At 44.5% G+C, this 58,354-nt stretch overlaps 2 protein-coding genes and 1 non-coding gene across 4 annotated transcripts; all 3 read right to left on the bottom strand.

Annotated features, from left to right (window-relative positions):
• Positions 1 to 13,395: 13,395 nt before the first annotated feature.
• On the bottom strand, positions 13,396 to 14,342 carry LOC120646186. Of its 2 annotated transcripts, none has more exons than XM_039922876.1 (2): positions 13,793 to 14,342; positions 13,396 to 13,670 (listed from the first exon to the last, which is right to left on the bottom strand). In XM_039922876.1, exons 1-2 carry the CDS (start codon positions 14,302 to 14,304, stop codon positions 13,625 to 13,627), a joined length of 558 nt encoding a protein of 185 aa, XP_039778810.1. In that variant the 5' UTR covers positions 14,305 to 14,342; the 3' UTR covers positions 13,396 to 13,624. The 2 variants fall into 2 exon arrangements, with proteins under 2 accessions (XP_039778810.1, XP_039778811.1); XM_039922877.1 differs by having other exon boundaries at positions 13,799 to 14,342.
• A 2,147-nt stretch (positions 14,343 to 16,489) lies between these two features.
• Positions 16,490 to 17,429, bottom strand: LOC120646184 (protein DMP4-like). The gene has a single exon (XM_039922875.1). It carries the CDS (start codon positions 17,425 to 17,427, stop codon positions 16,774 to 16,776), a length of 654 nt encoding a protein of 217 aa, XP_039778809.1. The 5' UTR covers positions 17,428 to 17,429; the 3' UTR covers positions 16,490 to 16,773.
• A 9,682-nt stretch (positions 17,430 to 27,111) lies between these two features.
• LOC120646621 lies at positions 27,112 to 27,218 on the bottom strand. The gene has a single exon (XR_005664521.1). It is a non-coding gene; the product is annotated as a small nucleolar RNA R71 (small nucleolar RNA).
• Positions 27,219 to 58,354: the final 31,136 nt, after the last annotated feature.

Here is a 58,354-nt window from a genome sequence, read left to right as displayed (position 1 = left end):
TGGAAACACCAACCGGTACCAAAGAGGCTGCCACGCTGACGCAAGGTGGCAGCCCCTTTGGTACCGGTTGGTCTTTCCAACCGGTACCAATGATCTTTTCTCTTTTTTTCCCAAATCTAGTTTTGTTTGTTATATTTATTACTGTTTATTCTTTTATAATTGCTAAACGCCCTCAAGCTCTACAGTACTATACATTCATTGGTCGTTCGTGTTCGTTTTCAGAGAATATTTGAAACTAACTAAAAGTGAAATGCGAGCATATAATTAAGCTAATTAGATGAACTAATATATTTACAAATTTACAAACATCAAGACATAATGTTTAAAAATATTTGCAAATGTACAAGTCATGTTTGTAGTCCAACTACTGGTCCCCTCAGGAGGTCGATGGAAGTCCTCTATGGATGTGACCGTCATGGTATAACTCACCTCTAGGATCCAAGATCTCGTTCAAAATGAATCCGGTGAGCTGCTCGCACACGGCGTTGATCCGATTAGTAGAGTAACATTCATCCCCCATTTGAGACATCTATCATTTAGATAAAAGGATTAACATCATGTGCGTTAGTATAATTATGAAAATATACTAGTGAACAGTTTGGACGTACTCTCTTGTCTTCATCAGTAGCCTTCCCGCATAGAGTCATGATGTGCAAGTAGTCGCATACGTAGTACCCGCACCAATCAGTTCGTTGTTGTTGTCTCGCACACTTAAGGAGAAACAAATAAATTACACAATTTAGAATAATTTGGGATTATATACTTAACTAGACAAATTTTTATGAATCAACATACCGGATAATCCATGTTAACGTTCAGTTCGGGCCTCCATTGACCACGTCCTTTGATATTTTTCACAAATTTTTTCCAAACCCTGCGCTCAAAGTTAAGTTTGATATTCAGAAATTGTTATTAACAGAAAAAAGATTTGATTGTGCAAACTGAACTTACCTGTTCAAGGGGTCTATGATATGTTGGATTGCGGACTTTGGATTTCTCATTGAGTCAAAGACTATAAGATTGCCGATCTCTACGTAAAGTATGAGTAAAATCCAATGATAACTGCGGATATAGATAGGATATATACATACATGCATTAGACGACTTAGTATTTATTTAGTAATATAACAGAGGATTGAGTTGACCAAGACTTAGCTAAAGTTGTATGGTATGAATATATAGGATTTGTAATTTTGCCTAGTCAACGAATCGTACATATTTTGGCACGTCTCCTTGTAATTTTCGTTGAGCACTTTCTGGTTGACTAGCAAAGGAGACATGAAGCCGATCTGATGGTCATCCATGTTTTCGGCTTCTTTGCGTCTCCTGTCTAAACGATACAATAGAAATTTTATAATGCACACATATAATTATGTTCTTGTTAACAAAAAATATTCATGTAGAGTTAAGTGATACTTACAAAATCCAAATGGTGATTATAGAGGCGTCGAGGACTTGTCGATGGTAAATGTGATATAAATTTTCGAAGTACACCCAGAAGTCCTCCTCCCTGCGGAAGAAATCATGGTCACGATACTTGACTCCAAACATTTTCCCTTGGTCATTCCTCATTCGCAGGTACCATCTATGCAAATTGAACATCTGCGTGCCTAGACTTTTCTCCTCTTTCTCAGTGACAAAAGGTTTTCCATGCATTGCCTCCATCGGCGCCCGGCAACCCACCACCATCCGTGGCCACCTCACCCGCCCGCATCTTCAGCCGCGTGGCAGCCAGGGACCGCCGGCTGGGGATCCGACGGGGCACCTAGAGCCCCGCCGCCTTGGGGCTCTCCTCCGGCCTGTGAGGCACCGGCCATGGGCGGAGGCCGGTCCTTGACCGGCACACATAGGGGGCGCGACGCAGAGCAAGAAGAGGGGGACAGGAGGCTTCGCACGGTGCACACCGGCGGCGGCGGCACGCCCAGACTGGGACCGGCGGCGGCGCGCAAAGGCAAGGGGCGGCAGACATGCGGCAGTTCCGGGAGTGGGGTTTGGATCCCAACCCGAACCGCCCCCTCCTCTCTTTCAATCGGGCCGAGCCAGGCCGCAACAGGCCGGCCACAGCCAGAACGGGCCGGTCCGCTAGCAGGCCGAACCCTCTCTCTCATGCAAAATTGCAATAAGGCCCTCAAAACTTTCTCTATTTACGCTTTAGCATATTTCAGTTCTGTATATTTATATTTGAGGCCCTAGATTGTAGGGATGTAAATGGTACGGATATTTTCCGACCGTATTCGAATCTGAACTAATCTGAAAGGGTTTTTATTCGTCCGTATCCAATTCCGCGTATTCAATATCCGTAACCGATCCGTATCCGAATACTAAAAAGTTACATTTTTATGATGTCGATATCCATTACAATCTTATCCGGCAAAAACTAACACTATCCGTATCCGACTCCGCATCCGAATAAAAATATGAAAATAAATACGACATCACTAATATCCGTCCAACCGATCGGTTTACATCCCTACTAGATTGTTCTGTTTTGGTCCTTTGACTACTCTAAATTTGCATAATTGTTGGAATATCTATCTAGACCATGAGGTTCGGATTCTTAGCACCAATGTAATATAGTGTTACGATTACCGCAGTAACTATACATATGTGATCTGCAGATCTCACATTGGTTATGGAAATATTATTTGAACATTCTTTTTCATGTGCAATTTATTTTATTTGAATTACTATAATTATTATAGCACATAATTTACATTCTACATCATGTAGTAATATGCAAAATTTAAATTAAGGTATATAAATCTGAATTTTTTAAAAAAAATATAAGGTAATGGAGACCTAGGCATCGACTGCAATAAATTATTTATAAATTTATTTGCCCTATGACCATGCTTTTAGACAGCAAATTATTTGTCCATTACTAAAAGTCTACATCTTATGATGATTACCTATAATGTGTATATCCAAAATATTCAATATAATTTTATTTGTACATATTATGATTATCAAGTCATTTATTCCTGTAGGAATATTATAAAAATAGTTACACTATTCAAATCCATATACCTTAAAATTTTGATTCAAGAATCATCTTGATTTCATTATTTTGCATAAATTTATACACATATAAATTTTAATTTACCATAGTAAATTAATCATATACATGATTTCTCATGTATCAAAATGGCTCATCTAGTCAATAAGAATTTCACTAAAACTATAGCAGATAGTCACAACTATCTGACTGGGGCTATAGATGTCAAAATAATGCCACCTGCTCATGTTTCAGACACAACCAAATATACAATATCACACTTCTTGAGACACCATCTTCACTTAGATCTCAAGATATTGAAAAGGATCCGCGCAAACTTTGGGTTGCACTCAAAGAATACTATGATCAATATAGGGCAATCATTTTGCTAGAAACATGGCGTGAGTGGTCACCACTTCGCCTTATGAACTTCAAATCTATCACAGAATACAATTATGCAGTGCTCATGATTTGTTGCAAACTTCAGTTTTGTGATCAAATTATAGATGATGCAGAAATGATAAAAAAGACCTTATCTATATTTTCCTTTTTAAATAGGTTATTGCAACAGCAATACCATTAGCATAACAAAGGCAAAGGTATTCTTCAGAATAAATACTCAATATGACAATTATCAATTTTGTCAAAAGTGTGATTGTCACAATCACATCACTAAAAATGCATCACTGCCAGGTATTTGGTTGACTTATATTTGAAATCCGTTGGTACCAAGTTCAAGTGAACAAGTTAGAAGCACACTGGAACAATCGACCCACTAACATCAGTTGCTCCAAGCTGTTCCTACGGAACACAATATTGAGGAGATCCCACCACGTGGAATAACCTATTAAGCACTGAAGACATGGTTGTGGAATTCCAATCCAACGACATGTTTGGAGACACAAATTAATCTCCATAATTCCCAGCAACTTGATTACCTAGCCATAGATATATTGTGTTGTAAATATTTGTTGTCAAGGATTATCCCACAGAAATAATCCAAATGAAGAAGGAATCTATTTAGTGGACATGATACCACTAAACACTATACTTAGGGAAATTAAATACTTTCAAACTCTCACAAAGAGTAAAGAAAATTTCACACAAATCGCATGATGCAATATTGTGATCATTGGTTTTGGTCGAGGCACATTAATTCTCCCTATGGGTACCTAATTAGTAATTGAGGATATATTCCTATATCCCAATTCAACTTGTACCCTATTGAGTTATAAAATATCTGTCACAATGGTTACCATGTGGAAACACATAATGACAACAATAATGAATATCAATTCATCATAAAATTGATGGATATATCAAGCAAATGCTTGAGAGAATTCCTTCTGTATCAACGAGATTGTATTACATACATCAAACTCGTAGAAATGTTGCGTATAAGATAATTTTTAGAATCTTGATATCCTCAAGATATGGCATCATCACCTTAGTCATCCTAGGATTTGGATGACATAAAAATTATTGGCAATTCAATTGATCACCACATAAATAATTCAAAATTTTCCAAATCTTCAGATTTTGTGTAAAAATGAACCACATGTGCCATGGGAAAATTAATCTTAAGAACCTCTTATCTTAAGATCAGGGTTGAACCACTACAATTCCTTGAACGCATTCAAGGAAAAATTTGTGGTCCATTCATACATTAGCTGGACCATATTGGTATTTCATTGTACTTATTGATGCATCAGAAAGATGGTCCCATGTATGTTAATTATCCCTAGGAAATAATGCTTCTGCATGATTCAATGCTCTAATTATTAAATTAAGAGCACATTATCCGGAACACCCAATAACATCCATCAGGATGGACAATGCCGCTAAATTCTCCTCAAAAGCCTTCAATTACTATTGTACGGCTCTAGGCATTAATGTGGAACATTTTTATCTTATGTACATACACAAAATGGATTAGTCAAATCTCTTATCAAGAGAATAACTTAATTGATAGACCATCATCGAAGAATTGCAAATTACCAACATCAGGTTGGCATCATGCGGTCTTTCACACCGTAAACAAAATTCAAATTTATCTAACTACAATCATAATGGCACCCCCTGTTACAGTAAGTACGTGGAATCTTGGCCTCAGCCAAATATTTTTTATTTGTGTGTCAGTTATATATGTTTTGAACATACTGATATCACCACCGCAATATACATCCGTGGGCATTGAGGATCCATACAAAATATTTATCCATCATTCATAAAATATCTTGGATCACTCATAAGGGAAGCCCGTATGCTGACTACATTTTGAGGAAAAATCCAGGCATTAGGGGAAGATTTATACCACATATATGAATGCTGGAAATTATAAATTATAAAAGAGTATTATCACATTCGATCCTCATATCCACATATACACAAATAATATCTGAACCAATAGTTCAGAACATCTTTTATTTGCAACACATTGCAAATGGCCTGCCAAATGCATTTACTAATCAAAAGTGTCATCAAATAATATTCCTACAAGTAATGTGTCAGAAAGAGTTAAAAGTCACTCAACTCCCATATAAAAATAAGAGAGGGGGAAGTATGGCCACAAGCTAGGAATTCAGCTTATTACAAGCATCCGTGGAATAGGGGGAGACATCATCCAAGGCAGTAAATGCAAATTAACATCATAAATACACTTTTTGACTTTATTCAAATTCAAAGCCTACAAATGTTTAAGCATTCAAAAGCCCAGTATATGTGCACATAAATTAGGCACTAGGTCATGGAACACCCTAATTTCTCACAAGATATATATTGATTTTAATCAGTCAATCATATTAAGACTACAAATTTGTTGACAAATACTCCTATTTGAAAATTGCTATACACCTTTAAACTGGATCCAGACCAAAAAGTTCTAGGCAGAGTGTTAACAAATACTCAAATTGGGTCAAATGAAAAGGTAACAATTAAGGAGAAATGCTCTCATTTTCACATAAGTAAGTATTATCTACTTCTCATAATGCTTTTCTTCAAGAAAGCAAGGTGGTGAGATATCGAGAGATTGTAGCACATGGTTTCACACAGAGATCGTGTAATATACCATCAAGGTATGCGTGAGAATTACGTTCCCATATTCAATTATTAGCAGATCAATTAAATTTGATAAATTTGGATTTATATATATCCCTAGAAAATTTTGTATCCTAATCCAAAATGAATAAATCTCAACATATAATTATATACAAGTCACTCTATGACTTGAGATAGTCAGGTTGATTGTGGTACAACTGACTAGATGAGTATCTCCTATAAAAGGATTACTCTAATCACAATACATATGTGTTCATAAATAAATTTCAAAATGGAATTTTCATCATTTCAACACACAAACAACAAGCATTCATTTATGACAAAATTCGAGATGAAATTGGGTGAAACATAAGGATATTTTAGTTTTTAACTAAAGCACATATATGGGTTTGCCAATATTCAATTAATATTGGACAATTGTATCCATCAACCCTTGTGCTCATTCAATCCCTAAAAATGGATATCAATGCCCATTTAGACCCTGGGATAAGAAACTGAGTGCCAAAGCGCTTTTGTATCATACAAATTGCAATAGGCCTGATATTGCTTTTGTAGATACCTTGTTAGCTCAAAATAGCGCAACTCCAATAATGCCATATAGGTCGCAGTCAAATCAGATATCCACAGATATTTAAATGGCACAAAAGATCTTGATTTGTCATTATCAAATTAGAATACGACAAAAGTGGGATATCAATACTGGCTAACTAATTCCTATTTTGCCAGAATATAAACTGATACCAAAGTACTAAAGTTTCATATGAATCATCAAAATAGATTCTAATGAAAAACATTGGTCTATCATTCTGAAGCATCACATCTATATATGACTTCTCTGAATGATTAAATTATGATTCCATCGAATCATCAAACACTTGCTAAGACATATCACAGCTCCAACAAAAAGCCATTTTATGTGGATTAAAAATATCTTCAGATATTTCCAAGGCACAATTTGATCTTGGCTTTAGCCAAGACAAGACCATTGTTGGTTATACTGACACTGGCTACATTTCTGATCCGCACAGTGCTAGACCATAAACAGGTTTTGTAATTTTACATGGTGGAACAACTACATCTTGAAAGTCATCAAAGCTGACTCTTGTAGCTATATCCACAATCATTCTGACATAATTATATCATATGAAGCTTCACGTGAAATCATATGGCTTCACAAAATGATCAACCATATACAACAGTCATGTGGCATTGTTTCAATCATGAAACAACAATTATCTATGAAGATAATTATGCTTGGATTTGTTCAAAACAATGCAGGCTATATAAAGGGCAATATCATAAGATACATTGCTTCTAAACTATTTTATGGGGAAATAGAAACCTTGAAAACCAAATCATGAAATTTGCAAGGATCAGGGGGAGATTCTCCCTGAATTGTAACCAATAGAACTAACTATAATCATCAGATTATATAATAGAACTCTTTTCCTAAATGAGTTTTCAGTATCAAGGTTTTTCTCATAAATGGGTTTTCAATGAGGCAATATTTTATGTCATATCCCTAATTTTTCCCACTAGGGTTTTTAAAGGGATATTCAAGGCATATTACATATATCATATCTTCTGTTTTCTCATAGAGTTTTTAAGAAGATATTCAAGATATTATTTCTCCTTATATTTTTCTAATGGGTTTTGGGGGAGAATTATAGTTCAGAAATGGTTAGATCATAATATATTCGAACTTATTTATGAGTTTCCTTTCAATGTTTTTCTCATATAAGTTTGCAATTAATGATATTCCATATCATTTTCTTTTATATTTTCCCATTGAGTTTTAAAGGAGATTTGATGGAATACCAACACATATATGTCATATCAACATTTTCTCCTATTTTCCTATAAGGGGTTAAGGAGTTTTTCCCATGACATATACATACATCTCCTAATTTTTTCCAAAGGGTTTTCAAGGAATTATTCAAATGATTACAAGACCACAAGAAGAAGAAGAAATTAATAAAGGGGGTGGGGGGAGGGTGGTGTTACAAAGAAATTAGAGTTAGATGATGAAGCGTCCCCACATAAGTAGAGACGAAATGTGATACAAATATCAGTCCCAGGAGACTGATAACATATTTATTCAACAAATAGTTCAGTCACCGTACAACCTCCGTGGAGGCGGATACTCGATACAAATGATAACAAGCAGTAAAAAGGCTACGGTGATACACCAAAGCACGACCCATATGGGTTCCAGCTCGGGCTTAGAGTATCGCACCAGCAGAAGCATCTTGCAGAGGGCCAACACCATAGGCAAAGTTGGGTGCGGACGCAACCTCTACTCAACGTCTTCAGCAATCTCCGGATCTTCCTCTGAAGCAACAACATATATATCGGGGTGAGTACAAAAGTACTCAGCAAGTCCAACCCCATCCACAGGGGGGGATAATCACAGATATGCACAGGATAAATCAAGGATAAGGCTGAGGTTAATATGCAGAAAAGCTAGATTTTACACATGCAAGGGTTTGTTTTAAAAAAAGTTTTTCCAAAACATTTCTTTAGTAACAGAATAATAAGTGGGGTTGATCCTACACAAAGGATCCAAGTTTTAATGCTACTGGACTCCTCATCCGCCGTAGCTCACGGCACAACTGTCGGACACCTTCCAAAACAACTCACACCATACCCCATCCATCCACAAAATCTAGTCATGTGACCAAACCGTAACTCGCCGAGTACCGTGGGTACGGCTATTCAAATAGGTTTTAACTCTGCAGAGGTTGTACACTTTACCCACAAGTGGGGTACCACAGCACGATCACCTTGGTGTCGGTGCAGATCCCAATAAAGCCATTACTCACCTTAGCTAGACCTGACTAGCCACCACAGACTCCACCAAGGGGCCATTGACCTATCACTAAGGTTTAACCGGGGCATAAGTCATCAAGATCTTATCCCATCTCCTTGATCACCCGTTGCTCTCAGCTCTCCTGATGGCTATCAGACTAATTAGTGGGATTTATGCTAAGCCGTTACCACACACAACGGTCGAGTGGTTGCACGATAGTGAAGTTAGGCAAGATGACACATCAACTCGGTCCTTAATTGGTGACAAGATGGACATCTCCCAACCGTGCTCAACCACAGAGGTACGAGCCAACAACAGATGACAGTTCACACAGAAAAGCCATCCATCCATCTCATCAGATCATTTTTTTCTTTCATTTCTCAAATATCCCATTTTTTCCCTTTCTCAAAATACTCACGCATTTTCTTTTAACAAAACATGTTGTAATCATTTTTGGAGTGTAATAAGTAACATGGTCCTAAGCGTTGCTAGCAGCGATTAACGTCTAAACAGAATAGATCATGTTTAGAGATTAATCTAGGTCATCAAGGAATGTTCATAGCAATCAAGGGGTGGCTAACCAATTGGGTTTTAGCGATAAAACAATATGCAATTTTGTAAAACAGGCCGATAGGTTGTGTTTGAAAAACTGGGTTAAATATGCAATCAAAGGATGGAATTGGACTTGCCGTTCCCAAAGCCTTCCAGGAACTCCTGCTCGCGGTACGGGTCCTCGGGCTCCGGCTCGCGGTACTGGCCTTCGTGCTCCGACTCGCGGTACTGCTTGGCAAACTCCTCGACGGGCTCTCCCTCGTTCACACCGTCATCTATGGCGCACGCAAACAAGCACACAATAAAGAAAAAGAAATAAATGTTTTATCGTTGAGCTCAAATCAGGAGAAATTAAGATATGGAGATAGAAACAATATTTTTGGGTGATTTTCTAATGGCACGGCCGGAATTATATTAGAAATGGCGTGGTCGAATTTGGAGGTAATTGGAGTATTTTTTGCACATGAAATGATGAGTCGAAGAGAGGTTTAGGGGTTAAACGGGGTTAAGGGCCTATTTGCAAATACTTTTGAGATGGCGGGGGCTTGATTATGATTTCTGGAAATGTTAGGGTTACTCTAGAAATTAGGCAGGGATCTATCTCTAAATATGTTATATGGTGGAAGGGTGGATTTGGAATAATTAAAGATGCAGGAGGTTTATTTGTAAATATTCTCAGAAGTGAAAGGACTTGGTTGGAATTTCTAAAAATATTCGGGATATTCTGGAAAGGAGCAGTGACCTATTTGGAATTATGTTTATATAGGGGAGGGACTAATTCTTGAAAAGGGAAGAGGAGGGGGTCTCTTTTGGAAAAGGTCACAAAGGGAGCGGGGCTCCTTAAGGAATATAAAGAAGGGGAGGGGCCTTTGGGCAATTTTGCCCTCTTCTTCTTCCTTGAGATAGACCGAATAGAGGAGGGGCCCATGGGGCACCGGCGGCTATGGGCCAGCGGCCGGGGGTAGGGGTAAATCGGAGTGGAGATCAAGGAGGTATGATTCCCCTACTCACCAAGGGTGGAGGCGGCGTGAGGCGAGCTGCCCACGGCGGCGGGCGGCGGTGGGCAGGGGCAGCGGCACTGTGGGCAAGGGGAGGGGGCGAGCGATAGCGAGGGCGGTTGTGGTGGTGGTGGGCGACGTCGAGGGCCCTTTTATAGGCAGGGAGAGGTGCGGGGCAGGGGGGGCCGCGGTGGCCGGCGGCAGGCAAGCTTCTGCGCGACAGAAATGGCGGTGGGACTGGCGGTGGAGCTGAGGTGATGGCGCGCAGGCGGAGTGATGGCGCGGCAGAGGTGGGCGGTGGCGCGTAGCGGGGAGGGCGATGGCCGGGGGAGGCGCGGCGTGCAGGGGGCGGCGCAAGGTCGGGCTCAGCGTCGAGCTCGAGCTCGGCTCTGTTGCCGCGCGTGGAGCTCGTGGCAGCCAGGAGGAAGAAGGATTAAGGAAGAAAGGAGAAGGAAGGAAAAGAAAAATGAAACGGGGAAAAGGAAAAAAAAAAAGGAAAAGGAAAAGAGGAGAAAAAGAGAGTGGCGCCGGCGGGATTCGCGGCGGCGGTCGGTCGGGAGCGCGACGACGGTCGCGAGCGCGCGGCGGCTTTGGCGGGAAGCGATGCATGCGGAACGAGAAAAGAGAGACGGGACGGGGATTGGTACTAATGTTCGGACGGTGGATTGATTTCGGTGTCGGGCGGCGAAAATCGCCGGGAAGGATTTTTCGGAGAGTTGGGAGCTCGAACAGAAAGAGAATCTGAAATGATTTGAGCTCGGCGACGAAAAAAGTTTTGAAAATTATTTTAAACGAGTGATTTGTTTCGGTAATTTTTTTTCGGGGTGTTACAAACCTACCCCACTTAAAATTAATCTCATCCTCGAGATTCGACTGAGTTCTGAACAGATGGGGAAACTCTTTCTTTAGCGCATCTTCGCGTTCTCATGTAGCTTCTTCTACCCCATGTCTACTCCATTGAACTCTGCAAATCTGTACCTCGGAGTTCCTTGTCCTTTTGATAACGGTGTCCAGAATTTTAACTCGTACTTCTTGGTACCGAAGATCCTTTTACAGGTCAATCATTTCTACTGATACTACTTCCTCTTGAGGCACTCTTAAACATTTCCTTAATTGGGATATATGGAACACTTGGTGTATATCTGACATTTCCTCTGGTAGTTGAATACGGTATGCTACCGCTCCAACTTTTTTTTACCACTCGGTATGGTCCAATATACCGAGGAGCTAATTTTCCTTGAACTTGGAATCTTCGAGTCCCTTAAACCGGAGAGACCTTAAGATATACATAATCTCAAACTTCAAAGCACAATTCTCTTCTTCGTTTATCTGCATAGCTCTTTTGACGGGATTGAGCCGCTTTTAGCTTTTCTCTAATTTCAGCCACACGGTCTTCTGCCTCCTTTATGAGAACAGGTCCGGTAAGAGTACGCTCTCTTACTTCTGACCACATCAAAGGGGTTCTACACTTTCGTCCATAGAGAGCCTCAAAAGGTGACATGCCTAAGCTTACTTGATAACTATTGTTATATAAGAACTCTGCATAGGGTAAACTCTGTTCCCAATCCTTGCCATAGGTAAGGACACAAGCTCTTAACATATCCTCCACAATTTGATTTACTCTTTTTGTCTGACCATCGGTCTGAGGGTGATAAGCCGAACTAAAATCCAATTTTGTACCCATGGCTTTGTGCAGACTTCTCCAAAACTTAGAGGTAAATTAGATTCCTCTATCCGACACAATTTTACTAGGCACACCATGTAATTTCACTATGTGCTCTAAATAGAGTTGGGTTAATTTTACTAGGCACACCATGTAATTTCACTATGTGCTCTAAATAGAGTTGGGCTAATCTTTCTCCACCATAGGTGATCCATATGGGCAAGTAGTGAGCGACCATGGTCAGTCGATCCACTAGCTATCACCCATATAGAGTCATTTGCTTTTTGAGTTTTGGGCAGGCCAACTACAAAATCCATACCAATCGAGTGGTTAGAGAATAAACAAACTCACGAGGAGGCGTAGAAAACAAAACAGCGGAGTGCTCGATAATTCCAATAAAAACGTTTGGATTCATCGTTCAGTGATTGTGACTCCCACTGCCGTCCTTGTCAGCGCGGGGGTAAGGTACACAATCCCGTGAATTCAAGACATATTTTTCTTTTCCTACAAAAGGGACATTTTGTTTCGTTGGACATGGCCTCCTTAATCGCATATTATTTCATTTATATATCCGACCTATTATTTCATTTATATATATATGACCTTCGAGTTATTAACATCTGCGTACTTCGAGCAATGTTGATTGATTTAAAAAAAGGATTAAAGTTTGACCAGCTGAAGTCTAGTACATGAAATGGAAAAAGAACAAACGAGCAAGCACGTACGGTTGATATAGATCGTGGTGACCATATATAATCCTCTTTTGTCCCATATATAATTGATATCATGCGTGCAAGACGTTTTTTCTAACCATATGAAAGACGGTTGAGACCTAGGAAAATGTCAATGGCAAAGCTGAAAGCTCCACTTAGAGGAAAACTTCACCATAATTCCTATAACTACACCTACACTAGCCTATTTCTTTTCTACATAATCAGCCGTGTCAAAATCATTGGCATGGCACGACCCTCGCACTCGTACCGTGCTAGCTAGTATGAACCAGGTCTATCTACGTGCTTTGCATCTTTGCCAAAATAAAGGACAGTGTATTCTGACGGACCTGGAATTTCATGGCTGGCCAAGCCTCAGCTCTAAATTGGTGGAACAAGCCAGGATTTGGCACTTGGTGTTCTTGAGAGAAAAAGAGTGAATTATTTCAATCCAAAAAAATGAAGGTCCATAGTTTTCGAGATAAAAACAACTATTTTTCGTGGTTGGAGGAAATTTCGATTCTAGTATTACAAATGAGGGAGAGGGAGATCAGATTCCAACAAATAGTTGAGAGAGACGATAGCTGAGAAGGTAAATAATTTTTAAAAAAAAAAAATTGTAACTTGCCAGCATAGGCTGCTAGATCGCAATCGACCACCGATAAGGCCTTCTACTTTGATGGGGCAAATCTCCGATACCAATAGGGTTTCGTGAAGAATAAAATACACCGTTGGTCCATAAACTTGCAAGTGGCAAAATATCACATCAGCGGGTCACGGAACACATGATGAAGCCTCGTTGGATACCCCGGGCCGGTGGGCGCCTAGATGTGAGCTGGGTCAGCGTGCTCCTGGTCGCGATGTCGCCTCCGAAGCCGGAGGCGTCCTGTGCCATGCCCAGTTTCAAACCATTACAAATTAATTTGAAAGCACGAAATCGCATAACAGTATCACAACAAGTCCCCGATCAGATCAAGGCATTTCCTGTCTGTGTAATTTGCACAGTACCTGAACCTTCGGATGGCGAAGAGCTGCTGCTCGTAGCGCGTGTGCACGGCGAGGCAGTATCCCAAGAGCCCGGCCATGGCCATGCCGCCGACCCAGATGACGACCACCATGGCGGCCTCGCCGAACGAGACGAGGACGAATCCGTGGGCCCCGAGCCAGCAGAAGAAAGCAGGCATGGTGGCCGCGCCCGTGTCGCGGACAGGGCCTCCGGGCAGGCGGTGCAGCACCGCCGCCGCCGCGACCAGGACGACCGGCCCGGCGATGACCATGATCCGGCCCAGCGCGAGCGCCTCCGGCGAGACCTCCGTCGGCGCGGGGCCTCCGGCGTCGGCCACGTCACGAGCGACCAGCGACAGGAGCGCGGTGAGCGCGGTCGCGATGAAGACCCCCGCGAGCACGAGGCCCGCGCGCAGGGTGGACGCCGCGGACGGCGCGGCCCTGGCGCCAGCCAGACGGCGCTGGGCGAGGGCGCGCCCCGTCGCCGCCGCGGAGTAGGCCGCGGCGAGGAACATCGTCGCCGCGCCCGCGGCGGGGCCGGCGTGTCGGCGGCGGCGGCGGCGAGGAGCCGCAGGTACGAGGCGCGCACGAGCGAGTCCGCGAGCGCGGCCCTCGGCGCCGGCGAGAGCGCGACGGTCCAGGAGAAGAGGTACGCGCAGACGAGCGCCGCCAGCCTCCACACGACGACGGCGGAGAGGTACGCCGCCGGCTCCTCGTCGGCCGCGGCGCGCCGCCGCCGCAGCACCTGCAGCGCCAGCGCGCCCTGAACAGCAGCGACGAGACGCACACGGCGGCCACGGCGGCGTTGGGCAGCGCCGCAGACGGCGGATGCTTGCGCTCTCCGGGTCCGGGGGCTGGGCCGTTCTCGGCGACGCCGACGGCGGCGCCGGCTCCCATGCTCATCCTGTCCTCCGCACCAAGAAATTAAACGCTCGCACGTTTTTGTGCGAACTCCTAGCTAGCTATGAATCGATTGGCGATTCATCACACATTTCTTGGTTCAGAATGGACTCGTATCTTGAGGGGGAATAAAAAGAGAAAGAGAATGGATTCGGATCGACCCTTTCCAAACTCCATTTGCGCCGAGATCATGGGGGTTTGGAGATTTCCATTTTGACAGAGCTCCTTGCAACTAGCATGCTCATATATATTGGGCTAGTACATCCTCTGAGCTAATCCGGGTTTATTAAGAGATATTTAAATTTTTACCATCCTTACGAACAGCCACAGATTCAAATGCCAACTTTACGAATGCTGTAACATTTTTACACAATTTTATTTAATATTAGCAACATAATATTTATTGAGATGCACACAATGACAAATATCTATTCTACAAAACTGCAAAAAAAACATAAATAAAGAACAATAAAATATACTCAAGTACAAGACATACAAAGGCATTGGGCAGTGTTCATGATAATTGCAACATTCTGTGAGTAAATACATGCAAGTAATAATTGCAACAAAATAAAAGCGTAGGTTCATTGCAACAAAATAAAAGAGTAGGTTCATCTATGTCTGACACACAAATAGGTAACAAGAAGCGACAGTACCAGAAAATAAATAACATTTTGATCATGGATGTGGGGATCATGAAAACAAAACCAAAGTGAACAATGAACTTATATGCATACATATCACACACACGAATATGTAACACAAGAAATTATAAAAAAAATGAATAACATTTGGATCATGAATGGGATCAAGCAAAAGCAAAACCAAGTGAATCTTGAGAACAAAAATTTTCACTATCTCATGAGAAATAAACACTGAGAGCAGGGAATGAGCATATGTATTACTTTTAGTACAGGACATTTGACACCTCGCTATAGTTCCCCCTAGCATAGAACGCCTCATCAGGCACCTTGCATTTTTTATATATGTTTATAAATTAGGCAAAATGGCTCTCCCTACAGTTCATTTCTAGCTCCACCACGACTCGTCTCTGTAGTCAGCGACCAGGGAGTAGATCGCGGGAAGGATGGCGCAACATGAATTTGATGTACGCATAAAATTAATAATATTTTCTTGCATTCATGTATTGATTAAAAATATTGAATTGGTTAGAAATATTGATGTTTGCATGTGATAGACTTAGAAATGAAAGAGGAGCTTATCGAACCGGAAAAGAATCAAAGCAATTCAAGAAGCAATATGTGAATTACTGCTAGATGAAGTCATAAATCCTAAAGGAGAATTTTATGCAGATCATCGGATAAGCGTGGGCCAACATGATCTGGACAGGGACGATGATGAAGCCTAGTATTATAGTAGTAATTGTAATATCCCAAGTGCATTATTATTAGGAGTTATTGTAATATTTCAAGTGTGTATATATTAGAAGTTTGGTCGCACGTGTGTACTCTCGTGTTTTTCTCTTTTACTCTTGTGCCTTTTTGTAAGGAATAGAGAGTAATGGTGGCTAACGAAGGTGGAGAAAGACGTCTTTGCCCTTGTGGGGGAGGCGTCCACGCCGGCTCATGCGGCCGCCCCTCCCAGCCCCGGCACCGGCCTCGGGATGCATGTACGGCATCCTGTTCCCTCCTCGGCGCCTCTTTCCCCGCCAGCATCTGCCTTGGCCCGCGAGGCCGCCCCTCCCCACCGCAGTGCCCGCTGCTCGCCGCGGCTTGAGCATTTTACGAGTAGCTGCAGCTTTTGGATAAATATGAGACGTGCATCCTTTTGGATTAAATCTTGAGAAATTGTCAAGACAATGTTGCGCTTGTTCGGATGGCTGGGCTGCTGGCTGGCCCAGCCGACAGAGGCAGCCACTGCCAACTGACAGTTCCGGCAGCCCAAGCAATACATATACTTGCACTACTACTTATTATACGCAAACTAAAAATGCAGTCGATGCACGTCTGGGAACGAATATCCCAAGCAATGATACAAACATCTGACAACAACAGGAGACGCAACATATATATAGGGAAATCAGCTGCTAATTCATTCCCAGCAAGGCAAGGATCGGTTCGGTCTCAGGCGGCGGCGGGGATCGGGAACCCGAGCCCGTGCCGTGTCGACGGGAACGCGGCGAAGAGCAGCGTCCCGACCACCCCTCCGGCGAGCGGCACGGCGTTGAACACCTGCCGCGTGTCGTACGACATGACCGGGATGAAGCACGCGCCGACGTTCCTGTCGAACATGGCCACGGACATGAAGACGACGAGCGACAGGAGCGCGTGGAAGAAGTCGATGAACTTGAGCCTCTTCCTCGCGGCTTCCTCCGGCGGCGGCGGCGGCGTGCCGTCGATGACCCAGAGGCCGGCGCGCGTGGCCACCGCGTACCGCAGGGTGCCCCTGGCGTCGAGGAAGCTGTCCGTGAAGGAGAGGAGGAAGCACGCCGCGGCGCAGAGCCCCACGAGCCAGGCCGTCATGGCGCGGTTCACGCTCTGGCACTTGCCGCCGTTGGTGAACGCCGGCGACAGCATCTCGAAGACGAGCACGGCGCCGGTGGGCAGGTGCTTGGCCAGCTCCGCCGTGCTCCGGAACGCCTTGGCCATGCCGCGTTCCCGCCGCGTCGTCGTCGTCGCCTCGGCCGCGTCCCTGCTGGCCCCGCCGCCGGCGCTGTTCGACGACTGAGCCAGGAGCGGCTGGGACTCGAGATGATCAGCTTGATTCTTGGACGTCATCTTTGTGACGAGTAAAGGTTGTGTAATCGATGTTGGGGCAGAATGGGTTTATATATGGCGTGGAAGTATATATATATTGTGTTGTGTAAAAGCAAGCAAGAAGAGACTTGCAAGCAATAGTCATTAGTTTTCAACCTATGTATATATGGACACTCGTTTTGTTATTGTCTTTGGGTAGTTTGTGAATGCAAGTCATATGAACTACTCCTTCCGTTTCAAATTATAGGCCGTTTGACTTTTTAACACCAAGTTTGATCACTCGTATTATTGAAAAAAAAAATTATGCAAATATAGTCAAATTTAAATTATTTTTGAAGAACTTGTATTGATAAAGCAATCTACAACAAAAGAAGTGATATTTTGCATAAATTTTTGATTAATACGAGTGGTCAAATTTGAAGTAAAAAAAAGTCAAACAACCTATAATTTGAAACGGAAGAATAGTATAAGCAATTGCGATTGAGATTGGATGTGTATATGTGCATATAGAATTGCAATGGGAAAATAGAGAAGGTAGTATTTTTAATTTTTCCCTATTTCTTTCGTGCTAGCTAGTGACGGGAACCAACTAACTGAACTTTAAACTACAGATACAACTCGTTTTGACTTTGAACGTGTCCGGATGGGTTTAGACTTGGCAAAATTGACCGCGTGTGGTTCGATCACATTCGGATAGGAATGTCTAACATATGATTATGTCACAAACTTAGCTTGGGGAGTAAGCATATGTGACAGGTACGAGTTGGGTTCGACTGGATATGCTTCATTCTGTTAGAGGAGACCAAGAACAAACACCACAATTACAAGGACTCCAGGAGCGATGCTAACATCTACTTGTAAATATCATGTGGCATAATAACATGAGCAACAATGTCTTTATTCATTTTTGAAATATAAATATTTTTCTCGTGTGTTGAGTATACGAGCAGAAATTAATCATCATATCAGTAATATATGTGAAGAAATGAATTAATGTTGAAGACAAAGGGCTCATACAACAAGTTGTGTGCTATGTCATGTTTGAAAGTGATGATTTTAACAAGCAGCAGACATTGCGTATGGATTGAGACATGTATGAATGACAATGAATTGATTCTCATATCCAAAAGAAGCTTGTGGACATAATCATAGCACTCAAAAGAAATTTCTTGTGAGAAATGGACATTCTATCAAAAGGAGATAAATTACAATGACATTGTGAAGAATGGATTTCATTGGTGATTTAATTATGATACAAGCATATATGAAGTTTTATGTGATGCAAGGATGAAGAGGGGAATCCGGGATAACGTTTCAAGGGACTAAGCTTCGAGAAGGGCAATTTGGTTGTACCGAAGGACCAATGCTAGGGGTGAAGAGGTTTTCTTTGGATTTAACTTTAAGAATCTTGGTCATATAGGATGTTCATATTAGCAAGTATTAATCTTTCTAAGATCATATTGTAAAGATGGTGATTTGAACTAGAAGTAGATTTCATTCAAAGGTTCAATTCACTAGCTCAAGAAAAATATGCTCAAAGTAAAGAAAAGTAGGATGTACTCCTCAATTTGAGATTGGGCAAAGCACGACATAAAATACAAATGAGAAGCTCAAGGAAGTGAAACGTAATTTATCTTTGATCTTGAGTATAGGTATGTCGTACTATCAAGAGAGATGCATCACAATAGTCTTTGGCTAAAGGTTGAGTATAGCCCCCGAGTTTGAATCCAAGAATCATGCTAAGGGTCCATCTTGAATTTTGAATTTACTCCTTTGTCGTTGTTTAGCCGTCAAGCTCACCAAGGAATACCCCTGAGGTGGTTGATTGTAGGCAAGGATCGGACTTGCCAAGATCTTTTCAGGCTGTTGAGAGCGTAATACCAAACATCCTATGCATTAGTTTATATTGTCTTAGAGAATTGTATGAGGTACTTATGTTTTATGTTTTAGAAGAATCTCTGTATGGAGGACGGTACATGAAAATTCTAGTCGAATACACAGAGTCGTACTCGAACGCGGTCATGACTCGTTTCTGCCAAATCTTTTTTTTTTTTGAAAAATTTGCAGGAGCACTGCTTTGTCATTTAAGATAGGAGAAGCAAATTCGAGTTCCTACAAGTTCGATATTACATAAAATGAGATGAACTCAAACTCCAGGAAAACAAACTTAAACATTAAACGAGACCGATAACTCTGGGCCCCCGCAGGCGTGCTTCCTATCATTGACTTTGCGCTTTACTTCCTGCAAGACCTCCTGTGGTGTGCCATACTTCTGATTAAACACTCGGCGATTCCTCTCTTTCCAAATATTCCATGCGGCATAAATCATCAAGACTGCTTTTAATTTCCTTGTCTTCTTTGGCAATTGAGCTAGCTCCTTCTCCCACCATTCGGTGATCTGAATTCCCTGTGCTGGCTGTCGAACTAGGTTCCCTGTCCACCCTTCCATTTGACTCCAGACTTGCTGAGCGAAGTTGCAGTGTAGGATTAAGTGTGCTGCTGTTTCTTGCTCCTGATTACACAGTGAGCAGATCAGATTGCAGGGCCATTGCCTGGCCAATAACTTGTCAGCTGTCAGAATCTTGCTTTGCACTAACAACCAGGCGAAGAACTTGTGTTTTCCTTCAGCTTCCGCCTTCCAAATGTGGTCACCTTTGAAGGAGCTGTAAGACCCTAGAAACTGTGTGTTGTATGCAGATTTTGCTGTGTAAACTCCATCTGCCGTCCACCTCCAAGTGATACTATCTGGTGTGTTTGAAAGATGCAGTTCTTGTGCAAAATCCCACAACTGAACAAAGCTTGTCATTTCCTCAACCGTCTGCATCCTCCACAATCCTCTCGTCCAGTTTTGGTTCTGCAGTTACTCCCTTATGGTCTTGTTCTTCCTCCATGCTAGCCGGTATAAATCTGGGAAAAGATCCATAGATGCTTGGCCGTGCACCCATGAGGATTGCCAAAAACTTGCCTTAGCACCGTTCCCCACTGTAACCACCGTACTGACCCTGAACAATTGTCTGTCCATTACATCCACTGGTGGCTCCATGCCCACCCAAGGTTTATCTGGCGTTGTCCACCTGCCAAATCATTTTAAATTCAGTGTTCGTTTGCAAATCTGAGTGGGAGACGGCCATTTGCAGTCTTCTTGTGACAAACACCGGCGACGGCGGCCCGGCCGGACACCTATTTTCTTCCTTTCTGATTTGCCATTTCTGGTCACGCTCTCCTCTTCCGCTATCAACCGTCACCACCACCGCCACCTCGCACCTCCCCCCGTCAGCCTTGCCCCGCATGGTCCCGCGGAGCACTCCAGGAGATGCTAGTGCCGGCCGAGGCGGCGTCCATGCGCGGCACGGAGGCGGCCGGTCCGAGGCACGCTGCGCGGCGACTGGGCCGTGTGCTGGACGGGCGCCGGCGGCGGACCGCCCTGCTGCTCCTCGCGCTAGCGTACGCGGCCGCGACGCTCATGCTCACCACGGGCGGCGGCGAGGGGCTGGGCGCCGGCGTCGTGGTGGAGGCCGCGCCGCCGGCGGTGGCGGCAGCGCCCGGGTCGGTGTACTGCAGCCACCTCGCGTTCGAGCGGCTCCTCCCGGAAATGCGCGCCTTCGCCTCGCGGCCTAATCAGGTTGATTAAAACCTGCCCCCGTTTGCTCTCCCCTCCGCGTTTCACGCGAGAAAAGGGGCGCGTGGCGCTTCCTGTGAGCGCTGGCAATTTTGCATAAAACCCCTCCTATTTTCTAACAATTACAACTAAATCCAGCTCGTCATGGTGCTACAGTGATCACGTTCGTTTATTTGTCACATAGACCCTCACAAGAAGAATAAATTCGATAGTACTGCTATCTTGGTGGGCCCTCTAATCAATGTTTTGACACGTGTCGTGCTCTGATTTGTCGGCACATCGTGTCTTGGATCATGCCACACCGCTTTTGCTGCAAATCTAGCTGAAAATCACCTGCACACATTCTCAAACACCATCTGTGGAATTCGTTAATAAATAATCCTATCCTAGCATTTATTCCACAATATGGTTGAATTCTGTGCAGGAGTTGACGGTCAAGAAGGGTCGTTAGTGACCGTCAACAGTCGGCTGGTGGTGTTGGTTCTTATCAAAACGATGCAGCCTCAATCTGAAATAGGCCATGCAGGGGAAGCAGACTGCCAGGCCCGAGGGGTGCGCCACGTTGGCCTGCTTGGCCGCAATGTGACACGTTCGGTCGCTGGAGTGATCGGGTTGTCTCATAGAGTTTGCAATCCAGTTTTCATTTTGCGAGAATTTTTTTAATTCAATTTTTTACTGAAATTACAGATTAATACTGTGGATTCCATAAATTTCAAAACTAGGTCATGGTCGTCTACCCAGTGGACAAAATTTCCAGTTTTCGTCTACCCGGCAGACCAAATATGGGGCCCACCGTATTTCATCAAAACTAAACAATTATCGCTGACAAAAACATATTTCGTCTGCTCGACGGATGAAATTTGCTAAATTTCATCTATCTGGTGGACGAAATTAGATTTCTTCCGACGGACAGACGAAATCTAGTTATTATGCGTCTTCTTCCTCCCCTGCTCCCCTGTACTCTCTGTTTCACTCTCTCTCTCTCTCATCAGGTGTCGCGGCTGGGCAGCAGATCGGCGGTGCACGGCGGAGCTGCGGCTGGGGAGCTATAGGGCGGCGGCAGGGGTGCGGTGGGGCAGTCGCAGGGGCTCGGCGGGGAGGGGCGCGAGAGGGTGGCATGTCACCCCTGCTCCATAGCCCGCATGGTGGTGGGATCAGCGTGCGGGAGCCGCGCGCCGGTCGCAGGCGTGGGCGATCGCGGGCGGACGGGGAGAGCCGTAGGGCCTCGGCGGGGAGGGGCGCGCGAGTAGCAGGTGCCGAGCGCTGCCGCTAGGTGAGCTTTTTTATTTATTTTTTTGTTTTTTGCAATACAAATTAGTTTAGATTTGCATAAGAATTGTGGGTATCTAATAGATTAGGTTGAATTATAATTTTAGATTTGCATAATTCAGGGCAAATTGTAGGGTGCGTTAGGGTTAGGTTTATTTGAAATTATTTATAAGTCGTGAGTTACACTAGTTGTTCATCACACTTCCTTAGGTGAGATGACTAGCAAACAAACTACGAGGCCGTTACAAAGGACCACGTTGGTAAGGTGTAACCGCTAAGGATTCAGGCTCTGCAACGATGGGGCCCACCTCGAGGGGGTACAAGCACATAACACAGACCAAGCCTCGCAGCGCAGGAACCATTGAAGCTCACCCCCGCTCTTGCCCCGTCGGTAAGTTACTCCCGAACCAAAATGACCTAATTAGTAAGCCAAGACCGTCCCATTCCAGTCTTGTGGTTGCGCGGTTATCCCAGGTTGTCGCTCTATGAACCGGTCCTTATGGAGAGTGGCCAACCAAGCACTAAGCATCTTGCTGGCCCCCTAAACCAAGTTTCTAACAAAACATAATTTTAAGGACGCACAAACCAGTCAAGTACACAGCACAGAGGGTCGGCTCCAGAATTAAGTTGCATAAGATCATTAACAAATTAATTAAAAAGGATAATTATGTGTGAGAGCGCAGCAACCTAGCACAACTACTCAAAATGCAACCCAAGGTAAATATATATAAAGGATAAAGGTGGCTAGGAAAATCCTTATAGGCATACAATATTACAATGCATTATGAAATTGTATTTAAAAGTAATAGGAATGTTCACGTTATACTTGCCTTCCTCAAACTGCTCCTGCTGCTCGAAGTGTCCCGCGGAAGGTGGCTCCTAGTACTCCTCTGACTGCTCAACGTCTACTCACGATCGCAACGCCAAAACAAAGTCCAACACATACACATACATGAAAACAAGACAAAAATAAAGAAATAGTACAACATTACATAAAAACAATAAACAAAATAGAGCTATAACTATTCTATGCATTACAACGATCGCGTGGACATAAAAAACACCTAAAACGGAGCTAGAACGCGAAAACTAGGCTTAAAACAAGATCTACGGGCTAAACTACAAGAAAAACAGAGTTTACAGGGGTTTCTGCGCAAAAACCAGGCACCTATATGTAATTAAACCATAGATCTAGGGGTCGGCACGTAAAACTGCTAGGGGTGGACGGCGGCTTCTATTTCTGGAAAACGCTAAAAACAGGGCTTATATGGAATTACTTTTGAACTGGAAAAGGCTGCGGGTTGATTTCCAGAAACTTCAGGGGCTCTTTAGCAAAAAACACGGGCGCTGACCGTTTTCTTCCCCGATTGACTTCGGTGCGGGCTGCTGTGCACCATAGGATCTTGATCCGATGCTTGAGATCACAAGAACGCGGGGGAAGGTGGCGCTGCTCGCCGGAGCAGAAGCTCCCGCGGCGGCGAGCTCGCCGGAGTGGGCGGTCTAGGCGCTACAGAGGGTCTTTTGGCCTGCGGTTTGGTGCAAAAGAAAGTGCTCGACACGTGTAACCCACTGGAGTGCACTGGGTGGCTGTTCGGGTCTTGGTTGTGGCTCGCCGTGATGAGAGGCGGCCCCGGGTCGCCGCCGTGCCGCGATAACGCGGTCCCGGCCCCGATCCAGGTTGGGTTTTGGGACTAAAAGCTTCAGTACGGCCAGGCAAAACTACTCAGGTACTCAGCTACCGCACTTCAGCGAGCGGGCGGTGGATCCACGGCGGTAGGCTGAGCCACGCCGCACCGGCAGCGGTGATCTCGCTCAAGGAGGACCTACGCGCTAGGCTAACTAGCGTAAAAGAAGGTGGGCATCATGGGGGTGCTCACCGGGGTTGGGATTTGCCGGAGGTGCAGCGCAGGGTGGTCGGCGTTGAGCTCCGGCGGCGGTGCAGAACCGGGCTCGCGTGGATAGGTCGATGCAGGGGGTTCCCGGGCTGCTAATCCACCTGGGAAGGTTCACGGCGGTCATGCGGAGGTGCAGAGGGGGTCAAGACGGTCCGGTGATCACCGGAGGTGAGGAATTGTGATGGCGGGCCGAGTTACCTGCGGCAGCACAGAGCTTCGGCGCGGAGGAGCTCGGCGCAGTGCGTGGAACTTGGGCTCCGGGGCATGGGGTTGTGCAAGGTAGGGCGCAGGGGATGCGGGGTGTAGTTTAAAGAAGGGGGCCCCGATGATTTTGGCAGGGGCGCGCGGCAGGGGATCACCAGGGATCACGGCCGTGATCCTCGGCGCAGCGAGCTCAACGGGGAAAGCGGATCGCGCAACAGAACCAGCATGATCCGGCTCGGCGTGATCCTGCTCTGGTGAAGCTTCTAGAAGGACTGCGCGGCTGGCGAGCGGGCCACAGCCTCGGGGTTGACCCACGGACAGCTGGAATGCGCGGCGCGGAACGGGCCAGCAAGCAGACGAGCTCGGTCACGGGGGAGAAGCAGGAATGGGGAGAGTGGAGCGCCAACAGGTGGGCTAGAGCTGGCAGCGAGTGCGAGGGCGTCGCAGGCAAGCGCGCTGATGCTGGGCGCGGTGTCGCTGGAGCGGGCCGAGCAGAGGAGGGTGAACTGGGCCGGGGACGCGGGTTTGCTGGGCCGGCCAAACAGAAAGGAGGAGGGGGCGATGCGGGTTCAGGGAGCAGGCCGGCTGGGCTGCCTGGGCTGGATTAGGTTTCTTGTTTTCTTTCTTCTTTTCCATTTCCAAACACACATAAACTAATTTTGAATTCAAATCAAAGTTGAATTCAAACCCTATGCACTCAATCAAATACAACTTATGCACCAGCATGAATGCACAAACATGTTACCTTAAAATAAATTTTAATTACTTGTAAAGAAAATTTATTTAAATGCAAGGCTAAGCATATAAACCTTAGGAAATTAAATAAAGCCAATTAAATTTATTATTAAATACTGAAATTTAAATTACGGTGTTACACCGGCCTAGCCACTGCATGTGTTGAGATCAAGCAACTGTCAACCGCCTCCAGGAGTGAATCAAAGCCGCTGTCCGAAGGTCGGTGGCCAGATGGCACAACCCTGCCCCACCTTGCAGCTTTCCAGTTCCCGGCTTCGCGTGGAAGTTAAGCTCGCCGACTTCAGCTGCTTACACCTGACGCCAACCGATTTACCGACCCTGGAAGGCTATAAATAGAACCCCTATCCATCACTTGTAACACACACCAAAGGAGCTCATTCTCTCTTTACTTTCTAGAGTAGGATTAGTAGTTTAGGAGTTAGAGTCGAGTCGAGCTTGCTCGGGATTCCGGAATCCTTGGAAGTCTGGTATAGCTCTTGTATCTTTCTTTCAAAGTTATCAATATAAGTTATCTTCTCTACTTTCTGAGTCAGCTTTACTTTCCACTTTCTTTTATATTCTCGAGTCTGAGTGTTCAGCTCGAGCACGGAAGTTGTATCCTTTAGTTTAGACTAAGTTATCTCTCTGGTATTCGGGAATTTATCTTACGGGTTTTCTCGCCCGGACTAGAGTATCTCAAGTTAGTGCTCTAGGTTGACGGGGATTTCTCTCGAAGGCCTCGAGAGAAATCCTAACACCGAGTGCAGACGTGGTGTCTGAGCTTAGTGTTAGCTAGAAAGTGTGTTCCACCCCACGGTACCATTGTGGTAGGTGGCAGGTGGTGACAGCCCCGTCCGTCCCTCGTAGTCCACCACGTTCGGGTGCTTCATAGCAGTAGTGCCGACTGCCATTGGACTCCCTTCTCAACCCATTCTGAGTCCTTCCCTGAGGCCGTGGAAGTAAGCTCTTCCTTCCCGAAGATTAGTTAGATAGTTAGTCTGATCTAGAGAGGCTAGCTCGATAGTTCAGAAGTGTATCAGGTGTCTTATCTCGCTCGTTGTCCTCCCAGCTACTACCTCTCTAAGGAGTTGAACCTCTGTGTGTCACTCGGTCATAGACTAGCCATTTATCTTATCCTTGTATCTGGCTTACCCCCATCTAGTTAGTCGGTTGATTAAGCTAGTACGGTTATCACTCGATTTACGATACTCTTTACCATAGTGCTTCCTTGAGGAAAAATACGATACCCTGGAATACTCCATGGTGAAGTGCTACAGTGGTGATTCTGTGTGCTTGCGGAATTAATATTCTTTTGGGGCATAAGAAACGCCAACAAGCATTTCTGGCGCTGTTGCCGGGGAAGCAATTGGCTAAAGATATCATAAATTGTTTGATAGACCTTACTAGTTGGTCACCGCTAATCCTAGCGGGCTTACCATTGCTCTCTCTATCTTTTAGATTGTTGCAGAGCAGTGCATGCCCGGTTTTGACCTACCAAGTAACTTCAATCCGAATCAAGAAAGAATCGGGAGAAACGTGAGACGTCGCATCGTCCCACCTCAGAAAAGACTTACTTGGCCTATCAGTTTGCCATCCACTTCAGCCTCCTCACCCATGGCCCAGAAGACTCTTCGTCAGTTCTCGGCCCCATCCAGTAGCCACATTCCTACTGGATTGCACCAAGACCAAGCCGGCAATGACGGCTTTGAGCTAAAAACTGGACTGGTGAACATGGTTCAAGCAAGTCCGTTCTGTGGAAAGGCATTCGAGGATGCCAATGCCCACCTCCAGAATTTCCTGGAGGTGAGTAACACCATCAACCCCAAGGGTACTATGATGGATGTCGTCCGCCTTTGGCTATTCCCGTTCTCACTGCTCGGGAAGGCCAAGACGTGGTTTAACTCCAACAAAGAGGTTTTCCACACATGGGAAGCTTGTTCAAATGCATTCCTGGCCAAGTACTTCTCGGTGGGCAAGACCAATGCCCTCCGGAATAGAATCTCGGGTATCTAGCAACTACCAGATGAGACCATCCCAGAGGCCTGGGAACGTCTGCAGGAGTACATACAAGCATGCCCACACCACGGCATGGAGGAATGGCTGATCATTCAGAACTTCTTCCATGGCCTGAATCAACAAGCCAAGGACCACGTAGATGCAGCAGCGGGTGGTTCCTTTCTCTCTCTTGATGTTGCAAGAGCGAAGATGCTGATAGACAAGATAGCCTCCAACCAGAGTTGGAGAGGTGACAAGCAGCCAGCCCGTCCAAGAGGCATGCATGAAATCGACAGTGTCGATATGCTGGTTGCCAAAATGGACCTTCTCATGAAGAAACTGGAATCTCCGCACAAGGAGGTAAATCAGGTTTCGGAGTCTCTGATGACATGTGAAACATGTGGCGAGACTGGGCACTCGGGCACGTCATGCCCCTTAACTCAAGAGGACGCGAACTTCATTGGCATCAACAACAATAATCCCAACTCGGGATTCCGTCCTCAGCAAGGTTGGAACTCAAAGCCCAATCTCCCCTTCGGAAATCAGCAATGCATGAATTTTAATAACAATTTTCAGCCTTCATTAAAAGACCTAGTTTATGGCCAAAAGCAAATAAATGACAATATTAGTAAGAAGTTTCTTGCTAATGACAAGATCTTGGAATCCTTGGCCTCACAACTAGAGGGCTTTAGCTCTGTTATTAAAAATTAGTTGAGCTTTAACAAAATGATAGAAACTCAGGTAGCCCAGCTAGCCTCATCCTGTCCTAACGCTAACGCAGGGAAACTGCCCGGGCAACCGGAAGTTCCCCCAAAAGAAAATGTTAATGCGGTGACTACGCGTGGTGGTAAGTCCACGCAGGAGCCACCTTTCCCGCAGGATGCAGGAGCCCGGCGGAAAGCCCCATCCGCCAGCCATACCGAAGCTGAAGAAGAAGAGCAGGAGGAGGCTGTCGACTCCAACACAATTGCAGACCAGGAAGACCTCGTGGAACCCCCTAGAATTTCACGGGATCACCACGATACAACTGCCTTACCGTTTCCGGAGAGGATAAGGAAGTCGGTGGCCGACGAACAATTCGGCAAGTTCATCGAGGTAATAAAGAAGCTATATGTCAATATACCGCTTCTTGATGCTATGCAGGTGCCTATGTATGCCAAGTATATCAAGGATATTCTTGGAAATAAGAGAGCACTGCCCACCACCGAGGTCGTGCAGTTAATAGAAGAGTGTTGCGCTACTATACTCAATCCTCTCCTAGTGAAGAAGAAGGACCCAGGCTGCCCAACCATCACATGCTTAATCGGGACTCAACATTTCTCAAACACTCTATGCGACTTGGGAGCAAGTGTCAGCGTCATGCCTAAGGTAGTCTATGATCGCCTTAATCATCATACGCTTGCCCCTACTGCCATGTGTTTGCAGCTAGCGAATCAAACGGTTCGCTACCCCGCAAGAATAGCGGAGAATATTCCGGTGAAAATCTAAAATTTCCTTATTCCCGTAGACTTCGTCGTCCTCGACATGGAAGTTGACACCAAGACACCTCTCATTCTTGGGAGGCCATTCTTGAGCACGCAAACGCAAGTATTGATGTGGGAGCCGGAGAAATTCAGCTCAACATTAATGGTCAGAAGGAGACATTCGCCTTCAAACCGAAGGTCGAACAATGCTCTCAAGTCAAGGCAATCAATCGGAAAAAGAAATCCGAGAAATAGCCGAAGAAGCCATCCATCCCACCTATTGAAGCCTTCATTGAGTACGTAGAAAGTCTACGGATTCAAGAGGAGGCGAAGCAAATCAAGCTTCACAACTACAGAAATGCGAGACGAAGGATCCAACATAAGAAATTTCTGGGATCATAAAAGAAAGAGGTCGAATCAGAACCCGCACCGAAGAAGGTGTGGCGAAAGAAAGGGTCATCATCTGGAACTCCACCCAGCGACGACAAAAGAGACGAAGGTATAGAGAGTCCAGCTCCGGACTCAAAACCCGAGCCCGCGCCATGAGGTTCATGGTACGTATCCATCCATTGCATTGCATATAGGATAGTTTCCTTTCTGGCATAAGTTTTGATTCCCTTTCTGCATAGCATATTTGATTTCAACCAAAGCACGTTGAAAGGATCACCGGGGTGTCCGACCCTAGAGGGGGAGGGGGTGAATAGGGTCGCTAATCGCTTTTTAACCTAGGGCTCAAACTACTTGCATAAGATAAACCTAACACATCCTATACATGCTAGTTATGACTAAGGTTTATCTATGCTGCTCACTACTTACCCCTAAAAGACTTGCAACCTAGCCAATCCTAATCAAACTAACTAGGAAAGTAAAGGTACGCAAGATAGAGTAAATGCGGAAACGTAATGTGGTAAGTAAAGAGGTAAGTGCAAGAGCGATGCAAACTCCCGAGTAGACACGGTCATGTAACGTGGTTCGGCACAAACGCCTACGTCCACGGGACACCGAGGCTTTTCCGATCACCGTCTTGCACTACGCCACCAAGGCGATGCCGGCATGCAAAGGCAAGTGCCCCTAAGACACCGAGTCTCGTGCACAGCCACCGTCTCTCTCGGTCACCCGGCCGTAATCCACTACGGAGCTTCTCCGTTATCTTGTACCCCCTCGAGGTGGGCCCCATCGTTGCGGAGCCTGAATCCTTAGCGGTTACCCCTTACCAACGTGGTCCTTTGTAACGGCCTCGTAGTGAGTTTGGTGGTCATCTCACCTACGGAAGTGTGATGAACAACTAGCGTAGCTCACGACTTGTGGGTAAAGATGTGCAACCTCTGCAGAGTGTAAAACTGGTATACTAGCCGTGCTCATGGTCATGAGTGGCCCAGATCCTCCTTTTGATTAGTGGGGTTACCTTCCTTTGGTTAGGAGGGTTTCCCCGGGTGGTTGGTGGTTTCGATTTAGTTCTCAGTAGTATCATAATTAATTTTGATTAATTACTATGCAACATGGTTTATGGTAATTCATCCACTTGTAGTAATTAGCTTTAATAAAATTTTGCCAAGATTAAAAGCTAATGCAGTCGAGTCAGCCAACCTTAGAGCCTCATAGTTTGTGTTATACTTGTTGAGTACAAGTTGTGTACTCACTCTTACCTACTCTACTCTTTTTTCTCTTGGGGATACTCTACTGCTGCTCAGTTCCTGCCGACGCGAGGGAGTTCACTCAGAGCTACCAGGAGTACGAGGACTTCTAGGCGTTCGTCTCCCAGTCGACGTCCCTGTGGCGTCCTGCTTCCGAGAGTTTCTCGTATATGTATTTTATGCTTCCGCTGTATCAGACATTTTTGTCATTAATGTAATAAATAACATTCGTATTCGCTTTATTATATCTTTTTACGTGATATATGCTGTGATATATTGTTCATTCTGTTGTATATACGTGTGACTTGATCCTGGCACGTATATGATTGCTCGGTTTATGTCCTTTTATAAACCGGGTGTTACACCATGGACGTGCACCCTCGTGCAGACCTTCGCCTCTGCAGCTTACTCGAGTTGCAGTACTTGTACGCCATGGCAAAGCAGATCCGCTGCTCTCCAGTTAGAACCATGCTCGCTCACTGGCAGAAAATGATCTTCGGCAAAAGCCCCATCGATATGACCTCTCTGGTCACTCGCATAGCGAGGTACGTCGGTGTGATGGACAATGCCATGGTCACTTTCATGCCAGAGTCCAAGGCATTTAGGTACGAGGTCGGTCTCGAGCACTTCGTGCAAGGGCACATGATGCGCGAAGGGCCCGGAAGCTCTATCTTTATGTGTTACGCCGGGTACGATAAGGAGATCGAGCTTCCATGCCCGAGACTCTCTCTCTCTACTCGGTGAAAAGCCCAACCTTGCAGATGGAGAAGAAGGAGCCCGCGCGGCGGAGTGTTGCAGGTCCACAGACGCGAAGCAGAACCCGGCTGAACCAACAAGCCGGAGCAGGACCATCACATCAAACACCCCCCGCCCCCACTACTACGCAGCCCGGACCATCAACTCAGAACATGAACTTCGATGAGGCATACGACTACTATGCCTATGGCAACCCGAGCTCATTCCAGGCTGGCAGTAGTGGGTACGCCGAAGATCAGGGACCCTACTACCCCCCAGGTATGCAGTTGTCTTATGGTCCATAGGTGGGTCCTTCGGCATCAGCACGCTTCAACTATGAGGACCCGGTCATGCGGAGCATCTCCGACCTCTCGAACCGAATCACCACCTTTGGCACACATCAGCAGCAGATGCGGGACACCATAGCACACAACACCCAGTTGACTCAACAGAACTGGGGGATGACCTCGGCAATGCAGTACGATATCTCCAACATCTTCATCCACCTGGGGCTGGATCATCAACAGTCTCAGCCATACCACCAGCCCCAGCAGTACCAGCAAGGAGGTAATGACGATGAGGATGAGGAGTAGGAAGAGGAGGACTGAGCTTCTTCGAAGCTTGGGGGGGTCGTATCGTCAGGTAAGTCACCACGTTCCGACCATTTTTCAGAAGCCATGCCTTATTACGCATCTAAAATAATAATAATAACAACAACATCTCTCATGCTAGAATAAATTTATGAGTGGAAATCCATGTAAGCTCTTGCTTTGGAAATGATGAATAGTTGCTCTGTTCATGCCTCGTATGTGCCTCATTTACAGCTTTTTACTCTCCTAGTACCTGAGCTAATCGGCACATAAGTAGTTCCACTAAAATCTAGATGTATGGGAGCATGAGTTAAAAATTCCGAAGTCTAAGTTGTTACGGGATTTGAGATAGCCCAAACCGGAATTAAACTGCTTGCTCTAGTAGGGAACCTCTTGGAATACTTTTAAAAAATTTTGTTCATGGTAAAGGTTTCCCTTGGGTTTAAAATGACCTATCCAGAGCCATACAAGTTTTGTTTAAACCGCTATAAGCTATCTTGTGTTACTTTGAGCTTTGTCGAACAGTGTGTCCGCTCAAGGAATGGTACTAGCCATATGCCTATCGCCCACTGTTTGCTAGCCCATATACATCTGGTGTGTCATTCACCTACTCCAGGTATTGGCATCCACCACTAGATATTTCCCCGCAAACAAGACATTCATCCCACAAAGGTCTTGCCATTACAAACTCCAAGAATTCAAGTGATATAACAGCAAGGAAGGAGGGATGGACTATCTTCTCTAACAAAAATGAATGAGAGGAGAAAGTCCCATCCTCCATTCCAAAAGAGATGCAAAACATGGAGTTCAAATAAAAGACCAAATTCCATCCAAAAGTGTGAGTTCATTTCATCCATCCACCACACATATTCTTCCATGAGATGGAAATTTGGCTAAGTACCGTCCCGCTGCGGATCACTATTCGGCTCGGCAACACAAGTAACCAAGGTATGCAAAGCTCTTCCTACCTACAACTCCACATATCAACCTTAGGAGTAGGAAGAAGATGGTCAAAACTCCGACCATAAGTGAGGCATACACCTTGAGTGACTTGAGAGTACCCTTGGGAAACCTGAACCTCTTTTGAAAAAACTTGCAAAATTTTGTGTTAGGAACCTAAACAGGCAGCAAGAAATATTCTGGTGAAGGTTGTTCAGTCCTTCAACCGCCCAAGACAAAGGGATGGCAGATGAGTGCCCCATCTTCTAGGACCTTAGATATGAGCCGATTTACTCACAGTACATATGGGTAGAGTAATATGCTGTGCACAAGGTACCTGCAGCGTGTGAACATCGATGCAACTCCTGATCCACCGAGCCTCAGTTTGAGCTTTGCTCGAGGACGAGCAAAAGTTTAAACTTGGGGGGTGTTGACGAACATAATTTCACGTTCTGACTGTCAACCACTCGGGAATAAATTGATCTTTACACTATGTTCCATTCATATTTTGCTTATTTCTAATAAGTTCCACAAGTTTTGGATGAGTTGTGATTTCAGGTGAACATGTACGAAAATTAGGAGAAATTGGGTGAAAACCCAGGCCGACCGGCCTAGGAGAGGCCGGCCGGCCTGGCACCTCTGAGAACACGGCCATGTCTTTGATCCAGGGGCAATGTAATTCATGTACAAAGCCTCTGAGTCGTGGATTGAACGTCGGTTTGATCGAGTGCACCGAAAGGCTTGCACAAGGATCAAAGGACCCACAATTCAGTGCATGTTCGCGTCCATGTCATCAATCCACCACCCAAGGAAGATCACAAGCGTACAAATGCAACGTCAGCGCAACGGAGGGCCGAGGCAAGCCAGAGGGAGGCCGGCCGGCCTCTCCCAGGCCGGCCGGCCTAGCCATTGCATGCGTTGAGATCAAGCAACTATCAACCGCCTCTAGGAGTGAATCAGAGCCGCTGTCCGAAGGTCGGTGGCCAGATGGCACAACCCCAGGCCGGCCGGCCTAGGGGAGGCCGGCCGACCCCACCTTGCAGCTTCTCAGCTCCCGGCTTCGTGTGGAAGTTAAGCTCGCTGACTTCACTTGCTTACACCTGACGCCAACCGATTTACCGACCCTGGAAGGCTATAAATAGAACCCCCATCCATCACTTGTAACACACACCAAAGGAGCTCATTCTCTCTTTACTTTCTAGAGTAGGATTAGTAGTTCGGGAGTTAGAGTCGAGTCGAGCTTGCTCGGGACTCCGGAGTCCTCGGAAGTCTGGTATAGCTCTTGTATCTTTCTTTTGAAGTTATCAATATAAGTTATCTTCTCTACTTTCTAAGTCAGCTTTACTTTCCGCTTTCTTTTATTTTCTCGAGTCTGAGTGTTCGGGAATTTATCTTCTCGAGTCTGAGTGTTCGGGAATTTATCTTCTCGAGTCTGAGTGTTCGGGAATTTATCTTCTCTCTTTACTTTTGAAGCTCGAGCACGGAAGTTGTATCCTTTAGTTTAGACTAAGTTATCTCTCTGGTATTCAGGAATTTATCTTATGGGTTTTCTCGCCCGGACTAGAGTATCTCAAGTTAGTGCTCTAAGTTGACGGGGATTTCTCTCGAAGGCCTCGAGAGAAATCCTAACACTGAGTGCAGACGTGGTGTCTGAGCTTAGTGTTAGCTAGAAAGTGTGTTCCACCCCACAGTACCGTTGTGGTACGCGGCAGATGATGACAGCCCTGTCCGTCCCTAGTAGTCCACCACGTTTGGGTGCTTTCATAGCAGTAGTGCCGACTGCTGTTGGACTCCCTTCTCATCCCATTCTGAGTCCTTCCCTGAGGCCGCCGAAGTAAGCTCTTCCTTCCCGAAGATTAGTTAGATAGTTAGTCTGATCTAGAGAGGCTAGCTCGATAGTTCAGAAGTGTATCAGGTGTCTTATCTCGCTTGTTGTCCTCCCAGCTACTACCTCTCTAAGGAGTTGAGCCTCCGTGTGTCACTCGGTCATAGACTGGCCATTTATCTTATCCTTGTATCTGGCTTACCCCCTTCTAGTTAGTCGGTTGATTAAGCTAGTACGGTTATCACTGGATTTACGATACTCTTTACCATAGTGCTTCCCTGAGGAAAAATACAATACCCTAGAATACTCCATGGTGAAGTGCTACAGCGGTGATTCTGTGCGCTTGCGGAATTAATATTCTTTTGGGGCATAAGAAACGCCAACAGAAACAAAGGGAGGAAATTGATGTTGACGGTGTGGCTGATGCTGGAGAAACAGTTGAAGGGATTGTTGATGATCTAGCAGCCGTTGACCGCAACGCCATTGAAGACGAGGAAAACCTGATTATGGAGGACGATATGGACGACGATGAAGAAGATGATGATAACATGGACAGTCAGGCTCCGATTCTAGAGGATTGGAATAGGCCTGATCAATCAAGTATGGAAGCTATGGACATGCGCAAGTCTTCGTACCAATATGGTTGCAGCATGATTCAGCCGAGTCAATTATTTCCTAGTAAGCAAGAATTGTAGGACACGGTTTCATGAAGGGCGGTGATGTCATTAAGAGAAGTCTATGTTAAGGTTTCAAGCCCATCAAAATACAGTGTGACATGCATGGCCATGGGATGCATGTTCTACATACACGCCCATGTGCCGAAGAATGAGATCCACTGGGTTGCCTCTATCGTGCAGAATCACAGCTGCACGTTGGAGAACTTAGGTAAGAGGCATCATAACTTGACAGCATCTCTAATTGCAAATGAACTATATAGTGAGATAATCGAAAAGAGAGACATGGAGTGCTCATTCATCAAGCGATCAGTTTGTCGACAATTCAAATATGACATTAAATACCAGAAAGCTTGGCGGGCCAAACAAATTGCACTTGAGAAGCATTGGGGCTCATATGAGTTCTCATATTGTAACCTCCCCCGTGTGCTTGATATCTTGAAGGAAAGGAACCCTAGCACGTACACTGCATTCAAGGAATCAGTCTACAATGAACAGGCAAATGTGTTTACACGTGCTTTCCTATCTTTGGACCCTTGCATTGAGTCATTCAAGCATTGTCGACCATAGCTTTGTGTGGATGGGACCTTTTTGACAAGGAAGTATAAAGGTCAGATACTAACTGCTATTGGAGTTGATGCGAACCAGCAGATACTCCCTTTGGCTTTCGCCTTTGTTGAGGGTGAGAACAAGGAAAGCTGGCTATGGTTTCATAGGCATCTTAAGATCGGTGTTGTGCAGGATCGGCCAAACGTTTGTCTCATTCATGATCATCATGCAGGCTTATTGTCAGCAATTAAGTTAATGCAAGAGAATGCAGACGAGCCGGCACCTTGGCCCGACCTTCAATGTAGGTGGTGCATGCGCCATATGGCTGCCAATTTCTGTACGAAATTTAGAAGCAAAAAACTAAAGGATATGTTCAAACTATTGTGCTGCCAAAACCAGGAGGCCAAGTTCAATGCACTGTGGAAGGAATTAGATAAGCTGACACGGACTCATGTCACTAAGATGAGCAAGCCCATGATGGAGGAGAAACACAAGAAAGACCAGGAAGAGATTCGGAAGAGGATTGCAGAAGTGGAACGTCAAGTGGCGGAGGAATGTGAAGCTGACAGGGAGAGGAAGCGAGAGAGGGCCCGACATGCTAAGGAAGCAGGGCCTAAAGTTATTAGGAAGGGGAAATATCTCCGGTGCATTCAGTAAAGCACCACCATGTAATCCCGGCAATTTACATTTCCTAAGGCATGTCAAGTTTAGACACAACATGAGGTTATCGTGTTGCATATGCCACTGCATTTCATTGTAAAAGTACCTAGTTCACAGCAAAGGTCTCAGCATTATTTACTGTAACAGTACAAATGCCTTAGGCCTCTGCTTTTTAATTGTGCCATTGTTTGTAAAATTGTATTGCAAGCCGAGAATTTATGGTTCGTACCATTCTCAGTGTACTTCCACCTTTGCAGAACAACTATAGGCACAATTTCCAGACAGATATGACAACACATGCCTGTGCTATGTCTTATCATCTGCGGAACATGTCTCTGAAAATCAATGAAATGACACAACACTGAAAAGGCTATGGAATCTAATTAGGCTTTTCAGAATTAGAGTTTTCAATCATAGGAACTAGTCTTTGCAGTGTCTGTCCGACTAGGCTTTGCAGTCCTATGGGTGTAGGCTTTTCTGGTTCATTTACGCCTCCTCTCACCAGATAATAAACATGCCTCTGCCTATATATACACGCAATGCTTGAGATGCAACTTCAAAACTACAACTCAACTGAAGTAGACATGTTTGGAGGGTCTTCTAGTGCAAAGGTTTTCAGCTGCGGGAGCGGAAAGGGGGGAAGGAAGTGTCCTCCTATAGTGTGGGACGGACTTGTTGGTCCTGAGTTCTTTGGTGAAGTTGTGTATGAGTTTCCAGTTGAGTACAAATCTGAGTTCAGCAAAGACAGCCCACTGAGGGGATAAGATAATTGTAGAGAAGAGTGGCCAAAATTTTCACATGGTGAGGACTATGTAGTGCAGATGATGACTGATGGGACGGATGGAGGTCGTCGCTTCTTCAGATGTCAGCGAGCATGGGTACTTTCTATCACTCTTTGTTTGCACAAAACTTTTCTCATGTTTTTTAAAATTACCACAGGATTATTTGTTTCAGTCTTTCGAGGCTCCAGAAGGCTACAAGTTCGCTAGATGGGTCGATCCTCCTCCTGCTCATCTGCGTGCGGAGTAAATCTACTACCTGTAGAATCGTATCTTCGATCTAGAAAGCAAAGTGAGCGCCGGTGACGTGGAAGATAATATCAACAGCGATGATACCGATTCACAGGAGGTACTCTACACTGATCCCTATTGCAAGTGCCCATATCACAAGAACAAGGGTCCTCCACCTTCTCCTCCTCCCCCGCCACCGCCGACAAGCATAGGAGGATACTGTGGAGAAGTTTCAATTCAGTTCGCTATGTAGGATGAGTACTAAGTCCATTGTCGCTTCTTGTAAAGTTAGATTGTTTGCCGTGATTTAAATTCCCTAAGGCATGCTAGGTTTAGTTATGGCACCTCTGCCATTACATGCCACTGCAAAAATTATGTTGTTTAAATTTCCTAAGGCATGTTAGGTTTAGTTATGGCACCTCTGCCATTACATGCCACTGCAATAGTTCTGTAATTTAAATTCCCTAAGTCATGTTCGATTCAGTCCATTCCTCCTTTTCTAATTAAGTGACAACTGGGTGCTTCTGTCATTCGTCACCTAACGTTTTTCAGACCAATGCAAATACTCCATGACACCGTAGTGACAACAGAAGTTTCCAACACTACAAAAAAAATTGCATTTGCACTTTTTAGCAAAAATAACATCAACTTACTCAAGTTCCAAATGGAAAACAAAAAATCATGGGGTCCACATGTACAAAACACCATAGCAAAGGTCAAATTTGAAAAAAAAAACAAGCCAAATTTCGTCCAGTGGGTAGATGAAATTTCAAATTCCATCTGCCCAGCAGATGAAATTTATTTTTCGCCTACCCATTACACGAAATATAAATTTTGTCATGCACGGCCAAATGAAAACAGTAACAAATTCTAATTTCATGCATTTTCGTCTACCCATTGGATGAAAATTAATTTCATCCATCTGTTAGATGAAATTAGAGTATTTCATCTACCCACTGGACGAAATCGATAATTTGGTCTGCTGGGTAGACGAGCCGACGACAGTAAGCTAGTTTTGAAAATTCAGGAATCCAAAGTATTAATCTGTAATTTCTATAAAAAATGTGTTAAAAAATTCATTTTGCTACTGTCTAAGGCCTAGTTTGGCAGCAGGTGCCAATTAACCCAGGGACTGTAGTCCCTCACGTGGAATTTTCTGGGATCACTATTTCCCCCTTCCACCAGGGGAGATTATCCCCGATTGGGAGAATTTCCCTGCTGCTATTTGGAACGGTTTCCACAGGGGGAGGGGGGTCGACCACAAACTCCATTCCAAGCAAATCCACCCATCATCGCATCACAGGTCATCTCCATTCACACATCCAACAGATAATAAAAATAAAATGGATCACTAAGACCTTTAGCTATGTGTATATTACGATTCAGCTTCTGTTTGTGCATAGCTAAGTACTGAGTTACCATGATTCTCATATTTTTCAAGTACTGAGCAGACCATTCTGATAGGCCAAGTACACGTGATTTACCACAGCTGTGATAACTCTGAAATAGTTGCACCCACGGACTCATTATTCATGCTGTAGCAACAGAACATATATACAACAGGTAAAACCAGTACTTCTGTGCAATAGCTCATTTTCTTAACAGTTCTGACACTGACAGTAAGAATATAGAGCAAAAGAAGGGCCTAGCTGTGCACTTAATCTTAGCTTGAATGGAAGATAATTTTCACACCTAGAGCTCCATAACTGAATCATATATCGATAGGACTTCACTGGAATTGCATTAAAATTCAGATCACTGTCACGTTTCACAATAATCAAGCTTCACCAATCTGCATTTGTGCCACCCCTGTCATGAAATAACTTCTACCTTCTATGCACTATTCACAGCAAGTGCTCTACAAAGTAGCACAAAGAAAATTTACATTAATTAAATAATTATCAAAGCACCAGTGAAGAAGTAATGACACAAAGCTTCAAACCACTAGCATGCATGTCAATTACTTCAAACCACTAGTATAAAGAACATACAGTATAGCCCAAAATGAGACATACCTTATTTTCCTCTTTAGCCAAATTAGGCGAACATCAGGATTTTTGGTCTTCATGAATATTTCTCTGTTTGTATCAGATTCAAAGAGATCCATAGCATATGACTTCTCCTCATTTGTTAATTCATTTATAGAATCCACTTGATCAGCACACTTCTCAAAACAAAACTCCTCAGCACGTTTTTTTCTTTTCATTGAGAGCTTCCAAAGTTTTGCTTGTTTGGCTCTTTTTAAACTCCACATAATCCTTGAGAGCAGCTCCAATGTGACTTTGCATACACTTTCTCCCACTTCCACCTTCACTTGGAGCACATTGAGCTTCATTTTGTTCATTACGTTCACTTGAGATCCCTTGGCCATCAAAACTTGAAGCATATGGATTATTGCCAAAGTTTCTAAGATCATTGTGGAAGCTTAGTTTAGAGATACTTCTCTCAGCAGGAGCAACAGTTGGAGCAGCCATAGGAGCAATAGTTGGAGCAATGGTAGGAGCATCAGCAAGAGGATCCTTTTGCTGAATTGAAGTGAAGTTTAGATTTTTTTTTAGATAAAGGATAGTTACTATCCGGCTTCATCTACACAAGGTAGAATCAATCCACTTATTACAAACGAGTAAAAGGTTCCAACCACTCTCACAAATAAGTTCAAGTGAGGTAAACAAACTGCAACAAATTTTCTCTCATGATTAATGGAAACCTAACCGACTCGATGATAACCAACCAAAGGACGCAAAGACTCCAAGTGCCGCCTCCTTAAGCTGTTGACAAGGGAGGACGAGGGCGTATTGATGCTCATGACGCTGCAACAGAGCCCATTGGCGTAACCAAAACATTCCCCTGAAAAGTACCTGCAAGTATGATTTTGGTTTACATTTATCAAAAACAACCTCATTCTTGGAAATCCAAATGGTCCAACAAATAGCCGAGGCTGCAGTTAGTAGCAACAAATTATGTTTGATACCCCCCACTTTGCACCATCGATTCAACAGATCGTCCATAGAATATGGTTGTGATATACCAAACACTACATGAACTGCGCGCCACAAAAACTTCGCGTGAGCACAACTAAAAAACAAATGTTGTATAGACTCGGGAACATGACAGTAAGCACACGACTTATCTCTATGCCAATTGTGTCTAACCAAATTGTCTTTAGTTAAAATTACCGCCTTTTTAAGATACCACATAAATACCTTAATTTGAGTTGGTAATTTTGCACGCCGAATATCTTGTGACACCGTAGCCCCATTGTAGTGAATTGACAGTCATCAGACTTGATGGAAAATTGACCTGATGAGTGTAGTGACCAAAAGTCTGGGTCTTCACTGAGTTGTAAATCCGCTATTGACTAAACAATTCTTTTCCAGCTGTTCAAATTCTGACACCTTAGTGCTCTCCTAAAAGACACATTTAGGGGTGTCGAATTAAGAACAGCAGCAACAGTGTCTTGCTTCCTGCGGACTATATTAAAAAGCGATGGGAATTTCAATTTTAGCGGTTGATTACCTAGCCAAACATCTTTCCAAAACCTAGTCTGAGTTCCATTGTTCACTTAAAGGATCTCAAACTTAAAAATTGATTTTTTTTACCTTCATAAGTCCTTTCCAGAAGTGTGAGTCTGATGACCTACTAGTGCATCCCCCAATGGTTTTGTTACTTAGGTACTTATTTTTCAATAAAGATTTCCAAAGTCCATCTTCGTTACACAGTTTAAACAACCATTTACTTAGCAAACAGATATTTTGTAACTCTATTTTTTGAATACCTAGGCCACCCTGTTGCTTTGGTTGACACGCCAGACTCCACTTCACTAATCTGTATTTCTTTTTATGTTGATCATTTTGACAAAAGGAACGCGATCTTTAGTAGTCTAACTTCTTTAACACCCCTTTGGGTAATTCAAAGAATGACATCATAAACAACGGTAAGCTAGTTAGCACTGAGTTGATGAGTACCAGTCACCCTCCTACTGACAAGAGTTTTCCTTTCCAACTACTCAATTTCTTGTCAAATCTCTCTTCAACGAATCCCCAATCTTTGTTGCTTAACTCTCTAAAGTGCATGGGTAGACCAAGGTAACGGAAGGGGAATTCACCTGTCCTGCAACCAAGCAGTTGGGAATACTCTATTTCGGATTCTTTCGCTTGTCCAAAGTAAAAAATTTCGCTCTTATGAAAATTTATTTTAAAACCAGATAATTGTTCAGAAACACAAAGTGGATACTTCATGCTTCTCGCTTTTTCCATATCATGGCTCAAAAAAATAACTGTGTCATCCGCATACTGTAAGATTGATAGACCATCGTCAAATTACCCCCTCGACCTGGCCCTCTTGTTTTGCCCGTGTAATTAACAAACCCAACATGTCTACCACTATATTAAATAGTAAAGGAGACAATGGATCACCTTGCCATAAGCCCTTTCGTATCCGGAAGTAAGCGCCCGATTGGACGTTAACTTTTATTCCCACATTACCACCTTGTGTAAATTGTTTTATCCAATCACACCATTGCTCAGAAAATCCTTTCATCCTTAAAGTTTGCTGCAAAAACTCCCATCTAACCTTGTCATATGCTTTCTCAAAGTCAATTTTAAAGATTATTCCATCTTGTTTTTTTGTTGTGGAGCTCATGTATCGTTCCATGCAAAATAACTGCACCTTCCATTATATTTCTTCCGGGAATGAATGCTGTTTGTGTTGATCTAATAATTCTCTGGGCTATATTGGTGATGCGGTTAGTAGCTACCTTTGTGAAAATTTTGAAGCTGACATTCAACAAACATATGGGCCTGTATTGTTGAATTTGCTTTGCTTCACTTTTCTTAGGGAGTAAGATAATTGTTCGAAAGTTAAGGCTATGTAAAGGCAGCGTACCTTGATGAAATTCCTAGAATAAAGCCATCAAATCTTCTTTAATTACAAACCAGAAGACTTGATAAAATTCAGCAGGAAATCCGTCAGGGCCTGGAGCCTTATTATGTTCCATTTGAAATATTGCTGCCCTAACATCACTTTCCTGAAATTCTTGCGTCAAATGCTCATTCTCTAACTCGGAGACTTGGGGAATATCTACAGTTCACGACTCATCCAGAGATACACACGTCTCTACAGATGGACCGAACAGTTGTTTAAAGTATGTAGTGATAAAACTCTTGAGTTGAGCATCACCGCATATTATTCTATCCCCATCCTCCAGTTGGAAAATACGAGTCTTATGATGTTTCCCATTAGCTACCAAATGGAAAAATTTTGTATTTGCATCTCCCTCTAGTAGATTTTTGACTTTGGCTCTTTGATACCATTTCAATTCTTCTTCCCTTAGTAATTCGGCCAAGCGTTCATTGAGCACATGTTTCAAATCAATCTCAACAGGCTGTAAAGATGTTATTTCAGCCTTTTTATCTAATTCATCCAATTTGTTTAGGATCTCCTTCTTTTCTTTTTTATAATGATCAGTAATATGCTTCGTCCATCCCCTTAAATATTGTCTTAGTTTTCTGATTTTTGTTTGCCATCAGAAAACAATTTGGATTCCCTATGGCAATACTGCCTGTACAAACAAAATATAATTAGTATCAGATTAGGTGCTGAAAGTAATAGAATAATTGCTAAAAGTACCGTATTAAATCCTAAAGACAACATATTAAGTTCTGAAAGTAACCGATTAGCTGACAGAATTTCACCTTCATATAGTGCTTCCAAAGATTAGATGACAGAATTTCACCTTCATATAGTGCTTCCTGGGCTGCCAACACGGGGAATGTAACGGCAGGGATCCCCGTGGGGAAGTGGGCTTCCAAACTAGCCCTAAAAGGGTGCTGTGCCTTTAGGCTCCAGCTGATCGAGTCCACAATTCCACAAGCCCCATTGCCTTTTGATGAGGTCCACGGTTCTGAAATCACCAAAAACCCACAACACAGCAATATGGGCAGCATTAAGCCTATAGCGGATGAATATATTCTACCGTAAAAAAATTATAAAATGTATTCTGTAGTAGTAATTTCTGTTTATTAGCCTGAAAAGCACAATACTTCTTCTTTCTTAATTATTTCCTGAGCATTATGCGAGCCCAAACTGAAAAAATTGGCTATAGTCATGAGAACTAAGATTGGTTTAGTATTAGGATATATTTCACCTCTGTAGCACTGAAACCCCAATCCTCAAAGATACTAACGGATTAAGAAGCTATAAGATTTGTAAATATTTGATAAATGACTTTATATCTGTAGTATTTAATTTCTCTCGCACGGTCCATCTTAGATTAACATCTTGTTATTACCATGACAGACGACGGTATCCGAAGGTTAGAATGGTAGCCGTCTATGTGCTAAATCTGTTTTGGTTCGCCATCTGTAATATTCTTTCCATTATTCCAGATTGTGGATTGTTTTATAAATTTAGATACATATTTTTTATAATATACTTAAATATAGAATATATCTTGGTGTATAGTAAAAATTATGTACCCTAAAATGACTTGCAATTTGAAACGGAGAAGTATCTATTTGTGGCAGTTTGTCATTGCCGAGGGAAGAGGTGCAAGATAGGTCAAGGCTAAGGTGTTTCAGCCGTGGAGCCGTCAACGGCGACAAAGTTTACGAAAAGCAAACTATGATTGATAAGAAAAGTAGAAAAAGAAATCTGATCCAGAAATGCCAAATGCCCACTATTATTCACAGCAATCTATTAGTTATCTAGGTGCTGGTGGGATGGCTACTCGTCCACTGATGAAATCTGAAACCAAAAACACACAGCTAGCATACTACTAGTAGTCCTTGTACGTGAACTATCACACTGCAAGAATCGGGCATGAAAGCTGGTCGCTTTTCTTGTCCGGAGCACCAAACCGTCCCAAATCTCTCATTTCACTCGCGAACGACGGCCAAACCACCCCCATCAGGAAACCGGGCACGTTGCGAATTGGATGAACCATCTCGCCGCGCCGATCGAGAAGGTGAATGCCGCCGTCCGGGAACGGCAAAGATCGCGCCGAATCCCGGCGCCCGGCCACGCACGCAAGCCCCCCGAACCGGCTGTTGATCCACTGTCCGATGGACGTCGGCGGACGCGGCCTGCTCCGCCCTCCGCTGGCGCGGTGGCCGCCCGTCCTCCGTGGCCAACGCCGCGGCGCCTCCGTGTCTCTCTGGCCGTTAGCTTCTGGTCGCTGTCGGAACAGGGCCGTTCGTTCGTTCGTTCGTTCGGCGCGGCCGGTGAGTATATATATAGTCGCGGCCGACCGGCCGGCCGCGACCTCGCTCGTACGTGATCGGCCGGCAGGGGGCGACGACCGTCGGGGATCTCTCGCGCCACCACGCGACTCCGGCCGCCGCGACTGGCCAGCTACTGCCTGCAGGTACGTCCTGAGTTTCTTCTTCCCTTTCCTTTCCACTGCTTGTTCATTATGATCCCAACTTGTGTTTCTCATGGCCTTGGGTAGTTGGTTCGGTCATTAGTTGCAGACTAAGCCAGTTAGCGAAATTCAGATTATTCCGTACTGTTGATGAATACTACTTCCAAGCGTTGGTTAATTTCATCTCTAATTCTTCTCTAGCTAGGATATTTCTCAATCTTCGACCTTTGTTCACGATCTCATCTGTCGTCTGTAGACTGTAGATACCCAGTGATGCGATTGATGAGCTTACTCCTAAACTCAAAGTTGGAAGGAGTGATGTGTAGTATACTGAATGATCTGTCGTCTGTATAACTTTTATAATAAACAAAGGTATCCATCTTTAATTTTTTAAATGGGCCATCCAAATTAAACTTTGATTGTACCATCGTATTCTTTTATCATACAACTTTAAAACTAGACCGCACTCAAATTGTTCTATATGCAGGATTAAAATTGTTCCTAGCTTCACGATACAGTATGGAAAAACCTATTATTTCTTAATCGAGCAACCTGATTGGATTATGTTATTGTGTTTTTCAATAAACCTTGGAAGATCTAACACATATGTTTGGTGATATTTTATAAAAACTTTCTCAGGGATACTTTTTTATTATGAAGATCGGTAATGGAATAAATCAAACAAACTAATGAAATAAACATTTGTACACTGAAACAAATTAAACAAACTAACGAAATACAGTTTTCTTCACATGGAATAAATTATACGAACTAACATAATGGATATTTGTACATTTGGAATAAATTAGATGAACAAAAAAATTTGTACACCTGATATCAATACATTGTGAGGGTAGAACAACATATCCATGAAACAAAGAAAACAATAAAAATAACCACGCTTAATAAGAAATTAAAGAAAGAATAAAATATCTAATTTGAGTTGTAAAAATCTTTTTTTGAGATGTAACTTGGATAAATCACATAATACCGACAAGAATTAGAGAAAAGGAAAGAAAATAAAAACAAAACTTGCTCTCCATGGGCCAATACCTTTTTACTTGACTTATGATTGTTGCTTGGATCATTTAAATATGCACTATCATTGCAAAATTTTTTATAAATATGCACTTTGCTAAGAAAATGAATAAAAAAGAACGTAACAAAAACATAACATGATGCTAGTAAATGAAGGCATTGATAGGTTCAGGAGAGATTGAAAAACCAGCAACAAGCCTAGAAATAGTGACTTAATTAATCAGTCAAACTTGGGTCAAACGGTTTGTTTTGTGCGCCAAATAAGGCCTGGGAATAGAGAATTAACTAAGCGGTTTTTTCTTTTTATATTTTTTAAAAATAAAAATTTCAAAAATATATGTCCGTTTTGAAATATTTCAAAAATACCCCCGGTCGCCCCCCATAGGGCAACAGGCCTTAAGTGTAATTTTTTTTGTTCAAATTCGCAATGAGGTCTTGGAAAAAAAAGGCCCTGTCGCCCCCCCAACGGGCGACAGGGGCCTGTCGCCCCCGCCTCGGGCGACCGCTGGGCCCAGCGCGCCCCCCGGCCCACGGGCGCGGCAGGGGGGCCTGTCGCCCCCCCTCGGGCGACCGGGGTATCCCCCTATAAAAGCTCCAACTCTCCCCTTCCCTCCTCATTTGAGCCCGAAAATTTCACCAAAAATCCAGAAAAAAAGAGAGGAGTGAGGAGAAGGAAAGCGGCGAAGTCCTGCCGGATTCAGCACTTGTGATCTGCAGGTTAGTACATTTAGTTTATATATTGTTATATTTAAGTACTACGTATTTAAATATGAGTAATTTAAGTAGGGGTGAGTAATTTAATTTAATTAGTGCTATAGTAGAACCATTTAAGTAGGAGTTCAATGATATTTTAGTTTGTAATTACGTAGTAGTAAATTAGTTTAGAAAATTAGTTCTACGCATTTATTATTACAATTGCAGTACTATTAGAGACGTGTTTATAAATTAATTATGATTTAGAATAGAATTTGGCATATGCAGTATAGAATTTGAGTGTCATCACGTAGTTATGAATACTTATATGTTGTAGTTGAATTTCATATTTAGTTTTTACGGATTATTGAATAAGTTAGTGAAGTAAAGAGTATAACTCGATAAGTATTATGTGATATACAGATATGTCGAGCAAGATGCAGTTTCAAGTATTTTATGGTGAATACAATGTTATGTATGGGCCAAATGGAGTAGATCTTTCTACTTTTAAGCGCACATCTAGCGGCATAGATAAACCTCTGGAAAGGAGTTTTGGTTCCATATGTAAGTGGCTGCAGCGTGGGTTCCATGTTGATCCGTTGACACATGTGATCACTGTCCAGTCTCTTGTTAATTGGGAGGTAGAAAGTGAATTATGGGAATTGATGATGATACACAACACTGATGACTGGCAGAAGTACATGCAAGCAGCTCTAGAGCGTGGGTGGCCTCTAGCCATTCTTGTTCAAATCCGGGAGAAGACAGAAAATGAAATCCAACATTGTGCAGATCAAGAAACTCCGAGTATTCGAAGAGAGACCAATTATGTTGAGCAAGATGAGTCAGAAGAGTCAGAGAACCAAAACATGGGACCACAGGGCCTTGCTGATGAGGGAGAGAGGATACATAGCATTGTGGATGAGATGGAGGCAGAAGATCAAACCGCAATAGAGATGGAAGAATATGAGGGCTCATCTGATGACGAGCAGTACTCATTGCCAAAAGAGTGGAAGGAACATGGTTTTGGCAGTCATGTCGCATAAGATGTACGAAATCAGGAGTGGGAGTACAGAGGGAATGAGGTAGTGCAAGGTGCAACATATCCAAACATTGAAGCCGTAAAAGATGCTGTGAGACTATGGGCAATATCATTGAAACGAGAATTCAGAGTGGCAGTAAAGAATATGAGGTGAAGTGTGTGAATGATGGATGTCCATGGCGAGTACATGCATTCAAGGGAAAATGGAAGTCCAACTGGAAATGTTCCATTGTCACAGAGCACACTTGTTTGCTGTCAGAAGTTCTTCCCTCGCATCGCAATATATCATGCGACTTTGTTGCAAAGCAAATGTATGGGTTTATTATGGACAACCTTAATTATGAGCCAAAAATGATTGTTCGACACATTGAGCAGACTTACCAGTACACCATCAGTTATTTGAAGGCATGGAGGGCTAAACAAAGGGTGTTGGAGATGCGGTTCGGCACATACGAGGCTTCATATGATAACCTACCTCGTATGTTATCCCAGGTTGCTGCTAGAAATCCTGGAAGCTTTTATGACACATACCTCGTACCAGCCGTGACTAGGGGACAAAGAATTATGCAACGAGCCTTCTTTTGCATAGGTGCTTGTGTTAGAGCATTTCAGTTTTGTCTTCCGGTGATCTGCATTGATGGCACATTTTTGACTGGAAGGTATAAAGGTCAGATACTCACCGCAATCGGTGTAGATTGCAACAACCAAATAGTTCTGCTCGCATTTGCATTTGTTGAGAATGAGAACATAGACAGTTGGTATTGGTTCCTTGAACGAGTGAAGATTCAAGTTGTTGCTGCACGCCCAGATGTGTGCCTTATTAGCGATAGGCATGCAGGTATCCTGCAATCAATACTGAAATTGCAACGTGGAACTGCGACAACGCCTCCATTGTGGCCCGATGTCTAAAACAGGTGGTGCATTAGGCATATGGGTGCAAACTTCTATGAGCACTTCAAGAACAAGGATCTTAAGAACCTGTTTAAGAGGTTGTGCACCCAAAATCAACAGAGAAAATTCAATTCATTATGGCAGATGCTTGATTAGTTGACTGCAGAGCTAGTGAAGGCAAGGGCATCAGGAGTAGGCACGAGTCAGGCTGCAGAGGCTAGGGATTCAATTGAGAAGCCATTTTCACACTGGATTCGAGGTGCACCTAAGGAGAAATGGTCATTCCTTTATGATACCAACGGAATACGGTATGGTATTCAGACAACGAACCATGCAGAGTGTTTCAATATGGTTATGCGTTCTTGTCGTGCCTTTCCTCTTGTGGGAATTGTTGAGTTCATCATGTATGGGTGCATGAAGTATTTCAGAGAGTGTTACACGGCTGCAAGCATAAACATCAGCAACCCCCAAATTCAGTTTTGCAAAAGAGTGACACAATATATGCAAGAGAAGATTGAAAAGGCCAAACTGCACCGCGTCATATCGACAGGTACAATGGAGCATAGATTTGAGGTTCTATGCAAGGATAGAACTGGTCGTGGTATCCGTAGAGATAGGGTGGTACAGGAGAGTTTGATTACAGTTGATGGCCAACCCTTCTGCTCCTGCATGAAGCCTAAGTTATTGCATTTGCCATGCTCCCATCTCATTGCGGCATGTGCTGAGTCTGCGTTGCAGCCGGGAGTATTTGTTTCACCGTACTTCAGCAAGGAAGCAGCTGTATCCACCTGGGGACATGAGGTATACGGGATTGGAATTGTGGGGCCTTTCACTCAGGATAATGAGAATAAGATGTTTATTCCTAATCCAGCCACTAAGAAAGGCAAAGGCCGCCGTCAGACACGTCGTATTCGGAATGGTATGGACGAGTCGGAAGCGAGCAAGGCACAAAAGCGTTGCAGCCAATGTGGAGCATTGGGTCACAACTACAAGAAGTGTCCTCAGAATGCACTTCACGATGCTGCTGACGTCGGTCCTTCCGGAAATCCCAGAGATGGAGGACCTCCTATGTTCAGACGAGCATCGGCGAGAATTGCTCGTGGAAGGCATTCGGTGTCGTGATCCACAATTTTATTTCATTATTTCTAATTTGTAGTAATGAAATATTACAGGTATGTAATGAACTATTATTGTACGTGTGTGTCCAGTTTGTATGAAATATATATTTACCATTGTGTTCTCATATATTTTTGAATGCAGGTATGGAGATGGACTCCTTGCTAGACCCAGTGATCGACTCGAGCCACAGGTCTTACTTTGCAGCTGTTGAGCACCGAGCCCTAGAGGCGCTACGTCCTCGTCCACCCGGGGAGGCGATCTCTATACACCACGATTGGTGTGACCGGTATGTAATGAAATATTATTGTTTATCACTTATGTATTCGTCGGTATTCCTTTGTTTCGACAATTTTGTTTATTTTCATGTTACGTGAGGCCGGTCTACTGACTCTGAGCCGTCTTGTCGAGGTTGGGCCTATTCAGCTCGACCGATCCCTCCTGACGGCGCTCGTTGACAGATGGAGGCCGGAGACACACATGTTCCACCTCCCGTGTGGGGAGATGACTCCTACGCTGCAGGACATGGCCTACCTCCTTGGCCTCCCTATCGTCGGGGAGGCTGTAGGTCCGCGTGTGGTGGCGGCCTCGTGGAAGGATGAGCTGGAGGCCCGTTTTGCCCTGGTTGACCGCGTGGAGGAAGCAGGTCCGATCAACCCGCACCCGCGAGCAGCAGGTCCTTCGAAGACCTGGTTCCTACAGTTTACAGTACGTATTCATTCCATATATAAATTTAATTATTACAATTCAAATGTTCCATTGACAGTTGAAACCATTAATCTTAATTGTTTATGCAGCCTGCCCTGTTGGCTGCGGATGCAGACGAGTACAATGTGACCAGATCGCTGGAGGCGTACTTACTTTGGTTGTTTGGTTACATCATGTTCAACAACACTCATGGCAACTCGGTCGATAGGATTCTCCTTCCGTATGCACGGGAGATTGCGGATGGGGACGAGGACGTACCGCCCTACAGCTGGGGTGAGGCGGTACTTGCAGCCACTTACCGTGGACTCTGCGACGGCTGCATGAAGACACATGGGAACGCTATCTTGGCAGGGTGCCCACTACTACTACAGCTTTGGTCGTACGAAAGGCTAGCCATTGGTCGGCCCCTGGTCAGCCACGAGCCTTACCACGGGGGCATGTACGGCGAAGAGGAGGACGAGAGGCCCACAATGGGAACTATCTGGATCTGGCGTCAGGTGCGTTCTTATACATCTAATTTTGTTATTCATTGTTACATGATGCATTAGCGCACTTTTAATGTTACTTATTCCGAATGCAGAGGTCCTGGGCGCATGCGCAGGTTAGATGCGCATATCCTGAGTTTGTTTCAGAGCTCGACATGTTGACGCCCGAGGATGTTGTCTGGGAGCCTTACAGCCCAGAGGCTGTGGCTACCCGTGCACCAGCAGGCCTGTCTTCGCACTGCTCCGCGAATGCGAGCCTGTGGCTTACTTCCGCCGTCCTGGTTTATGACATCGCGGTTGAGGCATATTGCCCCTGGAGAGTCAGGAGACAGTTTGGGCAGCGCCAGGAGTTTCCGGTGCCCACCGCGTTGGAGCGTGTCAGTCGCCAGGACCACAGGTAATTATGAATGAACTTGGCTCATACACTCGTGTCGAATCTAACGATTCTTCGTGGTCCACTTTGTAGGTTGTCAAGGAGTGGCTTGCCGTGCTCTGATGATTGGATCACCAAGATCCAGCCGTGGGTGGACCAATGGGAACAGGCAGACGAGCACTTGGTCCATCCAACAGGACCACACACAGACAGCTCCTTTAGGGCTTACCTCACCTGGTACTTACCCCGGACTCGGGCTCGTCTGGTTTTTGTTGACACTCACCCGCAGCCACACCAGGCGAGGCCTCAGGATGGCTATGGCCGGCACCACGTGGAGGCACTAGCTGGCACGGTGAATCTCTTGATCATATATATATATATATATATATATATATATATATAATCATATTCATAAGATAATTCATGTGTTTGTAACTGTACCTTTACTGAATTGATGCAGCTTCGCCTTTGCAACATGATGGAGACGGACTGCTCGACTTACTTGATGAGGGTACGTGCCGGATCCCCAATGACCCAGTTTGAGCAGACAGAGGCATGGTCGAGGCAGCGTGATCAGTTGCGTCAGGTAGTGCACAACTTCGGAAGCCGTGTGCAGTACGAAGACAGCCACGGGTCGTCTCAGGCCTCGTCGTCGTTCCCGTGTCCGTCGACCATGCACGGGCTGACGTCGCAGTTCTTCCCAAGTGCAGGTAATGTACATATCTCTTTAAAATTACATCTAGTGTTCCTACATATTTACTAATATCACATACAGGATACGATCCAGCTACTGCGTTCGGCCATACTGGAATGTTTAGAGGGACAGCACCAGTTGGCGGACCGTATCCAGGGAAGGTACCGGGGCCACAGATACCGGCCTACACAGGTTAGTTTATGTTTCGTATTTCGGTTTCTACATGTCATGACAAAATATACGAGCGTACGCTAACATCCACATTTTTTGCGTAGGATTCTACCCCCATGCGGGCGCCAGACCTTCTTCTTCCTCCTTTCGACCAGATAACGAGACCTTCACCTTAGACGACATCGACAGCTTGAGTCCAGAAGAGCCTGCCGCGCAAGGTGACCCCGATGTCTTGGGGTATTCACAGCTAGGAGGAGCACCACTTGGGATCTCTCAGCAGCAGACACCGCAGCCCCTTGCGCGTCCTGAGCGACAGGTGAGGTCTCCGGATGTTCTCACCTACTCCGAGGGCCATGTCTGTGCCCAGCAGAGGGCTAAGAGGGTCCGACGCCCTATGGGTGGTTAGATGTATCTGATGTTTGTATCTCTGATGTTTATTTGTAATGAGATAGCTGTGGACCGCTTATTTGTATCCGATGTTTATGATTGTGGTAGTTTACTTGTCATTTGTTTCTATAAATACTATTGATGTGAACTTATTATGTTTATGGGTTCCATAATGCTCGTGAAATAAAGGAAGTTCTTGCGATTTTTTCCCGTGATTTAATGAAGGAAAAGTTAGGTGCGGTAGGAGTTAGCGGCCGAGATCCTGCCGGCGATGATGACGACTACACGCTCGAATAGCTCAAAATAGGAATCATAGTGTATCTAGCTGCGAGTACGAGATTACTGGTTGCCACTGCTCAGCACGGCGATCACGGGTTTCCCAAATGTGGCATTCTTTGCCCAGACATACGTGACCCAATAGCAGTGCCCTTCCACCATTTCAAAAAGTACGCAATTCGGCAGAGCTTCGCCATTTTTCTTCTTCTCACCCCTCTCTTTTTTCCTGAATTTTTATGCTCAAATGATAAAGGGAATGACGGCATATGGCAGGCTCAAATGACAAAGAGAATATACAGGCCCCTGCCGCCCTATGGGTGGGCGACAGGCCCCTGTCGCCCATTGGGGGGGCGACAGGGCCTTTTTTTTCTTCCAGGGACCTCATTGCGAATTTGAAAAAAAAATTACACTTAAGGCCTGTCGCCCTATGGGGGGCGACCGGGGGTATTTTTGAAATATTTCAAAACGGACATATATTTTTGAAATTTTTATTTTTAAAAATATAAAAAAGAAAAAACCGCATTAACTAATGGTTCAAGTTTGGGCCAAACAGTTTGTTTTGTGGGCCAAATAAGGTCTGGGAATAAAGAATTAACTAATCGGTCAAGCTTGGGCCAAACAGTTTGTTTTGTGGGCCTAATAGAAGCCAATGTCATATTCGGAAATAGACCGGCCACAAGACATGCGGGTCCCGTAAAAAAAAAGCCATGCGGGTCGATGCTATGACAAAATAGTGAACGGTCACATACGCAACATATAAGATTTCCAATCATCGTCACTTCGAATGATGTTTGGCACGGCTACATAGTCAATGGAGAAAGCCTGAGCATATGGTCATTACCGTCATTTAAGAACTGTATAAATGGTTGCGCCATTGTGTGAGCTTCTTGTTTGTTGTGCGCTACTTATGTTATGAAATCCTTGGGGTCAAGGACAATGACATTTTTAGATTGGAGAAACAGTGCAAAAGCAATTTAAATCCAAATTCCTAGTACCACTATTTCAAGGTGATGCAACTGTAAATCAAGTGAATCAATTCCAAAAAAAATTCATAAAATTCTGAAGCATATCTAGCCACTCAATCCGGGAGATATTAATAATAGCAATTGGATCTATTATTTTCTCAAAAAGAAATGGCAAAAAGGCAAAATCGTCCTGAACTCTTGGCAAAAGGGAGTTCACGTTTGTTGATTTAACGGTGTTACTAACAGCAGTTTGGATGAGGAACGTAACTAAAGCGGAGAACATAGTTGGAGGACTAAATTGGTCCAAACAAAAGTACAGGGACGAACTTGACCCTTTGTCAAGAGTTCAGGGATGATTTTGCCTATTTCGTCCAAAATAGTTAATCCCCACTAAGATTACAGAAATAGTCTAAATTACCTATATGTCTATATCAAAATTGTCCAACACCTAACCTAAAGTAATCTCAAATGTTGCCTTAAGTATAGCAAATGTCTGGATAACTCACTAAACTATTTTTTTTAATTTACTCCTACAATTACATGAATTTATCGAATTTATCCATTAATAAGTTTTATTTTTTCTGCACTCACAAGTGGATTTTTATGTTCAAAAAGTATATTAATTATGATTTTTCTCGTCATCAATCTTTGTACAAATGTGTATCCCAAGGATTAATTTATTCTTGGTAGTCGGATTAGCCTATCAGAATAATATTGTACGGGTTAGGCATGACTTAAGGTGGCGCATCACGAATGGCATGCATGTAGTTTCGCTACAGCCAGAGTTCGATTGAGGGCGGTGGTATCGGATCATGGCGTTCTGGCTATGAGTTAGGGTTAGCTATTCATATACTACTTGGATGCCATTTTCTTCATGTAAGGATTAGACTGCATGCTGACTGCAAGATCTGACTGCAGGTCTTCATGACTGTGGTGCGTACCCTAGTAAATCTTTGGACTACTATTTAAGGAAAAAATTCCTCTAGTAATAATTTTCTGGCAAGCAGCTTTCTATGTTCGTGCGCAGGCAAGAAAATTTCTAGATACATACCTACATAGAACCAATCTAATCAACTTTACCTATTGAATTGAGATAGTAAAATATCTAAATCACCTTTCCTTGTATTTTCTTTTTCCTTTTTTCATTTTTTTCCTCTCTTTTTCTTTTTCTCTCCTATTTTCTTTTTTCCCTCCTCTCCTCCTTATCCACTCAGACCATTGTCCTCCTCCAGCTTCCTCTCCTCCTTCTCCACGCTGCTGGTCGCCTCGGGCCCCGCTGCGGGCGCGAGATCCCTCGGCTGCCGCCTTTCTCCACGTTGTCGGCCGCTTTGCCCCCCCCCCCCTCGGCTACGAGCTCCCTTCGCCGCCACCCACCTCGGGCCTCCCTACCACCGCGAGGTCCCTCCGCCACCACCCTCCTCCCCGTCGGGCCGCACCCCTGCGGCGGCTATCGGGCGAATACCCGCCCGCAGTCCGCGCCCCTGCAGCCCTGCATCTCAGGCTGCCGGGAGTTCCCGTCATCGTCCTCCCGCCTCGCCGTAGCACGCAAAGATGGCGTGAGGAGGTGCTGCGCACGTGGGGGTGGGGGTGGAGGCAAAGGGAGCAGCCTATCTGCTGGAGCCACGTGTGGAGCCTTGTTTCTTGGCTCCGCCTCGCATGTGGAAGCCACGAGGGGCTCCAGGTGCGACTCTTGACCCAGAACTGGTGCATTTTGCACCGTTTGGTAGGCTTCCTGCTGGAGCCAGTTATGGAGATGGTTTTGGAGCGCTACCAAACAGGGCCATTAAAGTACATGTACATGTGTTGGCACAAGTGGCTAGTTGACGAAGTCGACTGCCATTGGTACACAACATGCATTTTGTTCTTACGTCTTTAGTCCCAGTTCAATAATCGGGACTACCAATCTGGGATTTCCTAGGTCTTTAGTCCCGGGTCCAATAACCGAGACTAAATGGTCGTGGCAGGACAAAAAAATTACTTCGCACCTAGCACTTAAACCCAAGACCTCTTGCCTTATGTATAGTTTCATTACCAAATCATCTAGACAACACATGTGACTTTAACTGGGATGCATTCTTTTTAAACTAATACGTGAAGGTCCATTTAGTCCTGATTGGAGCTACCAACTAGGACTAAATGCCCTTTTGATCCGGATTGGTGCCACCAACCGGCACTAAAGGGTCATCCTTTAGTCTCGGATGGTGTTACCATCTAACATTTAGTTCCAGTTTGTGGCTCTAACCAGGACTAAAGCTCTCCGCCACCCCCTAGCCGTTGGGCCCGGGACTAAAGGCTTTATTATTGCTCCGGGACCCAACGGCAGCCAGGACTAATATGTTGAACAATGACCCTTTCTATACTAGTGTGCGGCGATGGTGATGTAGATTGTTGTTGTCGGATCTGATTTCGTTAAAATTGGGTCATTCCCAGCGTAAAGTTCTGTAATAGCCCAGGTTTTAACTCTATCTTAGGCCAGGGCGTTTGCTTGGTTCTTCATAGTTTGGTAGCGACAATAATTGAACTAATAATTATAAAGAAACTTATTGTATGTTTTTTTGGAACCTGAAAACATAAACATGGATATTGGAGGATCACACCAAAAATTGAGGTACTTATAGATTATGGTGTGAGAAAATTGAAATAGTGCCAAATAATTGACATTAACTGGCATGGTAAAAGTATACAGAGATTCATAAAATAGTAATTCTTGAGACAAACTTGAATACGAACAAAATTCATAAGCTCCTGAAGCTAAAGAGCAGATGACCTGTGCACGGTGTTACCATATGTTAATGCAAAAATATTTAACCATCACAAATATTTCCATGCTCATATATGCTTATCCGGTACACCTTGATCTAGAGCTTTTGGCAACCAGAGCTGCATACGCAGCTGCCTGCTTGCACACAGGCGGCAGCCATGCATGGGACTGGCCGTGGGAAGGAGAAGACGTAGTAGCTTTCTTCCCTTGTCACCATTCGCATCGACAAACAGCAACAGCAGCCATCATGCGTATCTTTTACAGCAGCAGACCTCTTCCTTTGCACTATCCTTGAGCTCAGTTCCTCCCTCCAGCTTCCTGTGTGCCCAATTTCCCCACCGCTCCACACACATGCCAGTCAAAGAGTAGCTCAAGATCAGAAGGAACACTAGAACAACATAGGGAGTTCCTCAGCTAGCGAATGATCATAATTCCACCAAACCAGAACTGGTTCAGACTTGAGTGCTGAATCAGCAGCCCCAACACTTGACCAAGCAAGGTAATGACTAATGACCTATGTTGTTTAGAAATTCATTCAGTTTTCAGTTTCTGATAGCGTACAGAGCAGAGATATGGAATCAAGAGATAGGATGCATAGGCCAGTTCCACAGTACTAATTTAACCGAGAAGACACAAAGTCCTTACTTCAGTTTCAATCATTCTTCCATGATCATGCACAGGCCATCAGTTTACTTCAGTCCTTTGCACTCAACACATCCAAAAAAACACTGATATAGTAGTGCGACAAGATGAGCTATGCACAGGCCGTAAGTTTAAACCATGCTTTAGGAAATACATATGCTATATCTGTGAGGTAGGAACCGGCAAGCAACGGCTCAATGCTGACGGGACAACCAAACAGTAAGGGATTTGACGAGATAAGAGAGAAGCTTTTTTTTTAGATTAAGAAAAATTCTGGCTTTGAACATTCACAAATGTCTACAGCCAAACTAAGAGTTCTTAGGCTCTAAATTTAAATGAGGGATTAAAAGGTATAAGAAAGAAAACTCTAAAACAAAGAAACAAAGCTAGAAGACTACGCATCAATCTTTTTCTTTGTTCATGTTTATCCTACAAAAGCTTTGCGCAGCACCAATCCAACACATCTTTTGTCCGCTTAGAAATTGATGTTTAAATCTTCGGTTGCTTGCGAAACCCTTCCACATAGAAAACACATACATAAACTTTGAGGGAGACAAGGCACAGATGCTGGAGATGAAGTCCTTGGGGGCACGGCGAGGTTGGCCATTACCGACGGCACGATGGTGTCTCAGGCTCCAAGCTGATGGTGGCAGCAGCAGTGCTTGAGGCACCTGAACCACAGCGTGCTGGCGAGGAGCATCAGGAAGTGGTGGAGATGCTATGGGAGTCTGTGATATTTGTTCAGGTCTGAGAGCAGCGGTAGGATATATATAATCATCATCATCATATAAGACTAAAACTGCACCTGAATATGTAATTTACTGACACATAAACTGAATTTTATAGATCTCAGCAGGCAATACAGTAAATTAAACAGCAGTCCAGTTGTGTGCACTCTTATAGGCATTGCTTGTTTGCTTATCAACAAGTAGAAACCACACCGTCCAACTCGACAACTACACAAAACTTTATGGAGGCGGGCAAAAGGCATTAATCAAGACAGTTTTTGTGACCGCCTCGGACCCAAAGATCATGGTTAATCGTGACCTTAACCCAAGTAGTTTCCTGCTCGCCTCGGTAAATCGGATTAAAAAAAAGAAAAAACCAATGGACAGGCCCAGCGAGCCCATACATAGGCCGCACCACCGCTCACCGGATCTGCACCGCTGTGGCATCCGCTTGTTGGAGGAGGCCGCCCGCTCGCCGAATCCACCCGCTGATCGCCAGATCTGTCCACCACGGGTGTGGATCCGGCCTCTAGCAGCGGATTCAGCCAGCATGGTCACAGATTCGGTCTGTCGGTGGCGGATCCGGTGCGTCCCCTCCTCGTTCTTGTGCCGCAGCCGGAGAAGCATCAGGACGCCATGAGGGACAACATGTCGATGGCGGTGAAAGGGCCGAGGCCGTCGGGCACGTGGAAGCTGAGGCGCGTGACGGCGGTGTGGGCCTGTGCGGCAGCGAGCGCCGCCTCGATGCGGTGGAGGAAGAGGGAGCCGCCGCGGTGGAGGCCCTGGTCGATGAACTCGATGTTGATGATGCTTGAGGAGTGCCAG

Source organism: Panicum virgatum, chromosome 8K, assembly GCF_016808335.1.
Source record: "Panicum virgatum strain AP13 chromosome 8K, P.virgatum_v5, whole genome shotgun sequence".
NCBI classification, from domain to species: domain Eukaryota; kingdom Viridiplantae; phylum Streptophyta; class Magnoliopsida; order Poales; family Poaceae; genus Panicum; species Panicum virgatum.
The sequence above is the reverse complement of the archived record's forward strand: the minus strand, read 5'-3'. Positions and strand labels throughout refer to the sequence as shown.

What these genes read in the sequence shown, in the direction of transcription:
- LOC120646186 (XM_039922876.1), bottom strand. Translation starts at nt 14,304, where the DNA reads ATGTTCCTCGCCGCGGCCTACTCCGCGGCGGCGACGGGGCGCGCCCTC. An exon ending in TTCGCCATCCGAAGGTTCAG is followed by an intron (nt 13,671 to 13,792) that starts GTACTGTGCAAA and finishes GGCATGGCACAG; the next exon opens with GACGCCTCCGGCTTCGGAGG.
- LOC120646184 (XM_039922875.1), bottom strand. Translation starts at nt 17,427, where the DNA reads ATGACGTCCAAGAATCAAGCTGATCATCTCGAGTCCCAGCCGCTCCTG.